A 72089-nucleotide genomic window follows, 5' to 3' on the forward strand; every position below is an offset into this window, starting at 1 on the left:
TTCCATCCAATTCTTAATACACTATATAATACTTTCAAAATCAGAAAATTGAAGTTTAGAATATTGTTAATGAAGCAACCAGCAAACATGAATGAAAAGATCAGACCTGTACTCTGTCAGCACTATGATTTTCTTTCTATCATTCTATTTCAGAATGAAGGTTCTTCTTGATAACAGGGAAATAATGAGGACTATGCTCTTATTCTTCAAGTTAATGTTCTTTTTATACACACAAGTTCAAAATGACTATTCTTGATTTTCAGTGGAGGAAGCTTAAGCTTGCAATGTTTTAAACACCTGATCAGTCACCTTGTCACCTCAGAGCATGACCTGTCTCTCGGATCACCTAATCAATCACTGTCTGGGTTTCAGCTATTCCGATTATGATGATGGTTATAAATGATTTTCTATATCAGGTACGTAGCTACTGTGCTATAAAGATAAATTGCTCTCAAAGTGGAAGCACACAGTGTTCAGGTACCATTTTTCTAAATGTTAGAAGTGACTGCTCTAGGGGACAGAGAGATGGGCAATGCTGTTGGGGATAATCAGCATCATGGGCAGTGAAAATGTTTTAATATAGGACTTTATTTAAAGATTTCAGGAGAATGAATTTGAGTTATATTTGAAAAGGTATTGCCTAGAAAGCCAGCATCATGCATCCCTCATATCCAGCAACAGAGGTTAAATTTACTGGACTCTTGATTACTATCCCAATGGCCTCGGCCTGTAAGGGACCTCCCTGTCACAGGAAGATGAATGTAGTCTTCCAGGTTACCATTCAAATGTATCCCCTTGGGATTAGTTCATATCTTTAGGTTCTTTCCAATTAATTCTTGAGATGAACTGTAGTTTCAAGTGTTCAGGGCCTGCTATCCACAGTGGAAGATCACTTAGGAATATCCCAAGGGGTTGGTCAGATTGGTACCCGAACATAACAAATGAAATGGCCAATAACTCACATTCTCCTGTCAGTTTTCTGCTGGCAAGTGATTAATGAAGAGCCCACAGTCAAAGTCTGAGATACATAGTCAATACCGATCTATTGTGTGATTCAAGATAAATGATGTTCCAATTTGTGTCAAGTGACAAATGATAACCAAATTAGCATCACCATTTCAGCTAATTACCCTATTCCCATGGCCACCACTATCATGATTCCCCCCCCCCCTGAATATTGCAGGGATCCAGAAGCATGAGCTATAAACTTTAGGGACTACCTCAGGAAAATACAGGGTCCCTGATCCCAGGAGCATAAATTCATCTCGTGCTCCTACAAGTTTCCTAAGATCTGAAATGATAGTAACTAGCAACAATTAAAACAGAATGAAAGCCAGAATCAATGACACAAGACTACAATCCCAGCATTAGAAAATGATTCAGGCAATGGGATTCAGAGTTTCAGGTTAGCCATGCCTGGTAGGCAACATAATCTGGACTACACAAGACTGTCTAAAATTAAGTAAGAAACCTCCACACACACACAACTTATCAAAACCTGTGTGATATTATTCTCTCAAGTGTTTTTATGCTTTATCCAAATCCCCATCCAAATCCTGAAGTCATTCCAATCTGTAGATTGATTAACACTCTATACAGATAAAGATACTCAAATGACTTAGTCATTTGTCTGAGGTTACAGAAGTAGGGAGATGTAGAACTAAGGCTTAAGACTAGGGATCTGGACTAAAGAATTCATATCTGGTTTTCCCAAGACCAATTCCAACTGGAATTGAAGTGAGGCCTGGTGGTGAAGACCATAATCTTAGATCTCAGTAAGGTTGAGGTTGGGGTCAGTGCAGACTTCCAATCCAGCTGGGCCACACTATCTAATGATGATAATAGTAACCATGCAGAATCCATAGCATGGGGGAGATGGTTCAGTCAGTAAAGTGCTTGCAGTACTTGCGATACAATCATGAGTACTAAAGTATTGAAGAAGTATTAAAAAAGTATAGCAAAGTAAAAACAAAATTCAAGGCTTTTGGGCCCAGGCTTGGGAGTGTAGCCTTTGTGGCTTAGTGCTCCAGGTACTGGTCATAAAACAGATAGCGACATTCCTCCACCTACCCGCTTCCTGGGTTCAATTCAAAGAATGGCACCCTGACCATTACTGGAACCTGCAATGCAAATGTGCTATCTTTAGGGGCTCTTAGATTGTTAGGGGCTCTTAGAAACTGTCTTGAGAGATAACCTGACACTTGTGACTTTATACTTCCTTGTGACTCTTAACTGGTATTTTTGGTATTTTCCAACAACGCCCTCCCCACCTCCATGAATTGTGGTTTCTTCCTTTAAATACCCCCTTACTCAGCTACTCAGCGCGCCATGGTCCTCTACCCCTGCGTGGTGTATGACCATGGGCCCGAGAACGCTCTCGAATAAAAATCCTCTTGCAGTTGCAGCAAGATCGTTTCTTGTGGGTGATTTTGGGGTGTCGCCTCTCCTGAGTCAGAACGTGAGGGAGTCCTCACGTTGTGAGTCTTTCATTTGGTGCATTGGCCGGGAAACGCGACCACCCCTCACACCCGAGAACCGACTTGGAGGTATGGGGATCCCCTCTTGTGTGTGTGTCGGCCGGTGTCTCTGTTTTGAGTGTCTGTTTTCTGAAACGAACATTGGAACATGTGCTTGTTGTGTTGGGTTATTTATGTCTTGTCCTATGTTTCTGAAGCATGGCGAAGTCTGAGTTCGGATCCATCTGAGTTTATTAAATTTGTGTCTTGGTTTTCGGGTTGCGAGATCGTGGGTTCGAGTCCCACCTCGTGCCTTGGTTTTACACCTGGCAGAGTGAAATTTGTGTCTTGGTTTTCGGGTTGCGAGATCGTGGGTTCGAGTCCCACCTCGTGCCTTGGTTTTACACCTGGCAGAGTGAGGAACAAGTGTGCTTCTCTGGTTTTGGTCGTCTAGGTAGAAATGGATGCTGGTGTTTGTAGACGATGGGGTGATGGGGTCTGAAATGCGCGCGCAGTCGGTATTTGCAGCTGTCCTTTTGGGCCGTAAGGACTGGAGGACTGTGGTCGGCAGACGTGCTAGGAGGACCACAGGCTGTGGCCCTGGGGGGCGCCCTGGGAGGTAAGGAGAGCCAGGGACGCCTGGCCGTCTCCGGATCGGTCAGAGGGACCGAGTTCTGTTGAAGCGGAAGCTTCCCCCTCCAAAATCGTCTAATTCTCTTGCCTGCTTGTAGAGGACAAGAAAGGGTCGAATGTGTCTGGATCTGTTGGTTTCTGTTTTATGTGTTTTTGTGTATGTGTTTAGAGCTATGTGAAAATCTAGAAAAGCAAAGGTAATTCTCACAGGTGCTTTATACCCTGACTAGAGATAGTTTACACCTAAGATGTGAGAGAATGGGTTTTGAAAAAAGCAGTACTCTCCGACTATCTGAGGATAATTTGGTAAAAAATAAAATAAAATAAACAGTATTAATTGGTCTTTGGAGCCCTGCACCTGTAGTTAGGAATCTAGTGTGGCTAGAGAAGCCCTGCTAGGAGCTGATTATAAACGCTGCTCTTATAGGGACCAGCAGCTTCTAAAGTTCTATGGTAAGGAAACAAATGGCTGTTTTTCCTACAAAAATCTCTGTGCTTGTGATAATTAGATTCATCAGGTGACAAGGTGCTCCTCTCTTGAAGTTACAGCTAGAAAAATTAAGAATTTTGTTTGGTTTAAATGAGCAAATGTATGCAGCCATTTCATTTTTGTATAGTTTCAAAAGTATAAATATGTTTTTATATGTCTTGGTTATAGATTAGTGGCTCATAAGTTATTAGTTATGATTAAAAATTTGTAACATTGGTAACAAAAAGTTGACTTAAAACTGGTAACTCTGGGTTAGAGTAATTTAGAACTACAACATGCAGCATGAGACAATCCATGGGAACAGGTCTCTAAAGATACGCCTAAATTGAGTAATATTCTATGTAATTCTTATCCTAGAAATCCGATTTATAAAAGATAAGATTTAGGGTAGTGTCTTTTTGAAATATTGGCAGCTACACCTTCTTGTGTTTGTGTGCAGGAACAGGCCACCAAAATTTGTAGCAAGTAATGTTTTTGGAGTTCATTTTTAAAGAAAAAACTAGATTGTTTTCACTGTTAAAATTGGGTTTTGCTACTCAAAATTGTGGTTGTATGAAGCCTCCTGAGTGGCCTAGTCCACAACCTTCCCCTTATCCACAGCCTCAACCCCAGCCGCGGAGGGAACCCCAAACCCCTCGGGGTGTTGAGAGACGGACCGCTGCGGGTACATGGAACTGCAGAGCACAGAGTCCGGGCGGACTCTGGTGGACCCGCCCAAACTTTAAACCCTTCAGTACTGGTCATTTTCCTCTGTTGGTATTTATAACTGGAGAACTAACCACCCCCTTTCTCAGGATCCCCAATGCCTCACAGGGTTTGTAGAGTTCCTTATGTTCTCTCATCAGCCTACTTGAGATGATTGTCAACAGCTGTTGCAGATGCTCTTAACAACCGAAGAGCGAGAGAGAATTCTGTTAGAGGCTAGAAAAATGGCCCGGGAGCCAACGGGCGGTCTACACAGCTACAAAATGAGATTGACATGGGATTCCTTTTGACTCGCCCCAGTTGCGACTGCGACATGGCTGAAGGTAAGGAGAGCTTGAAAATCTAATGCCAGGCTCTGGTCTCCAAGGTGCCTCGAGACAGGCCCACTAATTTGGCTAAGGTAAGAGGTAATGCAGGGGCCAATCGAACCTCCCTCAATGTTCCTTGAAAGACTTATGGAAGCGCAGAAGGCCTCAGTGGCCTGGCCGGCCTTCATAAGGCAGTTGGCTCCCGATATCAGAAAGAAACTTCAGAGATTAGAAGGTGTATTACAAGAGAGAGACAGTTATGTGATCTAGTGAAAGAGGCAGAGAAAGTGTGTGTGAGAGAGAGAGAGGCAGGATGCAGAAGAAAGAGAAAACAGGAGGGATCGTAGACAAGAGAGAAATTTGACTAGAATCTTGGCCACAGTGATAGGAGAGAAAGAAAAAGACAGGATCTAGACAGGAAACCTGGGCAACTGAAGACCGAGCCTCAGCTAAAAAGACTCAGCTGTGTCAGACTGAAGTTACTTACTTGAGATACACCCTTCGAGACGGGAAGTAGTGGCTAACTACGCCAAGGCAAGTAAGTTATAGACACCGTTTCAAGATGGATAAAAGCCTTTCCTACCAGGACTGAAGATCCTAAAAGAAATCTTCCCAAGGTAATGGACCTGCCTTTGTTGCCCAGGTAAATCAGGGACTGGCCAAGATATTAGAGATTAGTTAAAAGTTACATTGTGCATGCAGGCCCCAAAGCTCAGGACAGGTAGAGAGAATAAATAGAACCAAATTGACAGCGGAGACTGGCACTAATGATTGGATAGCTCTCCTACCCTTTGCTCTTCAGGGTTAAAAACACCCCTGGACAGTTTAGACTGACCCCCTTATGAATTACTCTACAGGGGGCCCCCTCCACTGGTAAAAATAGCCTCTGTACATAGTGCTGACATGCTGCTTTCCCAGCCTTTGTTCTCTAGGCTCAAGGTGCTCCAGTGAGTGAGACAGCGAGCAAAAAGCAGCTCCAGAAGGCCTGCTCCAGAAGACCTGCTAGACATCTCCACGCAGAAAACCTTGAGCCTCGGATGGAAAGGCCCTTATCTTGTACTCTTGACCACCCTACTTTCTACCTTTATGGGACCCCTTTTGATTTTGCTTCTGCTTTTCATTATAGGTCCATGTGTGTTAAATAGGCAAGTCACCTTTATTAAAACAAGAATTAATGCAGTGTGGCTTTTAGTTTTGAGATAACAGTACCATGCCCTAAAGGATCAACTATGTCAGGGAGAAGATAGTGTCTAGTTCTAAGATTAGAACTATTAACTAGAAGAAGTGGGGAATGAAGAAGTATTAAAAAAGTATAGCAAAGTAAAAACAAAATTCAAGGCTTTTGGGCCCAGGCTTGGGAGTGTAGCCTTTGTGGCTTAGTGCTCCAGGTACTGGTCATAAAACAGATAGCGACATTCCTCCACCTACCCGCTTCCTGGGTTCAATTCAAAGAATGGCACCCTGACCATTACTGGAACCTGCAATGCAAATGTGCTATCTTTAGGGGCTCTTAGATTGTTAGGGGCTCTTAGAAACTGTCTTGAGAGATAACCTGACACTTGTGACTTTATACTTCCTTGTGACTCTTAACTGGTATTTTTGGTATTTTCCAACAACGCCCTCCCCACCTCCATGAATTGTGGTTTCTTCCTTTAAATACCCCCTTACTCAGCTACTCAGCGCGCCATGGTCCTCTACCCCTGCGTGGTGTATGACCATGGGCCCGAGAACGCTCTCGAATAAAAATCCTCTTGCAGTTGCAGCAAGATCGTTTCTTGTGGGTGATTTTGGGGTGTCGCCTCTCCTGAGTCAGAACGTGAGGGAGTCCTCACGTTGTGAGTCTTTCAGTATGATCCCAGGTAAACACAGTGCTGGTGCATTCGCATGTTTCTAGCACTGTGGTGGGGGCGACTTTCATGGTATCTGAAACTTATATTCAGCTAAGGTTGATATTGGTCAGCCCCCTGGATCCTTCTGTCTCCGTCACCTAAGTGCTGGAAAAAATAAGGTACAGGATAGGCATGGCAACATGTGCCTTTAATCCCAGTCCTGGGATGGCAGAGGCAGGCAGATGTCTGTGAATTAAAGGCCAGCCAGACTACAAAGTGAGTTCCAGTATAGGCAGAGTTACATAGAGAAACCATATCTCCAACAAGCAAGCAAGCAAGCAAGCAAGCAAGCAAACAAGCAAACAAACACCCTCTGGCCTAGACACACACACACACACACACACACACACCCTGCAAACCCTTATTTTAGTAAATATTTCCTATTAGCACTAATTTACATTGTGTGCATTTGTTATTTTACTCTTACAACTTAGTGAATGTGGACATATATTTAATATGATTTTAAATGTTTTTACTTGCTGTCTCCTTCTACAACACCAGGGTTGTTACAGCAGAAACAGGTTTAGAAAGACATAAATATTTTTATAGTCTATGTCTCAGAATATCATACTTTTTGGAGGGTAGGGTGGGGTATAAAGGAGCTAATTGAAATTTATCACTCCATGTTATAACCCAGTATTGTGGAAAAGTCAGGGCAGGGACTTCAAACTTGTCACATCACATCCAGAGCCAAGAGCTGAGAGAAAAGAATGCATGCACATGTACTTGCTTGTTTGTATCTTTATTTCTGTACTTCTAGCCCAAGACACCTTGCCTAGGGAATGGTTCAGCCCACAATGGGCTGAGTCTTCCCACATCTATATATTAAGGCAATGCCCTACAGACAGACAGACCCACAGGCCAATTCTATGTAGATAATCAATCTCTCATTGCAGCTGCCTTTCCAAGTGATTCTAGGTTTTGTCACTACTGCACCCTGACATCACGTTACATTTTGAGAAAAATGCTTTCAGCTAATATCCCAGACAACTATTCCTGAACAGAAATAATAGCTCTGCCACTTACACAGGGCTTGAAAGTTAACATTTAGCTTTATTTGGATGTTAAGTGTTGTTATCACACTGTTGTCGCAGTAGAAACTAAAACACGGGAGACTAGTATAGAATTATGCAGCTCTTTCTTCCTCCGTGGTGTCGTGATGGAGTAAACTACTTTGAACTCATGATAGCATGAGATCCACCGGACTGTGAAGAGGTGGACAGAAGAATTTGCCCTACCCAGGAGACATCTCACTAACCCTGCTCCTGATAGGGAAGCCAGTTCTACAAGGAGTAATCACGCTGTGAGCATCACATTATATGCAGGTTTGACTGACCACCTACAGCTGACTTGAGAGTTGCCTATGGCATCTTGGAATGAGAATTCAATTTGGAAACAGTGACTTCTAACCAGTGAGAGAGCTGATGGGTGGGAGAAGAACCTTGTTTTGCAAATCTTTAAACGTGCCAACAGCAGAGGGCAGTGAAGAGGCGACTTAATGGGTGAAGAGGCATTAGACTAGAAGCTTAGTGGTTAGGACTCTCAGGAGCCAACAATCCTTTATGAAGGAGGATGGTGGGAAGGGAAGAGATGCTTGTAAGGTTTTTCTACTCCAGGTACAAAGAATTTATTCTTCTGGTTCTCCCTAGCTTCTGACAACCCAGGCAAATATGAGTTGGACAAATAAATTCTTCAACTGGCCCAGGACACTTTGCATGTTAACGACTACAAACTCTCAGTCGTGTTGAGGACAGTGCCATCCCTACGCGAGAGGGATTATTTGGCGGAGCTACAGAATCTTTGGGAAGGAGTTTAGATAATAGGCCAAACGAAAACCTCAGCCTTATCCCAGAAAGGGTACAGTGACTGCGACCTGTGGCAATAGGCTGCTGAAGTTGAAGCCTGGGCTAGAGGAGCCAGAGCCTGGAGGCTGCCCAGCGGCTCCCCCAAGTGTACCCAGGCTCTCACCACAGGTCACAGCTGCCCTGAGGCTAGCCGCTGGCAGAAAAAGCCTCGGAACCCCCAGAGGCAGCGGGACAGCTGCTGCCTTGTTCTTCATCTCAGCGGTGGCTTTCTCCCTCTTTTCTTCTTCCTTCCCCCCTTTCTCCCCCTGCAGAAATCAGTCATTCCCTTCCCTTGTCCCACGCCTCCGCGCAGGATCCTCCCACTCCGGCTCCTAAAGCGTTAACCCCGGAGTGTCCCGCAGCCCGACCACTAGCGCTCAAGGATCCTAAAAAAGGAAAGGTACAAGGTTTGTCCAGAGAGAGACTAATAGATCAAAGGCAGGGCATACTTCCTGTTGCCCAGACCTTATATAAAACGTCATGATTGCCTGGGCTGCAGAGACGCACCTAGCACTGACCCAGCGGCTGCCTCCTGAGGTTTCCCGAGGACCACAATGAACAAGTGGCTGTGCTGCGCACTCCTGGTGGTAAGTCGTGGGCAGGAGACTGCTGACCACCTGGGCTCAGGACCTCCCCTCCTGCTGATGGGGACCAAGCCCGGCTACCTCAGGAGGGAGCTGGGGTTTGGTTGGAACAGGAAGCCTCTTTCTAGCTACAGCAGGCTGCCCTGGAGAGGGAATGGCTTTTTCATGAAAAGTTCCAGCTGAGTTTATGCAGATCGGAGAGAGATGCGGAGGTCTCTTTGAAGACTTTTTTGCTTGGTTTTTATCCATCTTATTTACCTTATTTATTTACTTACTTATGTTCTATGTGGAACACCATACCTTCCCTTGACCGAACTTTTTTATTACTGCAGGTGTTGGAAAGAGAGGCCAGACTTTTTTGAAACTTCTGTAGAAACGTTTGGATGGAGAGGATAGTCTGAAACATCATTAGCCTAACTTACATATGGGTTGTAGGCAATACAGAAAATATTCTCTTATTTTTCTGTGCAATGTGCTGTTTTACTAAAGTTCTATTAGTCTAGTTCTCATCTTCAGTAGTGTGAAAAATACAAACAGACTAATGATAATTATGTTGTAGAATATAGTTCAACAACCAGATCAGTTCAACTATAAATAAAGAAGGTTCAAACCTGTTTTGAAACGTTGTTTGGAAAATAAAGGAATCTCTTTTATTAGTTCAGGCATTTGGAAAATTGTTATTATTTAGGTTTAAAGACAAGTTTTTTCCATGCCCCAAATTTGTTTCCTTCACATCAGCAGCCTGTGAAACGCATGAAGTTACAAATCAGACAGAGAAGTCTGTCTTTAAGTGATTTCTCTGTCTGGAATGCACTGGAGTCAGTGTTTCAGTTTCAGCCTCCTGCTCACATAGTGAGAATTAAAAACTATGTAATCTTTCCCTGAGCTTCAGAGACACGCAGACATGCATATGTAATAGCAAAGTCACTCAGGAAAAAGTGGACAGGAGAGTATACATACATATGTCATCTTCATGTGTACATATGAAGATATGTATACATGTATATACATATATATATATATATATATATATATATATATATATATATATATATACTACATATATCCACTAATATGGACATGTGGAGAATATTCAAATTTTATTTTATTTTAGGTGTATATGTGGTTTCCTTGCATGTATGTCTGTGCACCACTTGTGCATCTGGTGCTAACTGAGGCCAGAGGAGGGTGTCACGTCCCTTAGAACTGGAGTTACAGACAGTTGTGAGCTGCCATGTGGGTGATGGGAATGAAACCTGAGTGTCTGCAGGAGCAGCCATTCCTCCAGTTCCAGTAAGAAGAACTTTTTAAGAAGTGCAATTTTTAGAGACAGTGAGATGGCTTCATGGGTAAAGGCACTGACAACCTATCATTGTGAGCTTGATGCTTGGAAACCTGTATGGAAGGAGAGTCCTGGCTCCTGACGGGCATCCTCTGATTTCCACTCACACACTCTGGCATGTGTATCTGCATGGACACACAACAAATGAATGGAAGTCTCAAAAGAGGAAAGAGCACAGAGTGCTTTGCACAAGTGGTAGTGCCTAAGTGCCTTTATCAAATTGAGCACTTGTGAGCTGAAAAGTGCTACAATTACATTATCAGTACATCCCATAAAGGTCCGTGCATCCCTCCCTTTTACTACTGTGTTCATAGACAGAATAATAGATGGCACAAACAGGTTTGGCATGTACTGAAACTTTATTATGAACTTTTCAAAGTTCCCGTGTATACATCACTAGTGTTGGATTTACAGAACAGTTTGCTTTGCTGACTCTCCAGTATTCCATGTTTCTATGGCCTCATGAAAAATTTAATTAATTTAGGTGTTGGCTGGTATAAATATGCCCATGGTCAATATAGTGATGTTTTTTATTCTTTCTAACTTCTTGTATTCTGCCTTTGCATTTTGGATTTTAACAAAATAGCATATATATTTCTCCCCATAACTGTCCCCAAATAGAAGAAAATGTCATAATTTTATAGGTGGTCTATATAAGGAGATATGTACATAAATATTACTCATTTTAGATAATACATTGTCAGAAGTGACAGCTTTGAACATGTCTTGAATATATAAAGGAATAGAACGTATCTTATTCTTTCTTTAGTTGCTAAGGTTGACTTTATTTTATGAATGGTTGGAAATGGACACACTGAGTTTGCATGTGGAGAGGACGAATTTCCCCTGACAAACAGAGAGGCGTGGCTGTAGGAACCTGACTGACTACAGATATTTAGCTCTTTGTCTAAGGCATTGCACTAGTCAGTGGGAACAACATTAGCATCCAGTTAGATATCCTTGGTTCCTGACTTCTGGACCTTACATCTTGTTTAAAGAGGCAGATGTGAGACAAGTATTGCATGTTATACCCGTTCCTAAAGAGGAAGCCCCAGATGATTGGGGAATTAACAAAAAGTCAGCTTTTCTTCATGAGCTCATAAGGGAAGTTGCAACATGGTGGTTCTCCACTAGACCCAGTTCAAATATCCACACACCACTTACCTGCAGAATAACAGACTGCATTTTTCCCTCTGAAGTTCCTGTCTTCTATAATATGGCTGCAGGGAAGGGATGTGCATGAATTAACACAACTACTGATGTCCCTGCTTCTCATTAGCACTATCCGTATGACAACAGGTAACTAGAGGATGATACAGAACCATCTGTATACTGGAAGTACTGACAATTCTCAAAGAAAGGGATGACCTCCCACTCTCAGTGTGAGGGAGCAAATGGACATGTATTGCTGGAGATGAAGACATTCAAGTGAGAGATGGAAAACCATGTGGTGGGTGAAGTCTACACTGGGTTCTTCTGCGAGAGTAGAAGGTATGCAGGTGGAGGAGAGGAGCACAGTGCTTAGGCTAGCAGTCCTACAATGTTCACTAGCATAGTCAAGCAGAGAGCTCTTTGGTAAGGAGGCACCATTCACCATCCAGAGTCATTTCCTTCCTCATTGCCATGTGTTACTAGGTGAGCAGAGAACATCAACACGCCTGACTTAGGTCTTGGCTTTAACTCTTGTTAAATCCCCCCTCGTCCATCATGCAGTGTCAGAACACGCCCTGAACTTTTCGAAGCCAAGCTCTGAGTTTGTCCTTCCATGCCAGAAGGGAGGAGAATGGAAGGAAAGCAGAGATCCAGCTGCTCTTTACTAAGGCAAATTGCCTGATGATCTGGTCTTCCTTTAGGGTAACGAACGGTCTTGAAGTTTTGGACATTTCACTTGTATTTATTTTGTCTTTTCTCCCCTTCCCTCAGCTTTGGAGTTCATGGGCTTGCCTAGCTGCTGCTTCTGCTTCTTCTTTAACTTCTCCTTCCTGTTCCTCTTCCTGTTCCTCTTCCTCCTTCTTCTCCTCCTCCTCCTCCACTTCTTCATCTCTTTCTTCTTCAGAAAATGTCCATGCTTATACTGTTTCTAGAAGCATTTGACATACAGCCAACCCATGCAGCCCTGCCCTGTGTCCATAGCAACCTTCCTGGCCTCTGTTACCTAGCAATCTTCAGCACAGTTCCTAACTTCAATCTAGTTTTCAATTTGACTTCTTAGGCTAAAAACCACAGTAGCCAAACACCATTGGTGGAGTAAGAAGGCAGCCTATGCCAAAGGTGTTATTCAAGAAGATTTAAAGGCCATGGTCATGGTTTCCAAATGAACACTGGGCTCATAGTCTGCTGTTCTTGTCTTCCTATCCATTAACTTGTCTTCTGGGTTTTGCTCTCAACAGCTCCCAACCCACATGCTCCTCTGTATAAAGGCTTTCTGTGAGAAACACTATTTTCCTTAGCATTGCATTAATCAAGAGAATTTCCTTTAGCCTTCATTCGACTTTTCAGCCAAAAGGAGAGTGGGGGTGCTTAAAATACATCAAAACAAGCAATCTTTACATTTACTAACACTAGCTATCACTCAATCAAGAACTAAGTTATTTGGCTGCCCCTTATGTTGCTCTGATGGAGCAAAAATGCCCAAATTATTAGTGTATTTATGTTTTCCTCCATAAGGCGACTTCTTGATCGTCTTTGACATTCTCTTCCATGCACCTTTATAATAAATCCTTTGTAACAACCCCATGTCTCTTGAAATGAGATTCAGTGTACATATCTTTTGATGACACATATAACTTTTACAAAACCAATATCCTGACATAGCTATATTATAAAGCAGCAATAAAAGGAAAGTAATTCATAATAAAACAAGCTTCAATAGATGTCATAATGAAGTCATGCTGGGCTTGCATTAGTATGTGGCATTTGCACTGCAAACAAAGCTAGGGATGAGGATGGGGGTAGGGTTGACTCAAGGGTGACCCAAACACTCAATCAGGCTTGGCTTGGTGCTGTGGTTTTCTAAAACAGTGAGACAATCTTGCCAGAAATTTTAGTTTCATTTTTTCTTACCAAACCATGTGTTACTAAATTCCTGGAAAACTCATTTTGGACAGCAGTATGAAAAAGGTCCTTCCTGTATAAATACAATGGCGTTCTGACAAAGGTCTGGACAATGGTCCTCGTTTTATTCCTGTGACAGCGATAAAATGCCTTGACCAAAAGCAACACAGGGAGAATGGGTTTATTTGGCTTACAATTCCAGGTTGCAGTCTCTCATAGCAGGAAAGTCACAGTGGCAGGCCTTAAGCAGCTAGTCGCTTCCACAGTCAGAAGTAGAGAGAAATGAATGTGTGCATACTGGCTTGCTTGATTGCTTGTTCAGTTCCAGAACCTCTGCTTAGGAGATGGTGATATCCACATTCTGAGTGAGTTTTCCTGCTTTAATTAGATGAAATAAGAAAGTTCCTCACAGGCATGCTCATATCCAACAGTCCAAACTGATCTAGGTGACTCTTCTTTGAGGATCTTTGCCAGGTATCCTAGGTGATGTTAGTGGACAATTAAAGCTGACCATCACAGTGTCATTTTATATCTATCTATCTATCTATCTGTCTGTCTATCTATCTATCTATCTATCTATCTATCTATCTATCTATCTATCTATCTATGTCTGTATATTTTATTATATACAAAATAATTTTCACTTATTATATTCTGCATCAGTCTCCAATAGTACATTAGAAGGTTTGTAGGGCATATAATTATTCTTGGTTTTTCTGTTGATCTAATGGTAACTGCATGGTATCTTTAGAAGCACTCCATAAATTTCCAGAACTTCTCCATGGACAGAGTTTCCACAAACATAGGCTCTTTGAATGCACAGATTTTCATCTTCCTCATTTGTATCCCCAAGGTATCCACCATCATGATGTATATATTTGCTGAGTCCAATGAACTATGGTGAAAATTTCTAGAGCACAGGGTAATCTACTAGAAATCTCCGTGGACTTTAACAGAAGTTTCTTATCAGATGTGTTATTGTGGTTTAACCACCTAAGGTTGGCTTGACTTTCCAAATATTAATGTAAACGTCTCCTTATCTGGTCAATATTTTAAATACGATAGTATACATTTCTACCATGGAGACTCCAAAACATTCATGAATATTCATTCTTAAGAAAGCAACAAAATTAAATGGATAGAACACAGGTCTCATGGCATTTATTATATTTGAGCATTAGATACTCAGCTTTTCCAGGATAAATTTTAAATCTTTTTTAAAAGGTTCCATCACAGTTGATAAGTATTAGATTCAAGAAATTGCAGTCCCTAGAAGGATCGTGAACTAATAATATTAATAATAAATGATATTAACAGTCCAACAGCTAGTTACCATAGACAACTATAGAGAAAGCTGATTTCTCATGACAAGAGGAAAAAGTGTGAAGGTACCCTTTAAACTCTATATTACTGAGAACCTTGCAAACAAAATGCAAATAAGAGCAGCAGTAGCAATCGTGTTTAGAAAAGAAAACAAAAATCAAAATAAAATTTAGCAACCCACAATAGCAGGAACTAGAGAAACGGAAATTCTAGCAACCTCTGTAAACTCTCTGTGCAAGAAGAAAGAGTGAGGTTCGGCCAACTTGAAATAGATACCAGGACAGTATTTTTATGTGACATATAATTAGTTTTTGGAGCTCATTACCACAGAATATTTTGGAATAACTAGCGTAGAGAGTCTAAAAAAAGAATACATTTAGACAGTTGTAAGGGATAAGAATAGTGTTACAACACATTAGGTAAGAAGATGTATGGTACCTCTTTTCTCACACTAATCTCGCCTCAGTAAGTGATGTGAACTCCACATGTTCAGTAGAACAACTTAACCCAGCTATTAGGTGATGCAATTTCCCAAGGGCTTAGGTAGATACATTTTTTTCTCATGTAATTTCTCACAAGTATCTAATCTGCAGACAGGAAATTGATGGGGAATGCGAAAGGAGGGAGGTATCCTAGTAAAGTGTTTGCCAGGAAAGCAGAAGGAGCGGAGTCTGTATCTCCCAAACCTACATAGTGACAGGTGAGTGTAGTGGTCCACCTGTAATTTCTGTGTTCCCAAGGTGGAGACAGGTGATCCCCTGAGCAAGTTGGCTAGCCAGATAAGGCAAGACACCAAACTGTGACTTAAGTTGAGAGACTGCATCAATGAATTAGGTGGAGAGCTACTAAGGAAGACATCCAACTTTGACGTCAGCCCTCTGCATACATGTATGCACACATGCATATACAAACAGGTGTGTGTCTATACACATACAAATACATACACATACATATGCATGTTATACATATATATGTATATATATGTATACATACATACATAAAAATGAAGAAATAAAACACACATAATAAAAGAGGGTAGGCTGTTTCTAGATCTGGTTAACACATCCATCTACCCTCTTAAGCAATCTTGTGTTTTGAGAACATGTATGATCTACTATCTGAACAAATTTCAAATACACTGCGCAGCATTGTTATTTTATTTAACTTGAGGCCCTTGGATTAGTAACCTCCTCTGTTCTGCCCCTGGTAATGAACATTCTATTCATAGTAGAAGTCAAGCATCTTTGAACATAGACTAGCCCCCAAGGCCTTCACTTCAACTCATTATGCACCTTGGCAACACTCTTTGTAAATGTTTCTTAAGTAACCATAAATAAAACAGAGACATGGGTGAGAAGACTAATTTAGATTTGAAACAAGGCCATGGTTCCTCTAAGCACAGTCACTGCCTTAGGGGAATAAATTCCCTGTTGAAGTTTTTGATGCACAATTCTTAGTTGCCTTTCCTTGCTTCTTGTTAGGAACCTGTGCCCTTTCTTCTGTTGTCCCAGATCCTTGTACATTTTCTGATTCCCATTTTCCTCTTACTTTTGTTCTTCCTTTTGGTTTTGCTCTATCTGTATGGTTCTCTTGGTCTCTGTCTTGCTCTTTTTCATATTCTACACTTCACCATGGACGTAGCCTGGACTTTGCCCTTGTCTTTGGCTGCTTTCCCTTTTGCTCTTTGGACAATCTGAGTCTTGCTCTTCTACTCAGTCTTCCTATGTTCTTGAGCAAATACAGAACCCTTTTGAAAATTCCTTTCTTGTTCAAAACTTATGTGCTCTATCTTTAGAAAATATTGATATCAAGAGCCCATTTCGTATAACATCCCTTCCCCATCAATTTGTATCAACAGGACCAAAACTCGCCATGTAAGCCATCATCCCAGATACAGAGTGGTGTGACAACACTCTGCAATAGGAAGGCAGACAGGACTCAAGGGCCCTGGTTCCTTAGTTTTGCCCTCACCTTCAATGTTTGCCTAGTGACCCCGTATGCCTCTGCTCAACAGAGAAGCTGAGCCAAGTGGTATATGGAATATCTACTATAATTTAAAAGTTAATCGATTGTATATTGCTCCCTTCCCCAGATATCAGAAACCAAGTATACTTGTCTAACTATTAAACATTACAGAAATGTTTTACAGGAATCTCTTTGTTCCATTGGTCTGAGGTTGACGTCAAGGAGATGATTCAAGGCAGTAGCTTTTGGAATGTTATCTAATTTTAGACAGTGTAACATATACTTAAGTGTCATGAATTATTCTTTTAAAACAAAACCAATTTCTCCTTCTTGCCATCAGCTGGCATACATAGAATATGGCAATGTGGGCATCTTTTTGCATTCTTCATTTAGGTAAAAGCCAAGTTCAAGGCATTCCCCCAGGACTTGCTGAAGAGGTATAATTATGGTCACAAGCAATCTTTAGAGTCATTGAGAAAATTTTCTTTGAATCTATATTCACAAAGAAGTGTTTGACAACTGCGCACTCCTCTTTGGAATGAATGTCAAACCTTTAGGCATACCATGCATGGTAATAGGCACCTTGGAAAAACCATTAAAATCTACACTTGAATAATACACCAGCTGCCAGGCAACAGACCTCCATCATCACACTCTTCTTCTTGTATGTTCTTTTAATGTCCTCTAAAAGGAAGAAATAAGAAGTAGCTGGTCCATGATGGTGTGATGATGTCTACTGTGTGGTGGTATAATCATTAGTGGGTGTTGGCCAAGCATTCTCATTTGCTCTCCTTCCTGGAAACTTGGTAGGGAGTTTCAACTAGTATGAGTGGAATGGGAGGGACATGGGCATCTCTAGCAGTGGACTGCTGAAGTAAAATGATATCTTCACTCCCAAACCAAGCATCATAATATTGGTGATGTTACACCTGAAATTTTCCATAGTTTTTGATTGTTTGATTTTTTTTTCTCCTCAAATTTCCACTCATATAAGTAATTTGCAAACATTATTTACTAGACAAAAATCGTTGGCTGTTGACAGACCCCCTGGGACAGATCACAAGTAAAACCTGCCCCTTCAGTGTTGATTGCAGGCATTGCAATTTTGAAGTTGCTTATTTGAACATAATAGAACCCAATCAGGCCTGGGTGACCCAGCAGCCAACATCCCAGTCTGTGTGATGCCTGAGACAGGTTAACTATGATGAGCATCACAACCCACAAGTGATGGTTAAAGACAGCTTTATAGCAAACACAGGAGTGGATGTTCACAGTCAGCTATTGGATGTATCACAGGGCTCCCAATGGAGAAGCTAGAGAAAGTACCCAAGGAGCTAAAGGGATCTGCAACCCTATTGTTGGAACAACATGATGTACTAACCAGAACCCCGGAGCTCTTGTCTCTAGCTGCATATGTATGGAAAGATGGCCTAGTCGGCCATCAATGGAAAGAGAGGCCCATTGGACTTGCAAACTTTATATGCCCCAATATAGGGGAATGCCAGGGCCAAAAGAATGGGAATGGGTGGGTAGGGAAGTGGGGGGCGCTATGGGGGACTTTTGGGATAGCATTGGAAATGTAATTGAGGAAAATATGTAATAAAAATATTAAAAATCAAAAAAAAGACAGCTTTATTTTTATGAAACTCAAACAGAAACCACATTTTTATACATTGTTATTAAATCCCCTTACCTTCCAAGAATAATTTTCTATTTAATAAATCTTGAGCTCTGAGTTCCCTACTCTTTTGTCCAGGTGCTAACTGCCAATTATCTTGACAGATGTATTCTATCAACCCTAATCCTTCCCCATAAAGAGTAGGGGTTGCTCTGTAAAATCCTAAATTTTGGAGAGGCAACTAGATGGACAGTTTAAATAAAAATTGCTTAATCAGTCATAGAAATGATTTCTTCCTCAGGTCTAACACTTTCTTTGGCTGAAAATGTAAAATTTAGGCATTACAGAAAATCTTAGCTGGGCTTCAAAGTAGAGCACCTATCAGATGCTTAGGTTGACTTAAAATGCCCACAAGCATCATATAGCAAACTATACTTGGTTTCCTTCCTTAGTTGCTGCTGACATTTACTCTGTAAAGATCCATTCATCTACAACATCAACCTACTTAAATGACCACAAAGGGTGAAAACATAAAATAGAAAGGCATAGTACCTTTGGCAATAACTATCACACCTACATGTAACATACACCATTCCATATATTTGTTCATAAAAATCCTCTGGTACAGAGATTCACAGACTAGAAACTGAGGAAATCGGAGGAGTTAAGTAGTTTTAACTAATTTCAGTAACTCTCCCTAAGGTTAACTAGATGAGAACATCATCATCATCATTATTATTATTATTATTTACTGTTTCTGTAGCAAGGCATGCTAATAACAAAATCAGACAAAAAAAAAAAAAAGGCATCTTCAACCCAGAATATCCAGTTGGTGTGAAGGATGAACAGAATAGGCCCTTGGGCCAAATCCTTAAAAAAAAATGTGATTCCATGTATTTATTTTTTCCTTCTTGAACTTATTTAGCTGTATTAGCTTAAGGGGATATGATTTTTTCCCCAATGGTCTTTACATCGAATAAGAATGGAAGTCCAAATTCCCAAGGTGACAAAGTATAAAGCAAGAAGCCGATGTCTTATCAGTCACTAAAAGCATGGGGAAGAAAGATCCAGCATATAATGGGAGGTGGGAAAGGAAGGAGGAGGTCAAAGCCAGGAGAAACCTCTCTGAGGATCCACTGCTTCACATAAAGTGTAACTAATTTTCCAGTCTGGCCTTTCTACCAGAGCTTTGTGTCAACTACTTACATGGAAAACAGGAGACTTTCTACATTGAGTTGAGTGAATATATTGATGAATGGTTGATAGAGAAATACTTAAATAGCTGAGGAGATAGACAAGTGACACATGTATGATATCTTTACATCATATTACAGTTACTTTCACATCCGTCTCTTTCATGAGACGGGGAAGCTTGTTCCCAAGACTACAGCAAGAAGATCCAGTCTTCAGAGGCTTAGATTCAGGCAGGGGTTAGGTTTAAACTCTCAAAGGTATGGAGTTTTTGTTATCTCTGGTTAGTCATTAAATTCTCCTAAGACTCAGTCTTTTCATCTTTAAAATGGAGATAATCATATCTTCTTGGTGGTTGTTGTTGAGGATTAAGAATAGCAGAATATGAAGAATGAGCTTATCCCACAGCCTGCTTTTATAATATACAACGCTGTTATCCTTCTCTATATCATACAGGATGGATAGTATGATCCTTCAGACATCCTAGACAGACAGGGAATAGCTACATATTTAACAAAGATGCTATCTGATTTCCCCTTTCCTTTTAGCTTTTATTTCATTTTGTCCCTAACATTCCTTACTTTTTTCCTAACAATGGCCTGTGGCCATGAGTTAATTAAACAACAATAGGTTTTCTTAGTCAGCAGAAGGATCTATAGGGTGTTGTGAGCAATATGTTATCTTCCAAGGAAAGGGCCATAAAAATTAGTTCTAACCTTAAAATTGTGTTCGGGAGTACCAACATGTCAAAATATACTACCAGTTCTCAGCTCCCGATGCCAGGGACTGTGGCTGGAGAGCCTGCCAAGGCCTAGTACTGCCTGGTGCTTGTCAAGGGGGACTGAGTGGCGATTATCACGCAACCAGTACTCCTGTGGTGGGTTTTCCAGAACTAATACTATGTCTCCAAAGAGGTGATTAACATGAGACCAACAGAAGAACTGTTAGGATCTAGGGACCCAAATGGGTGCTATGGTGTGTGTGTGTGTGTGTGTGTGTGTGTTAACCTCTTAATCTGTATCCACAATTCCTTCTTCCTGAATGTTAACTTTGTACTGTTTTACAATTTGTTTAATTAGTAAAACGTTAACCACCTCTAACACTTTTTCATCACAGCAAAAACCTCATAAGCAAATCTCTTTTGTGCATTAGGACTGGGTCCACACACAAACAAACCACTGCTAATTAATGTTAATGCCTTCAGAAAGGTAAAGGAAACTTCTGAAGTGAACAAAAATTACATCGAAAGTTACATTTTACCTGGAGACTGTTCTTCAGCCTTCAGGGAAGCAAATGCACATTAAATTTGGCCCAGTAATTCTTCTAATAAATCATAGTTATTTGTGTTTCCTTTCCCCCATTTGCCTGGGAACGCTTTTGGCAGCAGAGCACAGATGTGGAGATGAACAGATTTAATTCATTTGCTTTTGACTCCTTACCTGGAGACATAACCCTGAGTCAAATAACTGGCTAGTGTGGAAATTGCTAAGCAGGCTACTCCCCAGGAGGGGACCTGGCAGCAGCAGATAAACCTCTCCAATGAACTGCCTTTGCTCACAGAGGCTAAGTCCAAATGAGACAGTGCTTGCAAAACTCCATGCAAATGAAAGATGTGTTAAAAAAAATACTCCTCTGGACAAATCTTTCACCTCTGTCCTTCTAGAGACCAGGAAATGCAGGCTCTGTGCATGTCTTTGCAAATGTATCCTTTACACTGTAGTCAACCTGTGCTGTCCAATCTCCAATTATCTGAGGTTTACACAGAAGGCATTCAACCTATCTACTGGATTGAGTCAATATCGAGATATAGCCAAGACTTTCTATCTGTACAAACTCATATGAAGCATTCAAAGCATGTGGAGGCAAAATCTTGACTCTCTGAATCTCCCAGGGGGGAAAAAACATGAAAAGCATGGATCAGCCTTAAATTCCTTGGCAGAACCAAAAAAAAGTAGTAACATCATTGGGAAGATATCAAAACCAATTTTATTATATAATGTGTAATATATAATTATGTCATTCATATATATGTATACATATATACATATATATCATATATAAATTATTATGTATATATATTAGAAACAGGGTCCCATGAACTCCAAACTGGTCATGAACTTTATATAGAACCAACTATGATCTTGATCTTTTGATTTTCATGCCTTATCAATTGCGTTTCCAAGATGAAACACCCAAGTTTATACATTGCTGGAGATGGAGTAGAAGTTTCTAACCTATGGGCATGATGGAATAAAAACTGACAAAATATTGGAATGGATGGAATAAATATTGACAAAAATAAGGTTCTGTGTTACTATTTATTTGAAACTCATTATTTGGAGAATACAAAAATCAGAATCATTCTCATTTTAGACAGAAATTACTGGCCCAGGGTCACTGAGGCAGTGCTAGAACTAAGCTTGCAATCTGGTTAACATAATCTAAATGCAACTTCTCCAGGAGAAAGTGCACATGGGTGTTCATATCGGGTTGCCAGGCTGTAGGCTTTTCAAACTTTATTCATAACTAATTTTGTACACTTCTAACAAACTGTCAATGACATTCATACACTGTTACATTCTCCTTTTCATCTCATGTCACAAATATATACAAATACTAAAAGTTAGTGTGTATTTCCCCTTTTCTGCTTACATAAAACATCTTTAGGTAATATATGTGCTCTGCTCCTACAGACATTTATGTGCTCAGGGCCTTTAAAATTGGGTCCTCAGTTGCATTTGTGAATTATCAATATGTATTTCCAGCTGTTTGCTCAACATCATCACTGGGTCTCATACAAGCAAACAACAAAAGTTACCACCTAAAGTCCTTCTCTTTATTCATATATGCTGATACTTTGGTTTTCAGAAATTAGTGGAGACTTCAGGAAATGCAGAATTCAGCTGCTTCTTTGAATCCCAGCCCTTCCCAGTAAAAATCTGCCAATAATCCTCTACCCACCTCTCTTATCATCAACTGTTTTGCATAATGTTGACCCAGTTGTCTATTTAGTTCTTTCCTTAGTGTCTAGCCTCTTTTTCCGCTGTCATTTGGGCTTGGGAGGGAATCAGTGGGTAGCATAGATATATAAATATATAGATATTTCCAGAGAATAATGTTTGTTTTAATCAATGTTTGCTGAATGAGCCAGTTAATTAAGGAATGGAGGGTGAATGGAAGAATAAAAAGGACCAAAATGAAAATAATAAACAAACAAACAAATCGGACTTAATGTAAAAACTGCTTATTTTAAATAAGTTTTATGATTTATACTACAAGCAATCTTCAGGAAACGCTCCATTGCATGTATCCTGGATCTTTCCTTTAATGACTGAGATGGACTTGGAAACGGCATGGCTTACACACTGACCAGACGTTTAGCTAACTCTGGACAGTCCTCAAATAGTTCTCTGTGGCAAAGATCATGACGAGGGATTACAAAAGGAACTCCCAAACCAAGTGACTATTTCAGGCCCTGCGTAGGATGCTTTTAATGAACCTTCCATAAATGGAAACCCGCTGGGTCATTCATGGTTCTGCAGACCAGAGAGCAAGCCCAGTCTGTATTGCATAATGCAAAAATAAACCTGCCAGAGGAAGTGTATTCTTCTGTCCTTTAGGAAGTCATAAAGTCGCACAAACCAATAGAAGGCTCTAGTCAAATTGCTTGTCATCTGAGAGGGAATGGAAGAAATAGGTGAATCTGAAAAGTGGCGATTGGTATAAAAAAAGTCTGCATAGCAAGAGGCTGCTAAATAGAGTAGAGTTAAAAGTCCAAAAGACATGAGACTAGGATAGTTGTATCTGACTTTGTTTGACTATATTGTCAAATCTAAGAAGAGGGCAATGGTCAAGCTGGAAAAGACACTAGAGGACTAATTCAGTCTACCCACCATCTTCACTCACTTCTGCCCTCTGTTAATGTTTGGTAGATAAGAAAGATGGTTGGGCTTGGAATAGAAAATTCCTTAATTGAGTAGAACATTTGAAAATAGAGTGGACAGTGCAGCATTTAGAGATAGAATTTTAGCAATGTTTTCAAGAAAAGTAATCCAGAAGTTTCTAGAACAAATCCTAATCTGGTGTAAAGTAACAGAGTGTAGGACTTTTAGATTACTTTAAAAAATGTGAGGTTAGACCAGGTAATGGAGAGGCAGGGATGGAAAGAGGACAGGTGAAAATAGAGAAAGAAAAAGGAAAGCTATACTTAATTTCTTTTATAAAGCAGACATAAGTCCTGAAGAGGATGTTTCTTTCTATAAAAAGCACTTTCAGGTTCAACAGACATGCTTAAATATGTACCTCAGCCTCTGAAGTTGGTCAGGGATATTTGAAGATTGCATTATTTTTAAACCCTTATTAAGTTTTAAATCTTATCAGGAGATAAAGAAACAATAACTAATATTAAGACCATGTCTCTGTCTTTGCTCCAGGAAATAGGAAGGGAAGTAAGAAAAGGGATGCAGAAGAAGAGATGGAGTAAGCTTGCCCATCCTCTGTCCAAACACCAAGTCCAGAAATTTTGTGTGGGAATTGGGGCTAACCAAAGATTGAGACCTAACTATCCAGTTTTGACCACACAGAATTTTTACTTTTACTAAAGTGGATTTTTTTCCCAAGCAGAGCACAGAGGTCCAATTGAACTTGCTGAAAACAAGTCTATTTTTCCTTCTGGGTTTTAAAACTGTGTAAGATGATAATTCCACATGGTAGTCGTGAGGAAAGTGTCTCTACTAATTACTCTAATTCTTAAATTCAGAGTTTGTTTATTCCATTTCTTTCTAAATACCTTTCACCTCAATTTTCCTTTATCTTAAAGAAATAACTGATTTCTATGGTATTGGTTTAAAGAAACAGTAATATCATGTCAACTTCCTAGAAAAATACAAATTGCATTAATGCTCTTGATGCTAGAGTCTTGAATCTGAAAGTCTTAGAATTGGAAATATTTTCTATTTTGATTTTTAAAATGATTTAAGAATAATTGCTTGTGCTTTGACAGCTGAGACCCCCAGTCCCCAAATCTCAACCCCCCATTTCTCTACAATCTAATTGTTCTTGAACAACTACAGAGGAGTCAGGAAGTTTTGGAGTTTAGACCATTTCAAAATTTGTGTTTCCAAGTTAGAAGTGCTGTGCAGTTGTTGGAGTTTTTGTGGCTCTGCAGGGTAAAGCACATGAACAGTTTCCCTCTCCCATCCCATCTTCATCACGTTCGAATAACGGAAAGGGGTGGAGCAATATTGATGAACAAATGAGCATTCTTGACCCTTGTGGAAATGGGCACAGGAAAATGATGCGAAGCATGACTGGCTGCTGTATTCGTGATAAAAGGCCTCTCTGGACCTCTGAGCCAGACCTCCTGAAAGTGGACAAAACCCTCAAAAGTGGCTTTCCAGGAAATCTAAAGTGAATAGCAATAGAAAAAAAAAAAGAAAGTATGTCTCATTGCTTTCATATGGTTTTGCATGTTGTGTTAGGAAAACCTCATTGGGGACTGGAGAAATATTTGAACCAGATCCTTAAAACATGCCTCATACCATATTCAAATCAAAATTCAGCCAGTCACTTCATCTTTGTGTCTTTCAAGCTAATAAATAGCCTCAGGGAAACAAAAGAGCAAGCTTTCTTCAGAACCAGTCAGAGTTGTGGGGTGTCATGGTGAGCCAGCAGGCCTGCCTGACTTCAGACTGCTCCACTCTCAGGTTTTAGGTTGGAGTATCTCACATCAAAGGATTCTGCTAAAAGATCCATCATCCTCAGGAGGTATTTGGTTCTTTTCTTTCAGTTTATTGGCTCATATAGTCTAAGATACTGGTCATGTTCTACTGCAAAGTGAACAGAGTCTCCTAGATTAAAATACTGAATGCTTATGAAAGTCGCTAGCTAGTTAGTCTTCTTTGCCTTGACAACATATGATTTAATAGGGAATGCTGTTTCTCTAGCTTGGCATGTTGGCCCCTGGTATGTGTGGTGGTGAGCAGAGGACATTGCCTGAACAGTACAAACAGGAGAGTTTGGGGGAAAAAACATACTGTGTTTGGTTTGCTTCTTTCCCCAAACCTGTAAACGGTCGGTGTTGATCCTTGTACCAAAAAACAAACACTAAAAAGCAAGCAAGCCACCCTCTACACACAAATAACACTGCTCCTTCTGAAAACATGTTTCCTGTAATTAGTGGGAAGTTGTTCTCTGAAGACCTTTGGGGATGTAGAACAAGAGACAGAGTTCATGTGCCATCGGTCCTCCATGAAGCTCCCTTGCCTGTAGAGTCATTTCTCTCCCTTCACAGACTTCTTATGATGGATGGTGGCTTCTGAAACCATGCCTGGTCCCTCATGTTTTCCCCAGTTAATCCAAGGAGAGAGTCATTCCATCTTCTCGATGCATTTTACCTATGTGAGGCAAGATTGTCTGCCAGCATCCTTATTGGAGAAAATGTCCATTTTTTTTCCCATTTTTTTAATTGAGTATTTTCTTTATTTACATTTCAAATGTTATCCTCTTTCTCCAAAATGTCCATCTTAAAATACTAGGACTCTTCCTAGTGGATTGCAAGTTTACAGGGACTGTGCTCGTGTGTGATGCAACAGCATACTCCTGGTTGCTGACTCCCAGTAGACATTTCACATGGATCTATTGAATGAATGAATGAATGAATGAATGAATGAATGAATGGATGGATGAATGGATGAGTGAATGATTCATCCTATGAATGACCACTGAAAATCATGTCCTGTCCCACTTCATCAACTCTATTCCATTGCTTTTCATCATTACAGAAATTGAGAGACATTATCTGGTCCTGAGTCCAGCTACTATAACTGCATTAGCAATTTATGCCCTTTTCATCTTCTACTCCATGTTTCCCACCTCCTTAACCTGCTTTTCCATTTATTTTTAAAATAATGCTAAATTTCTAACCTATTTCATTTTACTGCATGGATTGTCTTCTTTAACTGGACTGTAAACTTCTAGGTGCAGAATCTCTGAGCCATTTAATTTAGAGCTGTATCTTGGGTCCCTAGAACAGAGACTGGCCTACAGTAACTAGTAAAGTCAATGAGAAAACCATTATTATTATGGTCATTCCATCCACTAGAATAAACACAGTGCTTTTGTTCATTTGCATTGCTAATTCATAAATCCAACTCCCCACGAAGAGAACCATACTTCTTCAGTCTTGGAGGTCTACATTTTTAACAAGGAGATTTAGTGACTTTGATGTAACTGTTGGGAGAGTGACCAGTTCATCCACGTATTAATACAGAGATGACCCTGAGACCTGGAGTAATGAAGTCTCTGAGGTCAAATGGCTATTCAACGGTACCCCACATGTCAGTGATGCTGTTCTGAACTTTTTTGATTTCAGTCTTGAGTCTGCATCATGTTGTTCACCTGTTGTCATCTATCCTGTTGGTTATTGACAAAACATCTGGAAGCAAAGTCATGGCTTTAGAGCCTCTCTTGTGTAGGAGCTCCCAGGAATGGAATTAAGGTTAGGGTGGTTAGTGACTTTTGGCTCAGATGTCACCTTGGCATAGAATTACCATTCCATCTCCACCTTAATAAACTATTGTGTCTCTTCTAGCTCCTGGACATCATTGAATGGACAACCCAGGAAACCCTTCCTCCAAAGTACTTGCATTATGACCCAGAAACTGGTCATCAGCTCCTGTGTGACAAATGTGCTCCTGGCACCTACCTAAAACAGCACTGCACAGTGAGGAGGAAGACATTGTGTGTCCCTTGCCCTGACCACTCTTATACGGACAGCTGGCACACCAGTGATGAGTGTGTGTATTGCAGCCCAGTGTGCAAGGAACTGCAGTCCGTGAAGCAGGAGTGCAACCGCACCCACAACCGAGTGTGTGAGTGTGAGGAAGGGCGTTACCTGGAGATCGAATTCTGCTTGAAGCACCGGAGCTGTCCACCAGGCTCGGGCGTGGTGCAAGCTGGTAAGTATCTATTATGAGGCATAGTTAAATCAAGGAGGACCATGTAGAGCCAGACAGCAGCTAACTTAGGGGACACTAATAAAAGGTCCTAATAAAAGGTAACAGTACCTGTTATCTGTGTGCTGTGTGTCTGGATTGTTTCCAAAGGACCTTTCTCCAAGGAGTCCTTTACCACTACAGTGTAATTTAGTGAGGAATCGCAAATGCAGCAAATTGCTCTCTGATGAGATACATGATGAATTGCCCCATTTTAAAGAACCATGGTCTGAGCTGCACCGAGAGAGGCTGACATAGACCATCATGTTTCACTTTGGCATGGACAGCTTCAGTCTTCAGTGCTTTTTTGACAAACATCAGAAATGTTAATCGATACCAAGAGAGTAATTATGTTGATATTAATGAGACTCCGGAGTACTAACAATGAAGAGTTATAATTAACTATGTAAAAATGGGAACGGTTAGGGGAAATACATTACATTATTAAAAAATGAAGCTGCTTCTCATCTTGGCATGGGAGTTGGATGTTTGTGAGGATAAAGACAGTAGCACACCCTATTACCAGCGTATTCTTTATCTTAGACAAAACAGATTGTCAAGCAAGCAGGAAGTCCTTGTGTATAAATTACTTTTCCTTTTCGCATTCCCCACAGCATGGGCTGGGGCTAGTGAGAAACTTTGAAAGCTGAAACCCATATTCCTTTTCTGGCACGTGCACAAAGCCACAAAGCTGCACTGTAGTTTACAACTGCTTGTGGCTTAGAAAAATGAAGAGCACACACAAATTTATCAGGAAGAGAGAGAAATCCCTATAACTTTCTCTAACTCACTTTAAAGCAGGATCTCTCTCAACTCACTGCTCTTTACACAGCTGGATCATTCTTTTCTGTGAGAGCCTGTCCTCTGTCTCCCTTGAGACTGGTGAGTCTAGCAACTAGCTACCAGCTGCAGGCTTCTGTCCATTACGGGAGGCCAACTTGCTCTTGGTAGAGAGGTCATAGCCTAGGACATGGATTACTTGTGACAAGTTAAAGTTTAAATGATCAGTATTTTACGTTTGAAGCCAGATACAGGACACATATACAGTTTAAGCCAGGAGCAATAGCAAGGCCAAGGGAGTCCCATTTCCAAAGAAGCTCCAGGATGGTCACACGGTTGAGGTTAACCAAGTGTACCTAGTGAGTGACAGGCCAGCCTAGGCTATTCAATGAGTGTATGAATGTCTCAAGAAAGAAAACAAAACCAAAACCAAAATATTGAAATCTAATTAGTCTCTTTTGCAGGGAATCTTTAAAAGAGTGACCATTGCAGGAAAGACCTTGGTAATACCACCACATTTTGCAGTTCAAGGAGAAAGAACTGTAATTCCCTACTTTTTTTTTGGGGGGGGTACTTTGGGACTCAATGGAGTAGAAAAACCCTAGCCTCCTTACTTCAGTGAAGTGGGTTGAATAGATTCATATTCAGCAGGTCAAAAGTTGAATATTGTAGAAATAGTGAGGTTGCTGCCCTCATAAACATGAAATTGTTTCTGTAGGGCAAAGCAACAAGTAACCAGAAGACTTAGAGTAAAGGCACATGCTTTCCTCTGAGGTACCACGGTAGACTTTATTTAACCTTTTTTTTTCCCTAAAAACTTGTAAGGTGGTTTTGCACAGAGGTTTGCAGGCCGAAAGGCAGGGAGTATTGTTTGGTGTTATTCTACAAAATATTTGAAAACTAATTTTGTTATTGTTTTGAAGTCAAGGTTGCTTCATATTCTGTCCTTCATATCCTTCTGCTGGCCAGTCCTCTGTTTCCTGTTGAATTTCTTTGGACTGTCTTAGTGAATTACAATTCATCTTGTCACTGTAGTGTCTCACATTTTATCTGTCAGGCTAGATGCTTGCTGTTTCTACACATACTAATGAGGCAGAATCATCACTTAGATGGCTACATCTTTTTTAGGCCCAACAGTTCTGTTGATTTTTTAAAAAAAGTTATTATTAGAGGAAGCTTACCAACAAGTTATTCTTTGGATTCCTCTTGTTAAAAGAATTAGAAAGAGCAATTCACCCGAAGAACTACTTTACATCCATGATCTCTTGTTAGATGACATCAGAAAAGTCAAGTCACAAACACATACCTAAAGAAGGATAACATTTCTTTCTATATAAATCATGTAGCAGTTGGCAAATGGATTCTTGGATCCACACACTTAAGTGACATATCCCCAGTAAGGTGACAGAGACTAGATGCCTAAATATTTCTACTTACAAGATTGTAGAGCTGAGCATGGAGTAGGGTTCCATCTAAGGAGAGGGAAGTAGGAAGGAAGTATACTTTCCAGTGTACACTCCCTTTGTTTTGTGAGGGTGGATCTTATGACAATGTCACCGCAGCGTTGAAAACAGCATTTATGTGAGACTCCAGGGCTGTGGTTTTCCTTCTTCTCCATCCCTGCTAGCCCTTTATCTTTTTACAGGGCAATGAATCATCACTTTTTAAAAAAGAAAAAAAATAAAGGAAGAGACAGGAGATGAGACTAGAACCACACTGTTTTACTGGTCTTTTATTTTTCTTTCCAGGATAGGTAAACGACACAATGAAATGCAAGGTGGAACTTTTTAATAAATGAAATTTAATAACTTTCTGTAGCTTTCATTTGTCTCTTTTGTGTTTGTTATCTTGCATGAGCCAGAGCTGGCCTATGCAATCTACATTTGAATATGGAAGTCTAAATCTGTTCAGCCAGCTTACACTAGATGGAGATATTTTCATATGCAAATGCACTATAATGTGTGCCGCGCTCATGCATAATAGAGTCCAGGGCTTGAATATATTTATTTTCAGTTGCATCTCTATTGAAAGTTTCTTCAACTCAAGAGTTTTCAAATCCAATGATGTCTTCAAAAGTAATGAATGCCTTAGAAGCACAAAGTAAAATATCCTTATAGTTATCCTTCCCAAAGATTTTATTTGCTATTTACTCAAAAGTGTAAACAAACACTACACCATCATGTGTCTATTATGTAGCTCAACCTTGGGGATACTATTGGAGTCAGCAGTCAAGTTTACCACCACCTTTAAGAGTTTTATTGTAATTGTGTGCTTCTCAGGGTTAGCACGGTTCCCAATTAGAAGCTAGGAGAGAAAGAACTTCCGTAAGAAATGATTGGAATTTAACGATGCAACATTGAATGGGTGCTGACTTCAAAGAGTGACAGACAGTAAAGCAGACACACAGCACTTATCTTGATGGTTTTTCCAGGAATAATTGTGCAAAGAATACGGTTGACAAGCCTTACTGGCACTTTGTCAGAGGCAGCACTAATGAGTACCCCACCCGCCTTCCCTTCCATCTCCCATTTCAGGAGCGTCTTTGTAGGTAATAACGCAACAAACTTGTGTGGGTATTACAAGAAGGGGAAAGAGCCTGAGGGGATGACTATAGAAGTTTTGTTATCTCTGTCTAATGAAGTGAAAAATGGAAACTCTGAAAGTTCCCTGCAATACACAGTAGCAGTAAACACTTGGTGAAAACTGTCGAGAACTGTGCTAAGTTATTGTCTGCAGAGAAAGGATTGGGGAAGAAGGTGCTAAATTTCTGGGTGTTTTCCAACAGGAACCCCAGAGCGAAACACAGTTTGCAAAAGATGTCCAGATGGGTTCTTCTCAGGTGAGACTTCATCGAAAGCACCCTGTAGAAAACACACGAACTGCAGCACATTTGGCCTCCTGCTAATTCAGAAAGGAAATGCAACACATGACAACGTGTGTTCCGGAAACAGAGAAGCCACGCAAAAGTGTGGAATAGGTAACTATACACAGCATGCCACCCTGTCCTCTTATCATCTCAGCATAGCCTTCTCTGAGAAGAACACAAACTCACATTTTGTGTTTTATGTTTGTTTGCTTGTTTGTTTGTTTGTTTTGAGATAGAGTTTCTCTGTGTTAACAGTCCTGGCTGTCCTGGAACTTACTCTGTAGACTAGGCTAGCCTTGAACTTACAGAGATCTGCCTGCCTCTACCTATGGAGTTCTGGGATTAAAGGCGCATACCACCAAGTCTGGCTACATTTCACATTTCCTGCTTCTTAACCTGTCTAACAGCTGCTGAAAGCTCAAACTCAAACAAACAAATAGTCTCAAAAAAAAAAAAAAAAGACAAAACAAAACAACAACACAAATCCTTGTATCTCCTCACTGATCCCAGGGACACTGAAGCTTCCTAGAGCTCTCACACTAAAATCAAGAATAACCCATGTGGACCTCAAGCTTATAACCTGAGCACGAATTTGCCAACCTTAAATTGTAGAATTGACTTACATATTTTTATAATCTCTTAGAATGTCTGTATTAGCTAAACTATAAATTGGCAACTAAAAATGACATAAACTGTTGAGAAATTAGAAACAAAAACTTGGTTTTGTTACCAGTCATATCCATATGTTTAGTGCATTGAAGCTGCAAGGGGCTTTGGTTGTGTTAAATTCTTTATTGGCTTGTAGTCACAGCAAATAGAAGAAACCACTCCCTTTGGGTGATCCTATCAGTGTATTCGTTCACCCTACCACCCTGCTCCTACACTAATCTCAGTACTTCACCTCAGGGACTTATACACCAATGCTGCCCCTTTATGCATAAGGTGAAAGTGACACAAACCAATGTGACTCTCCCAAAATGTCCTTTCTTTATTATACAGAAACATGAAATATAAGAATGAACACAGGCATATTTTATAATTTCAAACCATTTCCAATGTCTTTCACTACATTATCTGATACCTTAATTAATTTAGCCCTTTTCTAATCTAAATATAATAAAATAGAATGAATGGGAAGGCTAATGAAAAGAGTTAATTCTAGCCTTAATACTGAATGTATGTTTGCAATTCATTGAGCATCTATTATATGCCAATTCTTTCACTTTATTAACTTTAATACTTATAAAGAAAACACTGTGAAATTTACTTAGAAAAAAATGTAGATGGTTAATGTTTAACATTCACCTATATATTTCTGTTTCTACTGATAAACACGTTTACAACACATTAAATAATACGCTATCGTGATTGCACATAAACACAGTGCGTTATTTTGATTATTGCTTAAGTTCTTTCTAGGGAATGATTTTATGTTTTTTTTTCTTTGACCCTGACCTCGAAGTAGCTGGTAGTTGCCAAGTAACCTCTTAACAAAGTATTAATATTTACATTAAGTTATAGAATTTTTGTCAATTATTTGTGTGTATTCATATTACATTCTCATTAAACGTCTATCAATGTTTACTTCTTCACCCCCATTCCCCAAAGACAAAGGGGAATGAAAGAATTCATAAGATAACACAGAAGCCCAGTTGGTCTCTATATTAAGAGCATCCTCCAGAAAACTGTTAATTCAAACTTCCCTTTTAGCATGGTGTCTTGCAGAAAACTCAACCCCTATACTCATTTTGTGGTTGCCTTTGTTTTGTTTTATTTTTGTTGGAAGGACTGCAGAAAGTAATAGCATTCAGTGAATCTTGTTATTGATCACTCTTTCTACAGATGTCACCCTATGTGAAGAGGCCTTCTTCAGGTTTGCTGTTCCTACCAAGATCATACCAAATTGGCTGAGTGTTTTGGTGGACAGTTTGCCTGGGACCAAAGTGAATGCCGAGAGTGTAGAGAGGATAAAACGGCGACACAGCTCACAAGAGCAAACCTTCCAGCTGTTGAAGCTGTGGAAGCATCAAAACAGAGACCAGGAAATGGTGAAGAAGATCATCCAAGGTACCAGCTCCTGAAATAAACAAGTCAATGGGTGATCACAGGAACCAAGTTGTCATAAAATAGGAAGTAGACTATTTGTCTATTGTCTACGTAGTAGGGCCAGTGTTTTCCTCCTGCAAATGTCATGGTACTGGCAATTTCTCACCAACTGACAATGTAGACACAATTCCTGTCACAGCTGAGAATGGTTCTGTTCTAACCTCTGCAGTAACTGAAAGAAAGGGCATGCCTTTCACATGTAGGTCTAGGCCGCAGGGAATAGGACTCTGCGTACAGATTCCTTTGGTCTTTACACTAGTCACGTCTGCCTAGAAGAAGGTTCTTGGTCCCTTGGCTCCTGCTTCACATTTCACGCACTGCTGTACTTGGTAATTCTCTTCAGTGAGACACTAAGTGTCTTTCGGGTAACCTCTCATTAATCCTAACTGTATAGCCTGCATCCAAATTACCATTTTTGTAACACCTGCGGTGAGGATTAGTAAGGTCCAATAAATGTTTGAGCTTCTTAGAAGAAAGGGCTAGCTAAAATCATGTAGTTGCATGTTCTAGGGTTTCCTGAAGCATCTCTTTTAGAAATAAGGTGGAGAGGGAAAAGAGGGAAGGCATGGAGGGAAGGAGAGAGGAGACCCAAAGTGGAGAACATGAACTTCAGTCTGCATGAAATTTATGCATACTATATCAAAAACTTTTGACTTTATGATATACAGTACAAAGAGACTTACTATTTGGGAAGACATGCCACAGAGATGAAGGAGGGTTTTCTTAATGCAGACAATAAGGAACAGAAAATACCCTGCTATACCTAATATCTGAAAGAGTTTCTCTACAGCACCCATAAAGCTTCAGACATGGAAAGCCAGAGTGATAGATTTTAGCAGACTTAGCCCTCTTGACAGTCCTGTGCTTTTTACCTATGCAAAGACTAAACTTTTCTTGTGTTTCTGGCAAAACAACATTATTCTTTGAACCTATAATTAGCCCTGAAGCAAAAAGAAAAAGAAATAGAAAGCCGGGAACTGTCAGTATGTGAAAGGACCCAATTCCCGGCTTTATAAATGAGAACGTTGCAGCCCAGAAAGATGAACGGAGTTGCCTCAAGGCTCACAGATAGTAAATGACTCATGTCGTTAATAGAGACATTAGTTACTCCTTCTTCTGTTTATGCCCAGGCTCACTGCTGAAATGCCCCCCAGGCTGTGTGTTCACTGTTCTTGGACTCCCATTACAGGCTTCCCATATCTGCCACACTCGGGTGCTTCTCCAGTGCTGTGTATATTTATTAAAGACTAGTTAAAGTGACTCTTGTCAAATAGGGCCAAGGTTAGATGCCAACTGAAAAAAATATTCATTATAAATTAAAGAACCTGAGTACTTTCTGTTTCCCTTTCCCCTGAAATGTTGTGATTTTAAAGTTTCATGTTTTCCTGGGAAAACTGAAGGTGGTCCGGTCCATAGTTTTCTGTTGTTCAGTGTTAGTAGCTGAAGCTTCTCACAAGACTGTTGTTGGAGACTTCAAATAAATTGTATGATTTCCTATTATAACATACAATAATATCGCCTTAATCAGAAATCACTGGTCGCATAAATCGCCTACAGCAAAGCTTTTTCTTAAAATGTAGTCACTAATTGTGTGAGCATGTCTGCCTGAGGTGTCAGATGAGGAAGACTCATGAGAGCATCTCTTTGGTTCATGCAGACATTGACCTCTGTGAAAGCAGTGTGCAGCGGCATCTCGGCCACGCGAACCTCACCACAGAGCAGCTTCAGGCCTTGATGGAGAGCCTGCCTGGGAAGAAGATCAGCCCAGAAGAGATTGAGAGAACGAGAAAGACCTGCAAATCGAGCGAGCAGCTCCCGAAGCTACTCAGTTTATGGAGGATCAAAAATGGTGACCAAGACACCTTGAAGGGCCTGATGTATGCTCTCAAGCACTTGAAAGCATCCCACTTTCCCAAAACTGTCACCCACAGTCTGAGGAAGACCATGAGGTTCCTGCACAGCTTCACAATGTACAGATTGTATCAGAAGCTCTTTTTAGAAATGATAGGGAATCAGGTTCAATCCGTGAAAATAAGCTGCTTATAACTAGGAATGATCACTGGGCTGTTTCTTCAGGATGGGCCAAAACTGACTGAGGATGAGAAGACTGTTTGTTTCTCAGGCACTTGAAACGGCCCAGTGATTCCTTTCTCATCAGTCGGGGGGAATGAAGACCGCCCCCACCCCCAACACACACACTGGGGACTCTGAGTCCGGAGAGTGAGGCAGGCTATTTTATAATTGTATAAAACCAGGTGTATACCCAGAAAGTCAAGCATGCTGAGTGAGAACAGAGGGTATTTTTTTATAACCTCAAACATACGTCGTCCCTTCCTTCCTCTCCTCACAGCTGATCAATCAGATGGCTTCTACTATTTTATGTGTCACCCCTAGATGAAGGTCTGTTTCCTTCTGCATCTGATAGTCTATGACGTTCTGTTTATAATGTTTATCAGGTACGTGAGCCTCATCACCTTTGTAGGTTGCTAGGCAAGCTTGACTGTTAGCTATTTTTCCCTCTGAAGATTTGATCTGAGTTGCAGACTTAGCTAGCCAGGCAGGCGTGGGTTGTGGTAGTTTATTTAACAGATTGCCACCAAGAACCCAGTGTTTCTTGTTCCTCTGTAGTTGGACCTAAGCTGACTCAAAGTACTTTTAGTTTGAAAAATAATCAACTAATTTTATTTCTTACATTAACAATGGCTGGCTTGGTTTCACAGCACCAAAAGAAACTATTATATGGAGAAAGAATTGATATCTCCCCCAATGTTCAACAAAACCCCAACAGTTTATCTACATAATCTGTGTCCTCTCATTACCACATGTAGTAATTCAACTGGAAATAATAGTAGCAATAATAATAGAAATCAAGTCTAGACTCCATTGGATCTCTTTGAATATGGGAATGTCAATGTAAAAGGCTTTGAGATTTCAGTTGTATTAAAGGCTTTTATTAAAAAGCATATGTTCTTCTGTAAAAGTTACTAATATATCTGTAAGACTATTACAGTATTGCTATTTATATTCATGCAGATATGTTTTGTACATATTATAAACCTAGAGAGAAATGTTGTAGGACTTAATTTTAGAAAGAAAAAAATATTCTGTTTACTATTGAGACAAATAAAAGAGATAAAATATATTTTTAATAGAAACTTGGTAGTGTTTTCCAATAGGTACTGTCAGTTTTCCAGTGGGGAATGTTTTTATAATATAATTTTATCTGTATAAGATGTAATATCATTTTATAGGAAAATACATTATGTATTCAGTTGTTTAATGTCAGAAAGTGTATGAACTATAAATTATCTGAATATTAGATGCTCTGAGAAATTGAATGTACCTTATTTAAAGATTTTTATGATCATACTATATAAATAACATCATTAAAGTTTTCAAATTATTTTTCATTTCTTTTACTCTTGTTTTTATTTGAACAAGACATTATTAGGCTTATTGGCTTACAGTTTGCCTGTTCATCTTTGATCACCACAAACATCTAGGAGTTGTTTAATATACAAAATCCTGAGCTACGCTGTAAAAAACTTTTAGAGATGAAGAGATGTGGGCTAGGAAAATCTCCAAAGTGGTTGTTTTTTCTATATAAGAAACTGGAGAATTTCTGAAGTTCAGATTGGTGTCTAGATGAAACAAGTCATAAGTGACACCATCCACATCAGAAGACCAAAGTATGCTCCTGACTGGAAGAATTGAAAACTGCACTACCTAACTCTTAAAAAAAGAAAAGGCAGTATCTGGAAGGTAGTTATATCACCTGGGTGGTCGGTTGTCCTCACATCCTTTCATTTATATTGTGCACATGTTACTTCATTTAGAAAAGAGAATTCTGTGGATGTAATTAGATTAAGGACTATGAGATGAAAAGATCCTCAATTATCCCACTGACCCATTTCCATTGATGAGGGTCTTTATAGGAAATGCCCTGTGGAGACCATATCGAGAGGTTAGGAATGGCCCCTCAGTTGATGGGACCACACACCCATCTCCAAAATTTTAACCCAGAATTGCTTCTGTCTAAAGGAAATACAGGGACAAAGAGTAGAACACAGACAGAAGGAAAGGCCCTCCAGAGACTGCCCCACCTGGTGAACTATCCCACATGCAGACACCAAACCCAGACAACTATTGTGGATGCCAAGAAGTGCTTGCTGGCAGGAACCTGATACAGCTGTCTCCTGAAAGGCTTTGCCAGATACTGACCAATACAGATGTGGATGCTCACAGTCAACCATTGGACTGAGCACAGGGTCCAATGGAGGAGTTAGGGGAAGGTTTGAAAAAGCTGAATGGCCCTTATTTGGCATCAATGGCACGAGAGGCCCTTGTTCCTGTGAAGGCTTGATGCTCCAGTGCAGAGGAATGCTAGGGCAGTGGGTGGGTGGGGGAGCACACTCATAGAAGCAGGGGCTGGGGGGGATGGGAGAGTTGCAGAGGGGAAACCAGGGAAGGGGATAATATTTGAAATGTAAATAAATAAAATAACCAATCAAAAAGAAACATTACATGAAGGATTCTCCCTCCAGAACAGGATTTAAGTGGTCATTGAAAGGGGAGAGGCTGTCTTCCTCAACACACTATTGTTCTTAATAAAGTTCTTTATTCAGCTCTCCTCCTTTCCATTCCTTGATTTGTTTGGTCTTCAGTGAAACAAATTTTGTGAGGCTAACACCCTCATAGAAGCAGGGTAAGGAGGGGATGGGATAGGGGGTTTGCAGAGGGGAAACTGGGAAAGGGGATAGCATTTGAAATGTAAATAAATAAAACATCCAACTGAAAAACAGAAATACCCAAGTGAGGAAAAGCAGGAGACCATGGTGTGAGGATAGAGAAGGAAGAGGTGGGGCCCTAAGTCAAGGAAGCCAGAAGTGGGAGCACACAGACAGCTTCTCCCAGGACCCTGGGTGGGCTAGTGGGCTCACATCTTTCTTCCACATCTCAGGAAATGCTTCTGCTATTCTCAACCATAATCTGTGACATTTGTTAGAGTCACTGGAGTAAATGCAAAGAGGTGGCATCCAAGCTTTTGAAAGAAGAGAAGTAAAATACTTTCCTTTGAATGGAGGTTCCTACTCTTTCTCCATTCATACACATCTAACTTTCAATTGAGTGTCAAATTACCTAAAGTGACCTCTGTTCTCTTACTCTAGGATTGACATGAAGACACCTAATGGGGGAGTGCACTGACTTATTAATTTCATTTTCCAAGAAGTGACCTTGTGAGTAGGGTCCACTTACATCTTCTCCTTTTCCCCCGTCCTGTGCATTAGAGAGTTACACTAACTTAAATCTCATGTTGTAGCAATGCAAACTCGTAAGTCTAAAGAAATACAAAGCCAAGGCAAAGTCAAATTCCTTCCAGGAACAGGACCCCTCCTTTGTCATACTAAGGCAGGGTTGTGGAAGTCAAATATTGAAGGAGAAGGCAAGGGTTCAGGGGTTAACTAGTAGTCTGTACCTGGTACTTGGGAGCGCCAGTTCATTGACTGAACTGAACTGAACTGAACTTATTGCCAGAAAATGAAATGGCCTACAGCAGTCAGCTTCTTGAGTTTGAAACCTAAAGGCATTGAGGCAAAATTACTCAGATTCTTACTGGATGAGCCTCTTTAGCTACTCTTTAGGGGTTGGTTTAGTCCAAGTTTTGTCTTCTCCAAGAGAAAAATTCCAGTCATGATTTATCTCTCCTTTTATATTTATAATTCTGGAAAAAATCTCTTTCCTCAGGTCTATAATCAGGTATTTTTTTCCTTTCATTAAACATTATATTTAGAAAAAAAATGTTTCTAGGCAAGAGAGTTGGCTCAGTGGGTAAAAGTACTTGCCACACAAGTCTAGTGACTACTTTAATCTCTGGAAGCCAAGTATAGGTGGAAAGAGAGGACCCACATCACAAAGTTGTGTTTTTAACTCTACATGTGTGTAGTGGCATATGTAGACAATCCATCACGTACACACTCAGTAATAATGGATAAACTTTTAAAACACTATTTGGAAACCAGGGTGTTAGGTAAATCCTTGTCACTGAAATGTCTTTATATCTAGGCCTTTCTCAATGGAGACAGACAGTAAATACATTCATGCATATTAATGTACAAACACACACATTTATATTTTAAATATACGTGCATATATGCATCAATATGTGTATATATTCTCTGTGTTTACATGGATATGTGCAGGTGTGTGCAGCTACCTGCAGAGGTCAGAGGAATCAGATCCACTGGAGTTGAACTTACAGAACGTTGTGAGATGTATTATGTGGGTGCTGGGAGTCAAACTTCAGTCCTTTAGAAAAACAGCAAGTATCCTTAACCACTAAGCCATCTCTCTAACCCTCTTTCCATATATTTCCTACCATCTTTGAATCTTCATTGACTTTTTATCCAGATATTTTTCCCATTTTAATTATATTTCCTCTTTTCTAATTGTTGCTTAAGGGTTCTTTATATATCCTTGTACCAATGTCATGCAGTTTTTATCACTATTGCTCTGTAGTACAGCTTGAGGTCAGGGATGGTGATTCCTCCAGAAGTTCTTTTAGTGTTGAGAATAGTTTTCTCTATCCTGTTTTTGTTTTTTTGTTTTGTTTTGTTTTTGTTTTTGTTTTTTTGTTATTCCAAATGAATTTGCAAATTGCTCTTTCTAACTCTATGAAGAATTGATTTGTAATTTTGATGAGGATTGCATTGAATCTGTAGATTGCTTTCGGCAAGATGGCCATTTTTACAATATTAGTCCATCCTTACTGCAAACCTTTCAGCCTACAGTGGTTTTCTACAATAATTTCTCAGTCTGTGATCTAGCTTTTATGTTTTTGTTGTGAGTCTGCAAAAACAAAACTTTGAGCTGCTATTAGAAATCACAAAATACCTTCTTTTACTGTGGGACAGGGTCTCACTATGTCTGTCGCCCTAACTTCCTGGGAACTCACTATACAGGACAGGCTGTCTTTGAATTTATCTCAATCCTCCTACCTCGAACTCAGGATTGTTGGATTACAGGTTTGGGTCACACTCAGGAATTTGTTTGTGTGTGTGTTTGTGTTTCTGTGCATGTGTGAGCCCAAGTGCCTGTGCACACCTTATATTCCAGTACCCACACTAAATCCAAATTAAAGTGTTTGTTCTGTTTTCTTTCACAGTTTTATATTTCAGATTTATCAACTACATTAAAATTTATAGAATGTGTGCTGAATTTTACTTGTCCCAGCAGAATGCTTTGTGAAAGCTAGCATTTCACCACTGAGTTACATTTGGCTGTGTGTGTGTATATATATATACACACATATATACATATATACACACACACACATATATATACACACACACACACACACATATATATATATATATATCTTCACCTGACACTGTATCTGTGTACCTGGCTCTTAACCTCTGTACTAATCCATTAATTTGCATTTACTTTGGATTGTTTGTTAATTGATTGGTTTTTATCAATTTAAGAAGTTAGGATGTTAATTGTGTGTGCGTGAGGGAGCATTCATGCCCATGTGCATATATGGAAGTGAGTGAACAACTTTTGGCAATAGTTCTTCCCATTTACCTTGTTGAGGCGAGGTCTCTGTTGTTTTTGCACTGCACTATGTTTTCCAGGCTAATTGTCCTCCAAGCTTCCTGTCTCTACCTCCCATCTTAGATTATGTGTGTTGATGTCACAGATATGAGTCATCAAATCTGGCGTCAAGTGATTTCAGGTCATAAGTCAGGCTTATGTCCAAGCCCTTTCACCAGCTTAGCTGGGCCATGTCGCCAGCAGAGCACATTTGCTTCCTGAGACAAGGTTTTATATAGTTCAGACAGGCCTTGAACTTGTTATGTACCCAAGGCTACCTTAAACTTAAGATCATCCTGTTTGTGCCTCCAGAGATTGCAAGCATCCACCACCATGCCTAGCCCCATTAACTGGTTGACTCTACTGCTTATCCAGTGCCACACTCCATTAAGGATTGTCACCTTTTATTAAGTCTTGAACTTATTTTCAGTGATTTTTCTGTGGCCTGGCAAGGTTGTCGGGTGTGTTTGTGCTTGTTTGTTTTGACTCTTTTCTTGCCTCTTCATAAGCTTCGAGTTTTCATTTAAAGCTACATTGGCTATGACAGTATGTGAACAGGAGTGTGCATGGTTTGTAGACCTGGTGATTAGCTTTCCTTTCTTCCCTCTTGCTGGAACTATAGAGAAGGGCTTCATATTCATCCATTTAGTAACAGGATCTACCTGATTTTTCTTTCTTGTATTTACACTGACTTTTCCCCCTGTATTTACACACAGCCCAGATTTCGAACCTCTCTGTACATGGGCATTTCTTGGGATTTGGTGGCTGTCCATGAGAGCAATGCCCTTTTAAGGATTTTGGCCTTTAACTGCAGCTGTGCTTCGAAGACGCTTCCCTGCACATTCATGTACTCTTTGCTTTCTTGCATTTGCTGCTAGTTATGCAAAGCTTTTTGGCCTTACGGGGGGAGTGGGAGGTACACACAGTCTCTGGTGTTCTCATTAAGGCTCTGTATTAGGTATGTGTGTGGCCTTTTCAATTCTTGAAGCTGTGAGTTCAGCCCCGAATCCCGACTCTCTCTCTCTCTCTCTCTCTAGAAAGACTCTTTTCCCTCAGCCTCATTTTTCTGCTCTCAGCTTTGATGAGTGATCACCGATATCATAAAGCCTGCAGTTTTTGCCCGTTTCCCTGATGGCTTAACAGTTTTGTTTTATTAAGTAGGCATTTTATTCTCCACTTAGGGCTACTGTTCCTCCTCCTTCTTTTAAGGCTGTATGGCTCGCTGAGCTCTCTCTGTACCTTCTGAGAACATTCAGAGGGGTTCACAGAAGCAGAAACTGCTGAAGGAAGCCTCCAACTTTTGTTGCTCTCAGGGATTTTGGCACTGACCCACTAGCCTATCTTTGGCTGTCCTCAATTTCTTACCAGCTAAATTGTTCTTCCTAGCACTCAGCCCCATGTTCTCCTGGGATACTTGCATGTGGATGCCCTCTGTCCTTATTATTGCTGTCTCTTCTTAGATCTGGGGCCACTTGCGTGCTTTATAATCTCAGGTCTCCAGTAGATTTCCTTACTTGTGAATTTGAACTTGAATACTCTTTATCTATCTTCCACTTCTGCATCTACCACAGTAGAAGCCAAAAATATAGCAAGTCAAAGTTGTTCTTTGAATGTTAGTATGGAAGAATAAATCTGAGTTTAAAAAGTATGCTCATGAGTCTAGATATGTTTTATTCCCTTGCCCACATACGACATAGATATATTAGAAATTATTATTGATAGGGTCATATTATAGACTACAATTCTAATATAAGGAAGCACCATTAGAAAGATAGTCCATGTGTGTCAACAAAACATTCTATGAAGGTTTTATTTACATACTCTATTCTCCTTTCTACCTAAGTCTTATTTATTATGTTATCTTAATTTTTTTTGCTATAATAAAGAAAGGTTTTGAGTGACAAAGTAGAGGACTCAAAAGGTTGCACTTTATACAGGTTGCAGCTCTAAGGAAAGACCCAGTTATAAACTATCAGCATCTTTAAACCTATCTTCTCTTCCATTGTTTTCATCCATACATCTGCCTCTATCTCTGACTTTATTTCTATCTTTAAAAATGATGTCTCACTATGTAGATCTGGCTGTCCTCATAATTTCCCCAACCCTTCTGCCTCTGCCTCCAAGTGCTGTGATTATACATATGTATATCATATCTAGCAATATTTCATTAATTTAACCCAGGGAATAGTCTCTGTCAAACAAAAAGAATTTATCCATTGAGGGTAGAGAAGAGCGTAAAGAAAGCAGAAAACCTGGAGAACTGGAAAACTCCAACAGTTGCTACTAATACAGAGATCTCTGGCTCTGGGAGCATCGTTTTTCTAATATATTTAATTTCTTTGAAGCCATTTCTTGAGTTGAATACAGCATGGGATAAACTTCTGTTATTCTTTCTGTAACCTAGCATTTTTCTCTCAGGGTACATGTGCTTATTGATGTTGACTAAGCTCTGATCCTTTATGGCTTTCTTGCTTGTCTTTCCACCCCATCTCCAAAGTATAAAATTGTAAAACAGATATTTAAGCATCACAACAACCAGCAGCAGCTCTGTCTAGAGCATCTTCCCTGAAAACAGTTCAATCTGAGGAAATGTAACTGCTAGAACCTTCCAGCATGGACAAATGCCATTTGAGTATAACAAATCCAGCAAAGTCATCGAATGTCATGTCTTGGACCCCAGGGCAGCCCCACAGAAGTCACATTCCTTATATGGGCTCAGAAACCATAGGTAGAGAGCTGTAAGTGACATGTGGTTGGAGCATGAAATCACGCACAGGAAAAGCTCTAAAACCTAAAGCCTCCTCCTGTACGTTGAGGAGACATTAGCTGGACCCATGTGGTTCCTATACAGATTTAATAAGTAGCATAACATAAGCTCCTAGATGCTGGCTACTAAGACACTGCATTCTAATAGCTGAATCTGCTTATTTTTGTTTACCCAGAATCATTGTTTTTCCAGTGAACTCCTCTTCCTAGTGTTACTCTCAACTAAACCCAGGGCTTCCACGTGGGTCTAATAATAAACCTTCCACATCCCTCATTCAAGAGATTTGAAACTCTCCTTAGGATTCAATCATTTTGAGTTGCTTACAGTGGACCTTTTGTAGTCAATGAAATCACAAAGGTGTTAATGTAAAACAAGTCTACAGAGAAAAGTGTGTGACAGAGGATCATGGGCATAGATCCTCTATATGCCAGGCATAGACAGATAGCAAGTCCTGCAAATTAGTGTTCAGTTTCATGAATCATTCCTTTTTCCTTCTCAACCAAGATGGCTTCTATTACTTCTAAATAAGAATCATGGCTACTTTATGAAGTAAATAAGTTGGTCTTTGGAATTGAGATGCTGCCTGTCCTGATTTGTGAGGTCATATGCCCACCCCCATGTAATGTTACCATTGTAGTAGAAGCCATTGACATAATTTACTGTAACCATAGCGGGAGCCATTGGAAGCTTAGGACTCACATTGATTATCTGCAAAAGAGCAAATGGAAAGATTATTCTGGGAGAGGAAAATAGGATGAATTGGAAGAGATGACACAGACAACTTAGACAAAATGTAGGAGGTCCAAAATGGAATGAAGATCTGTGTTAGATTCAAGGACAGTTCATCTTTCTGGAAAAGTTGTAACTGGAGGAACACCATCCCTTGGCATTTGGTTATGAGTAATGGATTGAGACTTCTCTCTTTTTCCAAGTATTTAATACAAAGTAAATCTTCCATTTCCTGGGCTTTTGTGAGTCTCTCCCTCAGAGAAATCCAGCTCATCTTTTGAAACACAAAGGCTTAAGTCATATTTCCACAAAATTGCTGTGACTAAAACAAAAATGGCTTCCAGTTTGACATTTCTACTCCAATGTTTTGGGGTTTCATGATTCATGGGCTTCTGACAAATGAAAGTTGTTTGTTTTTTTGTTTTTAACAAGGGTAGAGGTTGGGGTGGTGTATAAAATCTGCATCTGTTTCATAGAATCACATGTCTGTAAGAAATAATATGAGGTCATCTCTTCATATATCCTCCTTCGGTCCAACCATCCTAAAACCATCGTGCAGAATTGTGAGTTTTATTAAATAGCATTACTTGAATGTCTCCCTCCTTTACATATACATGCAAACTCTCACTGAAACTGTGCCTGGGCAAAGCAGTTCCCTTACTAGTAGAAACTCCCAGCCTTTATGGATTTAAGTGAGCTCCTCCAGATTGCACTGGCTATATTCCCACATCTCATAAGAAGAATCTCAGTGGTTTCTAAGAATCACTCGGGATGGTTGTTAAACACCCACATTGCTAGGACTCTTTCACGCTGATTTAGATTACAAAAATTAGAGGGCGAGTTACTGGATTCATTTCAGTCAACTTAAGGAGACAGTTTCCTTCTTTATATTCGGTCATATTAATTAAAACTCCTGTTTAACTCTGGGCATCTGCAAACAAAGATAGAAATAAAGAGCCATCCCTATCATGCTTTGATCACCCTTGAATATCTGACTAATCAGGGTCACTTATTAACCACACCTGTCTCTTAAAATGGGGCCTACTTAGAGTTCTAGGAAGCAACATTATATAAAGTGAAAAACCTGGATATCATTTGCACATCTTCTACGTATTTGCTGTTGCTCCTACATTGACCTTGGTACTCACAGTAAATGTCATTTATTGAGAGCTAACAAGGAGCACAGCCCTACACTTAAGACTATTATAGACATCAACTCATTAAATCCCAATGTTTCAATTATCTCACTCTGGCTGACTGCCACTACTCATTTATTTTACCACCATCATTTTATTAAATCCTAACACCCTCAGTTACAGACTGCTGTGATATCCACCACCATTTATTAGAATCTCTACTACTATCCACTGCTTGGACAAGGCACACAGTGGGCCAGATCTAATGTCTCCAAACACCTTAAGTATAATGCTTGGATTGTGTAGTATACCAAAGATCACTTTCCTTTTGCCTCTATGACTAAGCCAGGGAAATCAGACATTACTCCTGAAATGGGATCACATCAGTAATCAAGAAAGAAAAACTTACAAATCTGAGAATCATCACTCCACAGTGCCTGAATCCAGTAGTAATAGCTTTAAGTGGCAAACTCAAACTGCTCTTTGTGGGGCATTAGAAGCTCTGGGTCAAATTTTCCTCTCCAACCAGGAGATATATATCCTTGAATGATACAGAGAAGCATTTTGCTATAAGCTCTTACATCATGAAAAAGAAACAGAATTTGTTTACTACTAAGGGGAGATAGTAAAAGAAACCAACCTTGCCTATGCGTCCAGAATAAATACATTTCTCTAAAACCTAAAACACTGCAGATGGAACGGGGAATAAAACAAAATTTAAGACCAGAAGAATGTCACTTTGCATGTGGCTGACACTCTATTATTTCCAAAGAATTTGTAAGTAAACTCTATTGACTAAACCACATTTTAAAAATAGGGAGTGTCATAATAGACTGTCTCAAAAATAAAGTCTAGCAAGGCCTGGGAATACAAAGAAAATAAGGAAAAGGAAATGACTTGGAATGAGACATAGCAGTTTTTCTCCTGAATACTTTTATCTTTGAGTCACTTGCTTTGGGGCTTAGTGTGCATATCTGCATGACAGAAGACAAAAACCACAGAAGCTTAGCGATCTCTGTGTGAGAGTCTCTATCACTGTATTTTGAATAGTGAACCATGTTTATACATTTTCTTCCTTTTCTAGAAATGAATGCAGACAGTGAAGGTGGCGGCCATCTCATGGTATAAATTTGATGACATGATTAAGGGACACTCTGCTAGATGACAATGCCTGCAGCATGGTTCCAAGTTGCAACCACATCTCCATAAAGGGAAATAAAGTAAGACAGAAGAGGAGCTTGAGGATGCAAGGAAGTATCTGCATGAGTAGTTAGCTTCCGGAGCTCCAGAGTTGCTTAGTCTCCCTAGAAAATCCACATAACCACATAGCCACAGTAGCCATGATACTAGCTATCCAGAGCTGGGAAATGTACCTTAGAAGTACAGCTTGGAGAGTCTGTAGTAAGTATGACATCAGGCAGTATCAGATACAACACAGGTCTTACTTACCTTTTTTTTTTTTCATGCACAGCAAAGATAGTGAATATTTCCAGTACAGAAAGATTTCCCAAAGACAAAACTGTCTATGAGCTACTGATATTTGAGTGAAGAAGGTAGTGTATCCTGAGGACAGTTCAGTGAATGTTTGGTGACTTAGCATCACTCACACAGACTCGTGGTAAGTCTAAAATAATGTCTTAATAAGACACATTCCAACAGGAAGTAATCTAGGGACAGCAGAAAATACCATGCCCAGATTATATCTCAGATGCCATACTCTCTTCTCCATGTTCATCTCAACGGCTTAACACAATGGGTGTGTTATTTGTGTTTCCAGTTCAGGATAATGAGTTACAATCCAAAGAGTGTATTTTTTATTTGACTACTTCACAGCACATAAGAACTCCATCTTCAAAACCCCTGAATAATTGCCAAGCCTAGTAGTACACACCTGTAATCCTAATGACTCCAGAGCTTGGCGTAGAAGAATTGAAACTTAAAGCTCATTCTGGGCTACAAAGTGAGTTCAGTGTTAGCTTGGGAGACTTAGTGAGTTTATGTGTCAAAATAAAAAATAGAAAGGATATAACTTATTGATAGAGAATAGCATAGTCTATATCCTTAGGCTCAAATTCCAGTTCCAAACACAAACAAAACAAACTTGATGGCCCCAAATCACAAGTCATTGCAAATCAAGGCATGGACATTTAAAAATAGCTCTTAATGTCTTTTTACCAAGTGTTAAGAGGAAATGAGTTTTGTCCAAAGATAAATTCTTTATTACATCAAACCACCTAACCTAATTACACTCCTCACAATCGTTCCCCTTCCAAGTATCCCTGATCCAGTTAGATGCACCACTAAGTGCCTTTTCTTTCATCATGTCAGACACTAACACCCAGGATTAGCTTTGATTTTTTTTTTTCTTAAGGCTTCCTGAATTTGACTCTCTTTACTCCCATGGTCACCGCCAAGCAGACTGTAAGTTAGGCTCCAGCTTCAGGAAGGAGTTAGTATAATTTTCTGACTGATCCGACTTCAGATTTACCTCCTTCAATCTTTTATGTACATAACTATAGGATCAACCATTTTAAAACACTTCAGTAATTATCATAGATTTGTTCTTCCAGACAGCTAGTATAGGAATCCGATTTCTCTGTGTACTAAGGTTCCCCATGACATTACACTCTCTTGCCTTACATTCAAAGAAGCCAGAAAACTCACTACAAGTTCAAATGGTCTTCAGACTATGGGTACATATGAAAAGGGGCATAAAAGAAATGACAATACATATAACCCACAAAAACCTTGGTTTATTCTTATTAATTATAACATATTTACCTTTATTATTATAGCCACTTCTCTTTATTTTTCCCTTTAGTTTATTTATTCATTTTACATCCCGATCACAGTTCCCTTCCTTCTTCTTCTCCTAGCTTCACCCTTACAAATCCCTCCTCCTAATACTCCCTCCCTTTCTCCTCAGAGAAGGGGAAGTCCCTCTTGGGTACCACCCCACCCTGCGACATCAAGTTGCAGCAGAATTGAGCCCATCCTCTTCCACTGAGGGCAAAACAGGCATTCCAGCTCGGGGGAGGGGATCCAGTGCAGGCACCAGAGCCAGAGCCAGCCTGCTCCAATTGTTAGGAAACCAATATGAAGACCATGGGTGTAGGGGACCTAGGTCCAGCACCTGCAATAGCCACTTCTCTTATCCTGACTGGCAGGGACCACATGCTCCTCTCCAAGTTATTATATTATGTATCTCAACAGAAAATCTAATCTACAGCTGACTGTCAATTTTCATTTTTGGCATACCTTTCCTAAATTATTTCTGGTAAGATACTGTATTAATTTCCCCCTGAAGCAAATTATCATGGACAGTGGCTTAGATAATGAAAATCATTAAAAAAAAAAAACAAAAAACAAAAAAACAGTTCTACAGATCAGAATTCTTAGGTGGGGATCTGTAGGTGTGGATAAAGACATTAGCAAAGCCATGCCCACAGGATAGTCTCTGGGAGACTATTTAGTTCCTAACTTTCTTCCTGACAACCAGAGTCTATTTTCTTTTTTTTTTTTTTTTCATGGATCCATCAACATTCATACATTTATTTACTTCCATCCAACCATCATAGAAACCAACAGTCTAGTTAAAGAGTCTATTTTCTATCTTCAAAGCCTAAACCATTAGCCCAAGTTCTTATGATAACATGTCTGGTATTCTCTTATTTTTACCTGCTTTTTCGAGGTGTAAGGACTCAGGTCACTCTCCTTGGGATTATGTAAAGAAGGTATGCAAATTTGACAGCCTCCCTCCATCTGCAATGTGATTTTGCTTTTGCCTCAGTGAGCCAATGAATTTGGAGTCCTGGGAACTTGGAAGCTGTCATCTTGGTTTCAAACTACATGCTAGTCTGCCTACTGCAGGTCAAACTCATGTAAGTTAGCACACACTACTTAATTATCCAACACTTTATTGTTGATAACTTTCTCAACGACTTTCACCTAAATTGTTTTGAACCCTGTAGTTCTTTTCTATCTATCTTAATTATAAAGCATAATCATCTTGAGTAGTTTGCAAATATCTGAGTCCTTAAGATACGAAGTAAACTGATCTGAAATATAAACTTGAGCAAAGGATGTTTAAAAAAAAACATGCCCCTTATGAAGCTAAGATTGATAACCCTATATCTCAATGTATTGCTTTAATATATTTTTATAATATTATCTGTCACTTTGCAGAAGGGCTATACCACACTGATTAAAAGGGGAGTCTACATTCTCAACTATTCCAGTTTTACATCTGAATATTGGCTAGCTTTTACACAGGGGTAAGCAATCACTTGATTCCTCTGTTTGCTCATTATTAAGTTACCAAGAGAAAGACTGTATAGGACCACCTATGACTCAGAATATGTTTCAACAAGCATGAATATTTCTTGACCATTAATCTTCTTTTCAATGGCACGTAGACATAACCCACTTTTTTATTTCTGTGGTTCTCACACTTATTATTTGATGAACAGAACACAAGCAAAATATAGCCAAGCCACAAAATTGCAACCCTTTGAGCCAGATATCACATTTATTTTATTTTTAGGTTAGTTTTCCTCTTTTCTTCCCACGTATATTCAACAAGAATGCATAATAAAATCACTTGATACTTTTTTAAAAAATCAGGTGTAGGATCCACCTGCCACAAGGGTAATGACTCAGCTGGCACACAGAGGGATCACTAGGCTGTTCAGGTAATTAAAATGCACAGGGAGGCAAAAGATCAAACCAGGAAAAAGAGGTACAATTGTTTACATTTTTAACACTTCCAATGAAGCCAGTGACATATGTTTGAGGAAGCTGATGTATAGGATGGAGAGAAAGAAAGTGAAGAGGAGTATGGAAAGAAAAGGATGACAAAGGAAAAACCAAAGACAGAGGAAAGCACAGGAAGACGGTGAAGCATGGCTACATGCTAAGTCTTAACTGCATATTGGCATTCATGTCATATGTATATTATGCTTCTCAATCCTAATAAGGTCTCTCAGGAGGATGGCGAATATTGAATAGAATCTATTAGAGAAGTATAATTATGTGCTTTTTCAGAGTATGTACTCAAAATATATTTCCGAAGATTTGAAGCCAGTAACTACAAATATTGGTTCTGTGACTACTTAGGAAGGTGACTCGATACAAACGCTCAGAGTTATTCCTTAAACCTCTTCTTTTGCTATGAGTATCAAAGGACAAGAACCACTGGTCAGAACAGTCAGTTGCACAATGTCCTTCCATCTAGTGGTAGAAAAAGGCTCTTAGTAGCCTGAAGGAGACTCTTAGACTATTAAAACCACCATTAACACAATCATGTCAGTAGTTCCAGCATAAAGAATATCTATTTCTACTGCATGAATTATAAAAGTCATCATATACAACAATATGAACTAACCAGTACCCCGGAGCTCTTATCTCTAGCTGCATATGTAACAAAAGATGGCCTAGTCGGCCATCACTGCAAAGAGAGGCCCATTGGACTTGCAAACTTTATATGCCCCAGTACAGGGGAACCCCAGGGCCAAAAAGGGGGAGTGGGTGGGTAGGGGATTGGGGGGGTGGGTATGGGGGACTTTTGGGATAGCATTGAAAATGTAAACGAGGAAAATACCTAATAAAAAAATAAATTAAAAAAAAGTCATCATAACTCGCATTTGTGCTCTTTCCTAATTTACAAAGTATTTCCCACTTAAGTTCTTACATGATGTTTTTGAGGTACTCCACCAGTAACTGTCACTGAATCCAGGGTCTCACACTTGCCAATCAAGCAGTCTACTATTGTGCACCCTAAGCTCTGGTGGTTTGTTTTTTTTTTTCTAGGAAAAGAAAATGAAAAATTTATAATATTTATATTTTCTCAAAATTTGAGATGAAGAAATTAAGTATAAATAAGAAAATGAGAACTAAATTGGAATGGAAGTATAGAGCAGAAGAGGGGATATGAAGAAAAATAATATACTAAAGGGAATTTGAATAAGACATACTGAAATGTACTAATATAAGAACTCATAAAAATCCTCGGAACTTCTTTTTAAATTATTGGTCAGTAGGAACACATAGACTTTTAAGTATTAGAGGCATAGTGCCAATCCTCCTGGCTACTTTCTATAATGTCAAGGCAAGACCCAGTTGCTAAGGACACCACATACTTGATTCAGAAACTAGAGACATCAAGCTGGTACTCACTTGAAAGCTTCATCTCTACTGATTAGCATTCCTGTTGTAGGGCTGTACTCTGTCTGCTGATAGAGGAGAAAAATAAGCCTTAACTTCATCCATCTGTGAACCATGTAAGCTATAAAAATAACTAGCCTGACAACATAAGACCATTGGTGCAATAGTGGCATCATTGTTATGGAGTAACCAACCGCTTTCTGATTGGATCATAAATCTGCTTCATGAGTTGAAAGCTGTACTTGACATTGTTAATGAGACCAAAAACGTGTGACTGGGCAGGTCATAGGCCCTATAGTATTATTTTGTTAAATGAATATAGCATTGAAGTGACTCCCATTGGCTTATCATACCCAAACATCAGAACATCCCTGAATCCTCAACCCTTATCAATGAAACTTTGCTTACAGTAGATGGCAGTTAACACAGAGTCCCCTCAGCTGGATAAAACACTATAGAGCAATCAACACTCAATGATATTCATACATGTCCATCCTCTAAGTCCTAGAGATCTTTGCAAAAGAGGAATGTATAGCTTCAAGAAAACAGTGCTTTTCAGAGACACAGATAGATACACATACAAACTCACAGCAATTGTGAAAGCATACACAAAATCTATGCAAGCTCCATCCGATCAAAATCCCAGCATAGAACGTAGAAAGTAAATACACAATGAAGCCACCAGTTTAGGAACTATTATCATTTAATAGCTGCTGGGAAAGCAAGAGTCAGGTTGGTTTTGTTGTTGTTGTTTTAGGTTTTGGTTTTTAAAAATCTGACTCTTGGTAAGCTGATCAAACACAAGATCAGAATCCAATCCCAACACTAACTAGGCAACACAAATTTAACTCAATAAAAAAAAAAAATCTCAAAGTTAAATTTAGCTTATCAAGGGCCATCATGTTAAAAAGTCAGGTACTTTCTTTATAATTACTACTGATAACTACAACATATAGCTATCAAAACAATTCAAAGTTCTTGACATATGTTAACCATCTAATCCTATTAACTTCCCTAGTACATGGGGCCATGATTAAAAGATGTTCTGTGTTCATGAACGTAGAAACTGAGGCCAGTACCACTGGCCTACAGCTGGTAGAGGGTAGAGCCATGATTCAGATCCAGGATTCTCTGAATCTAGAGCCCATGCTTGTTCCACTGCTCTCTTCCATCCCTTCAAAGGTCATAATTAAGTAAAATAATATGCTCTTCACAAATAAAAAGTTTCCCTGCACCAAGGCTATGAGATGACTTGCTGCAGACGACTTCCAAATACAAGGCGAGATCCTTTTTCTGGAAACCGCATTTGGCATGAAGGCACTAGAGTCCAGACAGCTTCCATGATGCAACTCAAGGTCTCCTGGATGTTGTTCTTGATTCTGAAATAGCTCTGAACCTTCCTGCCCTACCATCTGCCTTGTGTTCTGCCTTAGGTAAGGTCAGTGTAGCCACAGACTTGCTAATGGGTGAGGGTTTGATTGCTCACATGGCTTGAAACAAGGTCCAGTGTGCCTTCTCCATCCCAGTGACTATTTCTACTTTCCCCACTCTCCTCAGAACTTTTCTCAGTGCTGTAGACCTTGTATTTGTTTTGCTTTTAGCATTGAAGAGAACTCTTAACAGTTTGACATTTTCTATAAAATTATTTCCTGGCACTTAGAGCATCCCTGAGTGTTGCAAAGAAGAATGGTGTTCTGAGAGGTGATGCTTGGATCCAGGTTTTGTGTATAAGTTGGCTTTTCCTAAAAGCCTATTCTGCACTGGTTCTCCTGATGTCTCCATTCCCTAAGTACACGTGTTTTTCTTCTCTTTTGTCAGTTAACAATGTACCCCAGGATATATCACACACAAAAACTTTAGAAACACATTGGGGACACAGGGTGTCATTCAAGTTACAAGAAACTATCCACAGAGCAAGTTCAGATCTGAGGGAAACACTAAGGTTCATGGTCATTGTCAAAGGGAATAAGGAAGGGAAGTCTGTCTTAAAACCAAAGACCAACACTCTCATGAAAAGTGATTTAAGCTAATTAGATTTCTGTCTCATAAATGCCGGAACCTCACAGTTAGCCTTAAATGGAATGTGAAGTAGGAAATATATTTGTAGTGGTTTGAATGACAATGGTTGTCTTAGGCTCACATATTTGAATACGTAGTCAATTAGTTGAACTTTTGGAAAGGGGTGGAGGTAAGGTCCTTGAAGAATTATGCAACTGGGGGGTGGGATTTAAGGTGTCAGAAGCCATCAGGCCCCCCACCCCGCTGTGACTCTGACTCTCTGTGTGCTGCCTGTGATCAGGATGTAACGCTACTGTTCCAGCACTAAGCATATCTGCTTCCCTCTGTGGTGAAAATAGACTAAATCTCTGACACTGTAAAAAAAAAAAGAAAAACCCCCAATTAAGCATGTTCAGGGTTGCCTTAGTCATGTGTTTCTTCACAGTAAAGAATAGTAACTAAAACAGTATTCTTGCAGTTGGATTTTAGAGGCATTGGGACAATGAATGGAATGAATTAGTTAATATTACTGTAAGAGCTAACTTGAAGACCATTTAGACAAAGTATTCAGCTTGTACTGTCCTTTGTGTAAAGGAAACAGCGACTTCTTGGGAGACAGAAAACACAAGATGTGACTGGTCCTTTGACCCATGGAGTAGCTGAACAGGTTTGTTCAAGGCAGGATAGAACCTGAAATCAGCATCCCTGAGAGGGAGATGCTGCCATAGAAGGAAAGGAGCCCAGAATAGCAGTCTCATCGCTGACTCTAAACTCAGAGAAGTCTAGCTAAGTTCAAGGGCGCTTGACTTGTGAGGAAGAAAGTCTCCTGACAGAAAGTCCTACAGAGAGGTTAAGAGCCCTTCAAAAGGGACCCCAGAGACACATTTGTGGTTATTATGTCTGAAAGTACCCATGCTAAACAGCAGTTGTACTTCTGAGTCAATTCCTTCTTATTATTCCCGAGCTGCTGCCTGCCATGTCATGTTTCACTCAGCTCTGCTGCAGTGAAAGGGAGTTTGCTCATGCTGATACAGAAAAGCAGTATATAGTAGTTAGCATTCACTGAACATTTTCTCTGTGCCACAAAGTTAAATACCTTGTTTTATTGTTGCAACAGCTTTCTAATTATAGGACACTAAAGTTTCTCATTTTACAGGTAGGATGTAAAATAGGGGTGGCCATAGCGCATGGGAAATGGATATGTAGAGAATACACAGTTGTGCTACCAACATAGCACAGCTGGTAAGGAGCTGTATGAGGATTACACAGCCATGTGGTTCTCTTGCTGACTGATGGGGAAGCCTGAGTTGAAGCCACAGTATCACCAAGGATGAAGGGAAACCCAACACTGCTCAAAGTAATGAATGGCATAAATCCATGAACTTGATCTCAAACAATGTGGCTTTCTAGTTCTCCAAGCTGGTGTTGCCCAAGGAATATTTAAACTGTCATTATATGGGAGCAGTTACATGAAAGAGGACAAAGAAAAGGAGAAAAATACAAAGACTTCACAAACTGTCTCATAGTCAAATCTCAAACTTGAAAATTCCCGATCAGAGACAATTCAGCATAGGCCAAAGCAAATCCTGCACTGGTCGCGTGCTGTGTTTAGAGCCCTCTGACTTTTTCTGCTGTTCTATTATCTATTGTGCTGTGACTAATGGGTTTTCTGGTGGTGCTCAATGCTTGGAAGGTCAAGGAAAAAAAATGGATGATGGTTTTAGAAATTCCTTTGAAGGCAACTAATATGTCTATCCAAGGGGCATTAAAATGTGCTTTTGCATTCAAAACCACTCTCCAAGGAGCTGTATGTACTCAGCCAAGGAGACGTCTCTCCCAGTGAAGCTTGTCCACTTCAAAAATCTCTGAAGCCAGCTTCACAGTTCATAAACGACCCCAGGATTGGAACTTTCCTAAAGTAGGCGAAAAAGGAAGGAAGGATCCCCATCACTTGGGAAAGGAAATCCAATTCAGCAGCAAGAGCTGCAGCATCGGCAACCTCCTTAGAACTCCAGGATCTCAAGCTCTGCCCACCCTTGACAAATTAGAATCTCTACTGTTGTGTGCATCTTAAAATTAAAAAGCATAGTTTAGAATTGTTCAGTCGCAACATAGCAGTCATACACATGGCATAAATAGGGCTCGTTTTCTAAGATATGATGAAATTTAACTTCGATTTAAATGACAAGATGGTAATGCAAAGAGGTCCCTAGGGCTCTACTCTGATGAAAGGATTAAATATTTGTCCCAATAAATAGTTCTCTGGAAAGAGGATCTGTAATAAAAGTTCATGTGGCTAGGAATCCCATGCTTCCTGAAGCCTGTGCCACCTTAGGGACACTGTCAGCAAGACCTTCCTCACACATAACCCTTCATCCTTAGACATTAACTGCGAGTCAAAGTAAATCTCTTTTATGTTTACCTCACTCACTATGTGGTCTTATTACTAACAGAGAGTGGGCTGAGAATATTACATTAATTCAGATATGGGTTTCCTTCTCTTAATCAATTAATGAATCCATTAACTGTTAACTTTGCATAGTTTCCTGCTCTGCCAAGTTTGTTGGTGAGAATTAATAGAGAAAATAAATAAAAGACTCAGGATACAATCCCTGCAGTAAAGAGAATTGTATTCTTTTAAAAATTGTTATTTCTATTTCTTATTATAATTATAATGATGATAATGATGTGTGTGTATGTGTGGATGTGTGTTTGTGGTGCTGTTGTTGTTGTTATTGTTTTCCCTGCATGTATTTCTGTACACCATGTGTAAACTCAGCTCCCACAGAGGCCAGAAACGAGTGTCATATCCCCTGAAACTGTAGCTACAGGGACATGGAAGCCTCCATGAGGCTGTTGGGAAATGAACCCAGGACCCCTGGAAGATTAACTAGTACTCTTAACTGCAGAGCCATCTCACCAGCCTCAGATACTTAAATTTCTATTAAAAAAAGAAAATATATAAAAACTCAGAATGACGTTTCAGAGAAACCAGGAAATATTTATTGTATACATGAAACCATTAGGTCTTATTCATTTCCAAGTCTCTTTCTAAATGCAGTGCTGAAATTACACTGATCCTTGAGCATACAGAATTCCTCATCTCTGTATCTTGTACTTGTAGAATAACTTAACCTTTATCGGACTTCCTCTTATCCCCTACTTTTTTCTTCCAGATACTCTGTTTCATTCTTTCCACTGACTTCAGTGTCTTGTTTCTAGGAAGCTTGTCTTGGGCTTCAAATTTAAGAAAATGGTTGCCCTCTTCCATAGATGTTCCTTGTGAAAATTCTGTTTGGGAAGACCACTTGGCTAGAAAGGCATTCAGCAAACCTCTGATTAAATAAGGTAACATTGGTAGATACAGTAGATGTAAGTTTATTGCATTGCAGACATCACTGTCTGGGCTATGAAATTCCTGTTTTCCCTCATTTAGACTTTCTGAGTGAGCTCTATGGCAGCCAGAGATTCTGTCCTATACCTGGAAAGTGCTTCACTTCTTCCTTCTCTTGCGAGATACCTATAAACCCTCAATGTTTCATCCCAAACACAGTGGCAGATAATAGTGGTTCTCGACTTTCCTAATGCCACAACCCTTTAATACAGTTCCTCATGTTGTGCTGACTCCCCAACTATAATATTATTTTCTTTGCTACCTCATAACTGTAACTTTCCTACAGCTATGGATTGTAATATAAATATCTAATATGGGGTCACGACCAACAGGTTGAAGACTGCTGGCTTATACAATCCTTCTTACATTTCTCCAAGATAAGCAAATAAGAGCCAAAAGAGAGTTATTGTTTTTCTCCTCTCTATTTTCTAACATATTTTGTACCCATCTCTACCTAATGGGTAGCATATATTTGCTTGGGGATGCATATATTTGCTTGGCTGCCTCTGTCTCCTGACAAGACAGAACCCTGGTATGACAAATGAGGTATAAAGAAGTTTGATTATACTTTATTCGGATCACATATTTTCAGTATTCTACAAATGTCTGCATCTTGTCTTGCATTTTTGAACAACAAGCAAATAAACAAAACTGTTTTGCTATAGTCTTCACAACCTCTGGCTCTTACAATTTTCCCACCCATTTCTTCATGATAATCCCTGGACCTTGGGGAAGGGTATGATAAAGATGTCCCATTTGTGGCTGAGCACTCAACAGATGACTGTTCTCTGCAGTTTATCCAGTTGGGCATCTCTGAATTGACAACCCACTTCACAAAGAATCATTTCTTATGAGGTCTGAATGATGCACTAATCCTAGCGTAGAGAGATGCACATTTAGAGGGCAGTTTGATATTATGTCCACTTAGCAGACTAATCACAGTACCTTTGCCTCTGTAGCCCATGTGTTCCCCAATCGTTAGTTCCTGGCCAGATTTGAAGTACCAGGCACACGTTGTTCCCCCTGTAAAGTGGGCTGTTAAATAAGCAGAAAGTAGTTGGTTACAGGATAACCTTAGAGTATTATTGTACCTGTAAGCATATTTCATAGGCATGAAGTAGCAGTGCAGATCAAGATGATAAACATTCTAGTATTGTGTGGGGATGGGTTCATGGTCTTCAAGCTATGGACAGTTGATATCTTTTGGAAGAGGCAGAGTCAGCTTTCCTTGGAGTATTGTTTCTACTACATCACACACCAGTTGACAGCCTCTCATGGAGAAATATATGGAGAGCACAATTGGAGTTGATGGATTATTAAAATTAAAATTACATATAACCATTGGGTCTTATTTGTTTCCACTTCTCTCACTAAATGCAGTGCAGAAATTACACTGATCCCTGAGTATACAAAATTCCTCATCTCCATATTATCCTTTATCTTTCCTGGAGAACAATGAGGAGACTATAATTAAACTCAGCTAGAGTCCTTCATATCAGGGCCATTCTCTAACTTCTGTGGTTTGACACTCTTGATGATTCCTAGTTCACCCAACTTAGAGTCATTGTCTGTATGAATAAATGAATGACCAAGAAGATTTTGGTAGATGGAAAGGAGGAAAAACACATTTCTGAATGGTGGAGTTTACTAAGAAAGTGTCCATGGTTTTTAAGAAAAAGAGGGTGGTACATAGACAGGTCAAAATGAGTAAAGTGTTCGGAGAATGGTGGGTGCCTTTGATGTCAGTGCTGATGGGATTCCTAACAGTGGACCTGTGCACTGTACAGAAGAAAGTTCTTGTGGTAGGTTGTCAAGATGGTACATTGATACTCCTAACTTTGCCATGTAATTACTAATCTGTCATGGACAAAGGTTAGGGAAACCATGAAGAACAAATTTATTGAGTATCTATTATGTGTCTGGAGCTCTCCATATGCAATTTACTGGCATCCCACACACAGCTTCTCATACACTGCCACTTTGGTAGAGAAGGGTATTAAAACATGAAGGTTTAAATGACTCTTACAGCCCGTCCTTTCTCCTGTATATACAGCTGGCTTACTGTGCTTAAGTGGTACCAATTTTAGCTCCTGCACTTGAAAACAAATGCCTTGTGTTATATTATGTCATAGAAACTCATATTTCTGAAATCAGTTGGTTTATCTTTACAGTAGGGACTATGAGCCTAAAGGAAGTTACTTTGAACCTTGTATATTACCTTGTGCGTTGCTAGACACTATTCAATGATTATTTGCTGAATGTAAGAATTGAATTTACCCACCAAGGCAGCCTTGGGAGAAGAAGACAGTATAATATTTTGTAGATAAATATTTGTTTAGAGTCCCTGAATAAACCCCATCTGTTCCTGATTCCTCATTTTAAAAATTCCATGATTGGCTCTTCAGTTATCAAAATTCTCCTATGCAATGTTCATCTCAACTCTCCCCCACCTCCCAAGCCACCGTCTTTGCCCAGCAATGAACTAATAGCTATGAAAAGCAGCCTTGGATTAATCCAGTTGGCTAAAGTATGGAATGAGTCCACCCAATCCTTTGATGGATGTTTAAAGAGGGAAGAATAGAATGGATATGGGAGACAGCATCAATGTTCAATATAATCTTGATGTGAGGGTTAAAGAAATAACATTTGGAGAATGACTCTTCTCTAAAAGAACCAACCTTCAAAAGACACCATCAGTGTCTTAATAATACAATGATTGCACCTATCTTTAAACTACACACTGCCTCTAGCTTTTCAGATTCTTCATATCCAACCTTTCAGATTCTTCATATCCAACCTTTGCTTTGCTGTTACATATCATTAAAACCTGAATGCCCATAGCCTCATCTTCATGAAAGCTCTCCTTCTGCTTCAGATAGTGGTGGAAGACTGCTGAACTGAACTGAAGTATTCATTATACTTTGCCCTGAAAGGACCTTGTAAAGAGGCGGGTCACTGTCCATCACTGTCTTAGCAAGCCGACTTACCTTTTTGATGTTTACCATGTCTTCTTTCTAGTGCACACCTGTTATTTTCTTGGCAAAACCATGTGGACTCATCATCAAGAAACCACCATAGCAAAATCAAACTGATTACACCTGTGTATACACGTCATTACACCCTAGATTCAACCGAGGTGGATGCAAAACACATGAAACCATCTAGATTATTATAGATGTATTACAATCTAAAAAGTGACTGTTTGTCCTCTAAAAGCTGTAATTTATTTCTAACATATGACCCAAAGACAAGATGAGTCATTTGGTAAATGTTTTGTTGACTGAAGCCAACAACCAAGGGTTTACTCTCAGTTTCTGTTTTTCTTCCCTAATATGACTGAAAATATGTCATCAATATAAAAAGGACATTAATTTTAACACAAGAAAATCTGAATCATAACCCTGGAATAAACCTCTGTCTCCAGTGCTTTGCTAATATTTCTGGAGGAATCCTGACAGTTCATTTGTTTTTATAGACTATGACCACTGGCCATGTCTGTTCAAGGGAGGTGACTGTGTCTTATGTGTCTGTTTGTCACCAATACAGTGACTAAAACATGGCACTAACTCATTGCTTATTCAATGAGTAAACATGGTCTTGAAGTGACTGCTGAGCCTTCACTGATTTGTTTCTTCTTAATTACCCTAGCACCTTAGTCATTCCGTGTGTTACACTGTGTAACATTCAGTGTGTTACACTGACCACATGACTCATAAGCAACAGAAACTTACTTCTCCAAGTTCCATAGGATGGAAGTACAAGACCAGAGTGCCAACAAAGTTGAGATCTGGTGAGGGGTCTCTTCAAGTTGCATGGTACCAACTTCCTAGTGTATTTACCATGGCAGAGAAAAGGGTGTCTTTTGGGGTCTTCATGAATCACCAACCTCATTCATAAAGACTCCTTCCTCATGAGCAGATTTTTGAATGGATAAGTATATGTACAAGTTTCATTGAAACATTGGAAGATATTGCGAAAGGAGGAAAGTTTTTCTTCTCTGTTAACAGAGTGCAGCCTGATTATGGCATCGGGGGCAGGTCAATTTCATATTTTATTGGTGTTCCCAATGAATATGTCATTTGGAAACATCACAGTCTTATTCAGTTAGACTGCCATATTGCAAGCTCATATCATCTTGCCATAAAATAATGCTTCCACAAAACCAATATTGGTTTTCATTTGAATTAGCTTATTGGCATCAGCCAGCCCTATCTGGACAAACAAATTGCTTGGGAAAACAAAATAACAATAAAATAATACTAACCATCTCTATCTAAGAGCAATTAAATAAAAACTTAAGGACTTCCATTGTTTAATTTTTATCTTTTTATTTTATTGGTTTTGATTTTCTTTTTCTAAGATGATTTTGATTTATAGCAGCAATTACAAACCAAACCGATTATCAATGTTATAAATTACATTCAAGCACAGAAATTCTTAGGTAGAGATTTTGCCTCTACCTTTTCTAAGAAAATCTTAGTTATAATTCAAACTAAACAAGTATATTTTAAAGGGGAAAAATCACATTTAACCAAGACTGTTAGTCACCTTTACTTTGCCCTCTCCCTCCTTCTTCCTCTCTCTCTGTCTCTCTGTCTCTCTGTCTCTCTGTCTCTCTGTCTCTCTGTCTCTCTGTCTCTCTGTCTCTCTGTCTCTCTGTCTCTCTGTCTCTCTGTCTCTCTGTCTCTCTCTCTCTCTCTTCCTCCCTCTCCCCCCTCTCTCTGTCTCTCTCTCTCTGTCTCTCTCTCTGTCTCTCTCTGTCTCTCTCTCTCTCTGTCTCTGTCTCTCTCTCTCTCTCCTGCCCCCCCCCCCATAAGACAGAGTTTTTTCTGTGTACATCACTGGTTGACCTAAAATTTGATCTGTAAATCACACTGGTCTTGAACTTAGAGAGATCCACCTGCCTCTACCTCCCAAGTGTTGGGATTAAAGGCATGCTCCACCTTTGCCCGGCAGTGTTACTTTTCCTGTTAGAATGTGGTTCATGTTATTTTACATGGCATCACTATAAATGAAATTCTAAAAGCAACTACAAGTAAAAAATTTACAGTACCTTTATTGCATATTAATAACTAAACAGCATTGGTGTTGAGTACATAGCTATAGAATAGAATACTGGTCAGTCATAGGAAAAATATCCCTCTGGTGTTAGAATAGAACAATCTGAATATATTGCTTGATTAAAAAACCAAGTTACGGGATAAGAGGTATTATAAGTTATCACTTAGGTACTAAAATAATCTCTTGAAAGATTTCACATCATTTACTTTTGTGATTGCTTAGAGAGGAAAAGTGTATAGCCTAGTGTATACGTGAATGTAAGTTCGTTTTAGCGTGTATTTTTATTTGAATTTTAGAATATGTTACCTGCCTAAAACAATGGATAATACACCTTGGATAATAAACACAAAGCAACTTCGAGGCTCATTTTATATGGGAAAGGTTAATTGTTAACAGTTCAAAGGATAGCTTATTCAGTAGTGATGTTAAAGCAAACATGCAAGTCATATAAAACACAGATGCACTGTGTCCTGTGACTCAGTCACAAATCATCACAAAGGTGCAGCTGAATGCATTATTTATTTTCTTCAGTTGCATAGTTTCTCCCTAGGGTCTAACATGAAATCATCTGAACTCACTTCTCATTCTAGAACTCTGCCTACTTAAATGGAAAATACATGTGATTAAAGACAGAAAGTAAGAATGTTCATTAGACACATACAAATGTCTCGATCTCTGTAACAGGAGAAATTACATGGATGTCCAATTTTCATCTGATAGACAGAAAATAAAAACTTTGGTAACAGTGAATTATCTAGCATATAGGCATTTCTCTGATGAGACATCAACATAAATATGCCACATATTGCAAAAGATAAATGCCATGGTAAGAACTAAATAAAATGTATGTACTGAGATTATTAAGAAATGTACAAAATTTATCACAGGTTTATAATAGAATTTGTGGTTAAATATTTTCCTTAGTGTTATCTTGTACCATTGAAATATTTAAATATGAGTGACATTCTATATTTTTTAACTAATAAACCGACATGGGCAGGTTTATGTTAAGGTCTTCATGTCTTTCTTCTAATAAAGCTGAAACCTATCTCAATACATCTATATAGTAGTTTCCTTGTGGCATTTAGGTTGCATACAAATCTCAGCTATAATGGATAGTATTCAATGAAAATATTTTCTAGTATTGTTGAGATTGGGGCATATTTTCCCAAGACACTGATCCTTTATATCCCATGTTATTCCAGTATTTTGTTGGAAAACTGCAAGCAAACAAGAATGATATATTCATGAAATGTTTGTTACTAAGTTACTAAGTTACTTTTTCAATTAATTTTAAATGAAGTTAGCCTAATAACAATTCTGTAGGGTACAATGTATTCCATATTTTCACAAGCCTTTAACACTAATTCTGGTCAAGACAATCCCTGACATCTGTCAAGGATTCAAGTCCTCGTTCTCTTCTTTACAAAATGCAACAGCAGTAATGTCTACCATGCAACAGATACCGTTGACACCTGCCTGTAGCTGTTCAAAGCTCAGCCACACCCATAGGAGCTAGGTCCATCTGATAGAATCTTTGGCTGATAGCCTGAAGTTTTGCTCCAATCAAGAAATTCCCTTTCATGACAACTGGATAGTATACTCCTTCCTCCTAAGCTCTAACTCAATGACTCTGGGGAGTAAATGGGTAATTGTCTTCTGGTCAAAAGGGTTTGATTAAATTTGATTAAATTACAGTACTATCAAGAGTAATTTACTTGATAATATACTCTTAGAAATGTATCAGAAGGACTTAGGCAGATTTGTCCTAATAGTTGAGATTTTAAGTATACAATACACAATTATTAACTACTGGGTCAATGATATGTAACAGGACTCTACAGTAACCTGTTTTGCCCACCTGTATAGCATCTCTACTCCCCCTCTCTGCATACTGTCCAGTTTCTGGCAACCACTAACTCAGTGGTTCTCAACCTATAAGCTGTGATCATTTCGGGGATCAAATGACTCTTTCATGAAGGTTTCCTAAAACCATTGGAAAACAGATATTTATAACATATTTATTCATAACAGTAGAACTATTACAGTTATGAAGTATCAATGAATATAGTTTTATGGTTGGGGGTCACCACAACATGAGAAATTGTAATGAATGGTCACAGCATTGGAAAGGTTGAGACCACAGTATTTACATATGGCTGCTTTCAGTGTGACCATTTAAATACTCTACACAAGTTGAATTCTACAAAATGTATTCATCTATAATTTTCATATTTGACATCCTTGGCGTTATCCAAACTGTTGTATGTGGAAGGATGTCTTTCTTCTATGAAGCTGAAAACTATGTTAATGCATCTATATAGTAGTTTCTTTGTGGCATTTAGGTCCTAGGTTAAGTTCATACTTTGCAACAAACATTTCATGAATAAATCATTCTTGTGTGCTTGCAGTTTTCCAACAAAATACTGGAATAACATGGGATATAAAGGATCAGGACATACACATCTCAGCTATTATGGATAGTAGTTAATGAAAATATGAGGTCTAAAATCATGTCAAGATCCTGTTTCAAGTCTTTGTGTGTGCTTGTTGGATTGAATGGTAGCTCTACTTTTAATATTTGGAGAACATCCATACTATTATTATTTCTTAGAAGTTGGGAAATTGTCATGTAGACCAGTCTGGTCTTAAACTTGTTTATGTAGCTGAGGATGATCAGAACTTCTGATTCTCCCACCTTAACCTTCCAGTTTCTGGAATTATACTTCTGCACTGTCCTCATCTGGTCAATGAAGTAATGAGGATCCAAGCCAAGGCTTTTGAACATGCCAGGCAAGCTCCTTATCAAATGAACTACGTCCCCAGTCCACAGAATTTTTTTATGTAATTAATTTTTCTAATAAATGCAAAGTGGTCTGTCATTGTGATTTTTAACTTGCATTTTTCTGATTATTTGTGGTGCAAGATTCAAACCATAAAAGTGCTTAAGTGTTCCCTGAAGGCTGTGTGTTGAAGGCTTGGCTAGCTACCAGACTGTGGTCCTGCTGCCTGCTGGAAGGAGCTCCAGGAGATTGGCCCCAGAGGAAGATAAATCACTGCTGCAGGTGTGCTTTGCACACACACACACATACACATGTGTGTGTGTATGCATATGTATATATATATATGTATATATATGTATATATATATGTATTATATTAATATGTCATAGTACATACTTAATATATATGTATGTGTGTATATATGTATACACACACACACATACACATATATATATGATATATTCAGATAGCCCAAGGTCAGAGTTACAAGGACAAGTAGCCATAGCTGGAAACATCTGAAATGGAGGCAAAATATGTCTTCTATCCTTTCAGAGTGTTTCAGGTGGTTTTGTACAAGACTGAAAAATCTACTAATACCACTATTCATTTATAGGTATTTTGGACATTTGTGTGTCTCTTACTTAGGTAATATATTCTTTGTATTTTCATTTTTGAAATTAAAATATAGTTACAATATTTCTTTCATTCTTTTCCTTCTCTCAACCCCTACAATGAACTTGCCTTGCTCTATCATGAATTTATGGCCTTTTTCTTTAAATTTGTATACATAATTTATTCTGAGATTCTTCTTTTGATCTCTATCACAGAAATTTGAGGATTCAAATTAAGATTTATTATGCTGACTAATATTAATGTTAAAGAGAAAGTATTTAATACACTATAGGTATCAGTAAAGGCTGGCTAGTCTTTTCTTACTTTCTTTTTTCTTTTCTTTTTGTTTGCTTTTTTTTTTTTTTATCTGAGACAGGGTTTCTCTGTGTAGCCCTGGCTGTCCTGGAACTCACTTTGTAGACCAGGCTGGCCTCAAACTCAGAAATCCACCTGCCTCTGCCTCCCAAGTGCTGGGATTAAAGGCATGTGCCACCACCGCCCAGCTAGGCTACTTTTTTCTATTCTCATGTTACAAATAAGAAATTTTCTAAACGTTAAAAGGGTTAAGTGTAGTAACATATGCATCAAAATCTTCCCCTAGTCTATCATTTGACCAGCATCTTCTCCAGTGTTCATCCTGGGGCACTGACATTAGCCATCTGGGATCAGTCTTTATGCTTCCTTAGTCTAGCCACAATTTTAGAAGTTATTACTGATCTGAGCAAGAGTAAACTCAAGAAATGGTAACATAGAGATGTTTTGTAATTAAACTAGAGTAGGGCAAGATGAGACTTCAAACAAAGGTTTGGGAGTTATCTAGTACTATTGGTATCAACTACTGTGTTGCAAATTACTAGACAATAAGCATGTTAAAAGCACCTGCATTTTCTCTCTCATGACCTCTGTGGGCCAGGAACATAGACCACCTTAGCCAGGTTTTCTACATCCAAGTCTTCATGGGCTACATTTATAGACATGACCAGCCCATAATCACCTCTGAAATCTTGAATAGATCTTTTTCCAACCTCAAGAGCTTGTCGTCAAATTCTGGTTGCCAAAGGCTATTTCTTAGAAGTCTGTTGATAAGAAGTGTGCCTCAGTTCTTTGCCACATGTAACTTTCCAACAGTTTAGTTCACCAGTGTCTAAAACGCAAAAATCATAGAGAGAATCTGGTAAGACGGAAGTTGTATTCTTATATACCCTAATCATCAAAGGGGCTTCCATTGCCTTTTTTGATTTAGGTGATTGGAAGCAAGTTGCCAGATAGTGCTACAAACAGGATCAAAGATTCGTAGAATGGGTGAATACCATAGGTCAAGAATCATGAAAAAGATGAATTAAGATCCATCCATCATACAGTCAATTTTAAATTGGCCTTGAAGGAAGACAGCCTGGATAAACTGCAAGCATCATTCTCTAGTTTTTTGCCTTGGAAATTTAACAGGAAATTTCTAACATAAAATTAGCTTTGATTTAAACAAAAATATTTAAAAATATTTAAGGCTTTAAAACTTCATAGATAACAATAGAACAAGAAGGAAATTGACATTATCCATGACTAGCTGAATTGCATAGCTGTATAAAATTGAGATTATATTAAATGTACACAGACCAATCTAAATAGCTGATCTTGACACACTTAATTCAACATATATGAATCAGTATACTGTTCTTCATATTGTAGGGGATTAATACCTCTTTGAAAACGAACCATATAGAATTAGATTTAAATGTGTAGATTTCAATTATCCTTGCTAGTTCTGTTCATGTTCAAACTCTTACCAAAGGCTATTCTGCTACTGCTTACAAATGTGATGAAGAATTTATTCCTCAAAGTAGAAATGAAATTGACTATAAAAAGTCAGAATCCATGCTGTTATTACTCACAACTAACAGAATTGTGCTTATAAGTGGCCAAGAGCTGCCTTCTTTCTAATCTGAGAGGATGTTCCAGGCCAACAAATGGAAAATAAAGCCATATTCAGGTGCAGTCAAGGAGTTAGGATACTGGGAATAAAACTGTGCCTCACTGGTTGCTTGATATGGATGACTGAGGTCATTTAAAGCAATGCTTTAAAATCCACAGATAACACAATCAAAGGATGGGTTAGAAAGTTTATGCCTTTTGACCAGGACCACGACCCACATCCGTTACAGAGAACTGCAATTGGATATTATTCAAAGGGTGATTTTCTTTGCCAGAATAGAAGAAGAAAAAAAAAAGAAGAAAAGAAAGAAATAATTGAACACTGCATTATTCATTATTCCAGAATAAATGAAAATAGAAGGGGCTTAGAGTAGAAAATGACTTTTCAGCAAAATTTAGGTTTCTATATAACCAGGCTGTCAACTACAAAGCATGAGCCTAATGCAACACAATTCGATGTCACAAATGAGTAAATATTTAATTCCTAAGTCGCTTTTTCCACAGCACAACTAAGACAACTGGCTTTTTCTTGTTATGTCTGTCATTCTCTGCAATATTAACCAAGCCACTGAGGGAATATAATTATGCCATCCTATCTGTAAGTTTTGATAGGTTTCAATATATAGCATATGGCACTGTGTTGTAATTCTGGTTTGTTTTATTAATGCCTGAGAATTTCATACATATATACAACAAAATATGTAAAGTTTTACCCTTATTTTCCCCTATATATCTTTCCCAACATATCCCCCTTCCACATCTATGATTGTGAAAACCTAGTATGTTCAATTGGTGCTGCTGATTTGTCCATGAGAAGGGGGGCATTCACTGGAATATGTAAAACATAACTCCATACCTCAGCAGCTATCACCTTTTGTCCTAGAGGTTCTATTGCTTTGAAGAGACACCATGACCATGAAAACTTTTATAAAGGAAAGTGTTTAACTGAGGCTTGCTTAAAATTCAAAGGTCTAGTCCATTTTCATCATGATGGGAGGCTTGGTTGAATAGGCAGACAAAGTGCTGAAGAGGTAGGTGAGAGTATAACATCTGGAAGATAGAGTGATAGTGGGCTTGGCTTGAGCATCTGAAACCTCAAAGCCTACTCCCAGTGACATACTTCCTCCAACAAAGACACACCTTCTCCAACAAGACCACACCTCCTATTAGTGGAAGTCCCTATGGGCCTATGGTGTTCATATTTATTCAAACTACCAGACTTGCCTACAATAGCTCCTCAGTATGGAGTAGGGCCTGCAGAGTAGGGACTCTTATTTAAACTAGAATTTTGGTTGGCTTGATCTTGTGCAGGTCATATGAGGTAGGCATAAATGCTATGGGTTGTGGGGCATTGGGCTATATACAGACAGTTTGGTCTCCAGTTGAACTGAGGTAGAACCCCTGAGTGGTGATAATTCACCTACATGTCACAGTAGGCGTTCCCTCATGCTCCTGGAACTTTGGCTCCTGTCGAATTTACTGCCCCCACAGCCTCCACAAAAGAAGCATGGCTAGTAGTCACATAGGCAATGTCCCAATCTTCTGACCTTCAGGCTAAACTGCTCCCCAGTTACATAGCAACAATAAAGATAGCAGCATACCATAAAAGGGCTGCTTGGCCCCACCTCACTCTCTTGTTCTCTTCCTCTTACTCCTCTTACTCTCCTCTCCTCTCCCTCTCTTCCTCTCTCTCCCTCTTACTCTCTAGTCTTTCTTCTCTCTCCCTCCTTTCCCCCTTCTCTCCTCTTGGCAATGGCCAGTCTCTCTCTCTCTCTTTCCACCTTTTCTTTTCCCCCCTGCCTTTCTACAATAAAGCTATAAAACCATAGACTATCTCCTGGACTTAAGGCCCGCTGTGCTTACTCTTGCCTGTGTGGGAACCTCTCTCCCTAAGCCCTCTCTCCCATAACCCCAGAGCTACAGAGTGTCGCCCTGGGACCCCGTGGTTTCAGGGGCTACCCCTTGCCCACCCCCCATCGAGTGGATTCAGTGGCTTAGAGTGGAAAGCATCTGCCCTCCAATGTCTGCCTTCCCAGAGCATAGGAGGAACTCTGGCAGGACGTGGGCTATCATCCCTCCCCCCTCTTCCCCCGACTCCCTTTTACTTCCCACAATGGGTTAATGAGTGTGATAACCATATCATATGTAAAAGACATTTTACATTTTTTACATTTTTTTACATTTTACAAGTGCATTTTATGGCACAGTCCCTTCTTCCTAATCTTTGATTCTATCTTCCTCCTCTCCCTTTGTGTTTCTTGATCCTTGGTAGGGTGAGAAACGGTTGATAAAGATGTTTGATTTAGGCCTGAAAACTCAGTTTCGGCACTTTGACTAGATAGGTATCTCTGCATTGATTTCTTCTCATTGCAAAAATATGCCTTTCTGATAAAAGTTGTACAGTTCAGGTCTATGAGTGTAAACCTAAACATTTAGATGGTGGTTTGATAACATGATCATTTAGCATTGCTATATTAACAAGAGCAGGTTGTACTCTAGGCTTCATACCCTGTCCAGTCCTGTTGACCAGGATTACAGTAGGAGTCATTAAATTTCTTCACTCTGAATAGGCCTCATATACAATCACAAAATGGTTACCTACAACCCCATTAAAAATTGGGGCTCAGAACTGGACAAAGAATTCTCACCTGAGGAATACCGAATGGCAGAGAAGCAACTGAAAAAATGTTCAACATCCTTAATCATCAAAGAAATGTAAATCAAAATAACCCTGAGATTCCACCTCACACCAGTCAGAATGGTTAGGATCAAATTTTCAGGTGACAGCAGATGCTGCTGAGGCTGTGGAGAAAGAGGAACACTCCTCCTTTGTTGGTGGGATTGCAAGCTTGTACAACCACTTTGGAAATCAGTCTGGTGGTTCCTTAGAAAATTGGACATAGTACTACCGGAGGATCCAGCAATACCTCTCCTGGGCATATATCCAGAAGATGTCCCAACCGGTAAGAAGGACACATGCTCCACTATGTTCATAGCAGCCCTATTTATAATAGCCAGAAGCTGGAAAGAACCCAGATGCCCCTCAACAGAGGAATGGATACAGAAAATGTGGTACATTTACACAATGGAGTACTACTCAGCTATTAAAAAGAATGAATTTATGAAATTCCTAGGCAAATGGATGGAGCTGGAGGGCATCATCCTGGGTGAGGTAATCCAATCACAAAGGAACTCACACAATATGTACTCACTGATAAGTGGATATTAGCCCAAAACTTAGGATACCCAAGATACAAGATACAATTTGCTAAACACATGAAACTCAAGAAGAATGAAGACTGAAGTGTGGACACTATGCCCCTTCTTAGAATTGGGAACAAAACACCCATGGAAGGAGTTACAGAGACAAAGTTTGGAGCTGTGACAAAAGGATGGACCATCTAGAGACTGCCATATTCAGGGATCCACCCCATAATCAGCTTCTAAACGCTGACACCATTGCATACACTAGCAAGAATTTGCTGAAAGGACCCAGATATAGCTGTCTCTTGTGAGACTATGCCGTGGCCTAGCAAACACAGAAGTGGATGCTCACAGTCAGCTAGTGAATGGATCACAGGGCCTCCAATGGAGGAGCTAGAGAAAGTACCCAAGGAGCTAAAGGGATCTGCAACCCTATAGGTGGAACAACATTATGAACTAACCAGTACCCTGGAGCTCTTGACTCTAGCTGCATATTTATCAAAAGATGGCCTAGTCGGCCATCACTGGAAAAAGAGGCCCATTGGACATGCAAACTTTATATGCCCCAGTACAGGGTAACGCCAGGGCCAAAAAAATGGGAATGGGTGGGTAGGGAAGTGGGGGGAAGGGTATGGGGGACTTTTGGGATAGCATTGGAAATGTAATTGAGGAAAATATGTAATAAAAAATATAAAAAAAAATGGTTACCTACTTCAAAACAGTGGTGCCACAATTGCACCTATGAGTACATCTTACCTGGCAGAGCACTGTGGAAGCTACCCAGCAAATAGGAAATCGTATAGTTGGTTAGAAGTTGGTTTCTCTATGTCCTGCAGCCAAAGTATATGGTCTCTTCAGCAAAGTACCATATAGCTGTGATAATATCTTTCCTGGAAAAATGGGAAGTCATGATATATTTTCAACGAAGAATATAATTATTCACATATATAGTATGTTCTCTAATAAGCAATATAGCAACCTTTATACACACACATCAGTGAATCTCTCAGCCCTTTTTAAGTATATGATTGAAATATAAAGACTGACAACTGACCAGTGTACAGGGAATCAGAGACAGTGGAGGCCTAAGCTCCCAATTGGATATCCATTTCATGGTCTCTGTCCTCAAAGCTCAGGTAGCATCATGGAAGAGGGTATAGAGAGAATGGAAGAGTCAGATGTAATAGATACCTACAGCTAAACAATCTTTTCCAGTCATGACAGGAATGTTGCACACATGAATGCACAATGGCTGTGACTGCATGTCTAAGACCTGCACAAAACCAAGCCAGTCCAAACCACAGCACAGATGAAGGAGGAACATGAAGTCTTGAGGAGTTACAAGCAATGGATGGCTGCTGGGTGAGAGAGACTTGGTTTTCCTCAGATAGGTGTTTTTTCAGAAGCCCCCTGAGCTTTAGTAGATAATCCTCTACCCATGCACATACAGTAATCATTAAGTGCACTCGGTGGACTAAAACTAGAGCAGAGAACATGGAATATGGTAGGGGAGAGGGCTAGAGGATGAATGGAAGGGGGGTGGGTTTTGTTCAGGTATACCTATATTAGGAAT

General features: G+C 39.5%; 1 protein-coding gene across 1 annotated transcript; it reads left to right on the forward strand.

Annotated features, from left to right (window-relative positions):
• Window positions 1-8603: 8603 nt before the first annotated feature.
• On the forward strand, window positions 8604-36522 carry Tnfrsf11b (TNF receptor superfamily member 11b). The gene is made up of 5 exons (XM_021183914.3): window positions 8604-8912; window positions 26994-27360; window positions 30962-31153; window positions 32885-33109; window positions 34806-36522. The coding sequence occupies exons 1-5, from the start codon at window positions 8880-8882 to the stop codon at window positions 35192-35194; spliced, it is 1206 nt and encodes a 401-aa protein (XP_021039573.1). The 5' UTR covers window positions 8604-8879; the 3' UTR covers window positions 35195-36522.
• Window positions 36523-72089: the final 35567 nt, after the last annotated feature.

The sequence above is a fragment of the Mus caroli genome, unplaced genomic scaffold (assembly GCF_978045245.1).
Source record: "Mus caroli unplaced genomic scaffold, Mus_caroli_1 scaffold_16, whole genome shotgun sequence".
In the NCBI taxonomy this organism is placed as follows: domain Eukaryota; kingdom Metazoa; phylum Chordata; class Mammalia; order Rodentia; family Muridae; genus Mus; species Mus caroli.

What these genes read in the sequence shown, in the direction of transcription:
- Tnfrsf11b (XM_021183914.3), top strand. Translation starts at nt 8,880, where the DNA reads ATGAACAAGTGGCTGTGCTGCGCACTCCTGGTG. An exon ending in CTCGGGCGTGGTGCAAGCTG is followed by an intron (nt 27,361 to 30,961) that starts GTAAGTATCTAT and finishes GTTTTCCAACAG; the next exon opens with GAACCCCAGAGCGAAACACA. An exon ending in CACGCAAAAGTGTGGAATAG is followed by an intron (nt 31,154 to 32,884) that starts GTAACTATACAC and finishes CTCTTTCTACAG; the next exon opens with ATGTCACCCTATGTGAAGAG.